Below are 71,509 nucleotides of genomic sequence, written 5' to 3'. Positions count from 1 at the left end.
GTGAAGACTACTCTTTCCAAAGATCCCTGGTGAACACTCCTGTAGACAGTAGTGAAATCTATTAACTATATCTTTTTTTCACAGCAGAAAGAAGATGCTCCACACAATCCTTCCAGCAACTTCCAAGATCCAGATTTCTTCCAGACCATAAGTGGGCCCTTGGGGATTATGTTACGGAGGTGGTGGCTGACTGCCTTACCACCTCATATTGTGTGAAATATTAATAGACTTTGGAGTCACACCAAGGTATTCCAAAAGAAGTCAAGTCTAGATCCAGCATGAAATTTCCTAAGGAAATAGTAGATATAACTAGACTTAGTTTGATTCCACAACTCTAATAAGCTCTCCATGTACTTTACTTCTACAAAGAGCTTCCAAATCCATTTAATCAGCCACAACCTGAAAGGTATTATTATCCCCATTTTTCAGACGGGGAAAGTGAGTTTCAGTAACTACCAGTGATTTGCTCAAGATCACCGATACAGTTAAGAATAGAGCCAACTCCACACCTAGGTTTTCAAAATTTCAGATGCTGGGGCAAGAGAAGTTCAAGGAACAGCTCAAGAGAACAAAATTTCAACATCTGTTTGGACAGTCACAATTTTGTGACTTTGGGTAAGTCATCTCACCAAAATGGGCTAGACCAGACCATCATTACAGCTCTGTATTACCTTAATATTCTAAAAGCTCTAGGGATCTCTAATTCCTGCTTTTACATATGTTCACTCTGGTCCTTGTGCTTGACTCTTGACAGTTCCCAAAGTTAGGCAGGTTCTTTGGGTTTCTGCTCCACTTTCTCCTATGTCCAACAGAATCCCAGTACCTCTATTTGCCCCCACACAGGGCAAAACGTTCACTATAGGCTAAAAAGTCTAGTCACACTTAAGAGTTTCTGAGTCTGGGTGGGAAACGCAAAGGAGGCAGAGCCTTTCCTCTGCTTGGGGATTCTCAGAACCCTGTGATTAAAAGGTTAAACTGAATTCATCCTTCCTTAATTCAAAAATTGTATTTGAGGGGCGCCTGGGTGGCTCAGGTCATGATCCCAGAGTCCCACAACTGAGTCCAGGATCAGACTCCCTCTAATCCTCTCCCCTCTCACATTCTTACTCACTCACTCTCTCAAATAAATAAATAAAATCTTTTTAAAAATTGGATTTGAAATAGATTGAAAGTTGCTTCAATAATCATCCTTATTATTATAGATTTAATAAATTATAGATATTTCAGGAAATACTTGCTGAATGGGAAGCTCTGTCCGCTTTGGGAAAACAAGCTCAGGAACATCACACTCAGGTATCCGATGATACAGGATGGTTACGTGAGTATATCCACTTGTGTTGAAAAGTGAATGCTTGGGTCAAGAGAGGTCTGTCCTTGGTTAATTTGAACATGACAAATCTATTTTTTATAGAGTTAAAAATGTCTTCTTCTTTAGTTGTCTCCACAAAACTCTAACCAAAAATTCATGGAATTTCTTGCCCCCCAAGAGAGATACTATGTCACATTAGATACAAACTCATAAAAAATTTAGCTGATAGATAAAAACCAATTGCAACATTATCCCTTCTCTCTCATCCTCTCTCTCTCTTTCCAAGCTGAAGAGAAATTTTAGTAGCAGATCTTGAATGCAGTATAAAAAACAAATTGCTTTGTAGTACTTAATCTACATCTGTTTGTTTTGTTGTCTTTTATTCTGTAGCACTGGAGGAGCAAACAGAAGGCCCAAATGTGCTCAGGATTCAGAGTTGAGTTTAGACACCATTCTAGACACTAGAATTAGCATGAAAAAATTTTTTCATTGTATCATAAAAAGGAATGTAACCCAGAACTTGAGGGGAAATTTTTTTTGAATAATCATTTGGTATGGTCCTATGCCTCTAAGCAAAACAGAATTCAATCTTCCTAAAAGAGATGAATATGTCTCATGTACCTAGGGATGGAAAATTGATCTTCCTATTGCTTAATAATGCAGTGTCTAGAAAGGCAATATGCTTACAGAAAGCAAAGAGGGCTTGCTTTCCTAAAAGACAGGCTCCAGCTTGGCTACAACTTTTACAAACTAGCTGTATCAACTTAGTACAATTACTTAACCCCTCTGACCCTCATTTCCTTTATCTTCATTACAGAATTTTCATTTCAGATTTTTACTGAATCTTCATAACAATTAAAAGAAGTTGGCGGCGTGGGGGGGCGCTTTTTAAAAGCCTTAATGAGGGACACCTGGGTAGCTCAGTGGGTTAAGCATCTGCCTTCGGCTCAGGTCACCATCCCAGGGTCCCAAAATGGAGTCCCCCCTCAGGCTCTTTGCTCAGTGGGGATCCTGCCTCTCCCTCTCCCTCTACCTGCCACTCCCCTGCTTGTGTATGTGTGTGTGTGTGTGTGTGTGCTCTCTCTCTCTCTCCAACAAATAAATAAGTAAAATCTTAAAAAAAAAAAAAAAATTAAATAGGGACACCTGGGTGGCTCAGTTGGTTAAGTGTTTGCCTTCCACTCAGGTCATGATCCCAGGGTCTTGGATCCCAGGCTTCTTGCTCAGAGGGGAGCCTGCTTCTCCCTCTGCCTGCAGCTCCCCCTACTTGTGCACGCACTCGCGCTCTCTCTCTCTCTCTCTCTGACAAATAGATAAATAAAATCTTTAAAAAATAATAAAATAAAATACTTAATGAATTAATAAAGGTGGGCCTTGAACATCAATAGCTGATAAATCAGACACACACATACAAAATATCCAGATTATGACTATTCAAGCAAAAAGAAACCTGATTCTAAGGAAGCCTCAAGATCTAATGACCAATCTACAGGAAAAACAGTAAACAGAAGACTGTATTAAGTCATACGACAGTGATACAATCAGTAAAACTCAGACTATGGGAAACATTGTAAGACAGCAACCCAGTACCTCTGACAACAGTAACAATAATAGCAACAAATAGCAAGTAAAAACAAAAAGACAGAAAAATAGGAAGAAAATATACACCAAAAGAGACCTAAGGGACATACACAAAGCTGATCTGGATTCTGACTCACACAACTGTGAGAAAAAATTTGTGGAGCCTTCAGTTTCCACTCCAGGATAGAAAGCTACATAGAACATACATTCGCACTTACAACAACAATCCAGAAAAAATAATAGAAATAGCCAGACCACTAGAAATACATGATTTTTTTTTTCAAATCATGGAAACTGAGGTCTCGGGGCAACCAACGGGTCCAAAACACAAGAAGAGGCAGATACCTATAAGGAGAGAAGAGACGTGGCCATTCCTTTACCTGAGGTAAATACCACTGGATGGACACCTGTGAGAGAGTCCCGTGAGAGCAGTTAATATAATAACAGCAAATCAAATCAAACATTATGTAAAAAGAATAGTACCTCACAACCAAGGAGGGTTTATCCCAGGAATACTGATTTGAAAATCAATCAACATGATTCACAATGGTAACAGAAAAAAAGAAAAAGAAACATCATGCTTAATGGCAAAAAACTGAACGCTTTTCCACTGAGATCAAGCGAGGGATGTCCTTTCTCACCACCCCTATTCAACACCAACTGGATGCGTCACACTGGGCACATTCCAGGCAACACAGTAAAACAACAAAAGAAAATCAAAGGCATACAAATTGAAGAAGAAAGAAAATGGTCTCCATTCATATAATGACATGATTGTCTATATAGAAAAATCACAAAATATAACCAAAAATACCTCCTAGAACTAGTATATGAGTTTGGCACCTTTGCAGGATACAAAGTCAATTTTGCATATTGGCAATGACAAATCAGAATTCAATTTTTTTAAAAATAACATTTATAATAGCCCTCCAAAAATGAAATTTAGCTTCATATATGCCATTCATAGTATATATATATAACAGAATATAAGCAAGATCTGTATGGTGAAAACTATGAAACAACGAAGAAAAAAACAAGAAAGATCCAAAATTATCACATAGATGGAAGGCACAGCATTATTAAATTGACAGTTCTTCCCAATATGATCTATAGATTCAACAGAAAATCACTGGTATACATTAACCTTCTATACTGCTTTTGAAATTCTTCTGTTAAGTTTAAAATTATCTCAAAACAAAAGCCTTAAAATTTGTAATTAAGGAATTACTATTAATTTGCTTCTAGATGAGATGAAGTTATTGCGGTTATGTTTTAAAAATCCCTACCTCTTAGAGACATAGGTTTAAATTTTAAATAATAGGAAACTCTCTAAATGCAGCCACCATAGAATTGCTTGTTTCAGACAAGAATCACGGATGCTAAAATTAGTGAGTGAAAGTATTATGAGAAACAAGATATTTGTATTGTCTCAAATATCTCCCCACAAGATACTTATTAAATATAAAGAGAATGATAGTCACTTTACAGTGAAGTAATGTGGCAAACATTATCTTAAGCAGGTACCTCCTGATACGTTACACAGAGAAGGACACGGTACCATTATTGAGGACTCCTGCCAAAAATCCATAACCGGAATCTTAATCACGCAAGAGCATTACATAAACCCATACTGTGGGAAAGTCCACAAAATGACTGGCCTGTACCCTTCAAAAACATGGAAATCATGAAACACAGAGATGGACTGAATCACTGCTCCAGAGGAAAGAAGACAAATTGATATGGGATCCAAATGCAACATGTGACCTTGGGTCAGAGCCTGGATCTGAAAAAAAAATTCTCTTTGCTGTGAAGGACATTAATGGGGCAACTGGCAACATTTAAATAAGCTTTTATACTGGCTAATGGTATTGTGTTATTTTTAATTTCTTGATTTTGTTCACTGTACAATGATTATGTTTTTCAAGAATCACACCATGAAGTATTTGGGGAAAAGGGGGACATCATATCTTCAATTTACTCTCAAACAGTTCAAAAAGAAAATTATATATACATACATAATATATAAACACACACATAGAGAAATATTAGAGAATATTTACTGTATTTATATCATATATGTTTTATTTATATATTTATGTATAAAGAGAAGATGATAAAGCAAAAATGTTACAATGTTATCACTTAGGTAACTTATGTAAGGGGTACACAGGAATTTTTGGCACTATTTTTGTAACTTTTCTAAAAGTCCCAAAATATCCCAAAATAAAAGGTTTTAAAAATCAACAAGAGACAATAATAACACCTTGAGTCCATGGCCTCCCCTATTTCCAATGAGTTTCCATCTATCCCAGAAGCAAACGGATTCCACGTCTTTCATCCATTAGACCATCTCAGCCACTGGACATAAAACAACACAAATTTAGACTCAGCAGCCACTGCACAGACCTCTAGGCTTTGCTAGCTCGTGTGCCTCGCTCCACTTCCTCTGCAACCATTTCTGACAAACCCAATATGGCTAAGATTGAGAGATTCGATAAATCAGAATTGAAGAAGACAGAAACACAGGACAGAAATCCACTGCCTCCAAAAGAAATGATTGAACAGGAGAAGCAAGCAGGTAAATCCTAACACGGAGTGCAGCACCACTGTGCAGTGTACATTCCACAAGCATTGCCTTATTTTACTTTTCTTAAGCTGTTTAACTTTATTAGATGCAAAGAGATTGGATCAAGCTTAAATGACTGTGCTGCCCCTTTTCACATCAAAGAACCACTGACAGCGAAGGCTGTGCCTGCCTCTCCCACCTGCCTGTCTGGCTGGCAGGGGAGGAAAAGAACTTGCGTGCTGGTGAAGGAAGAAACTAGATGGGCCAACAGTGAAATGTTGAGTAAAAACCAAGCTGGTCCAAGGTGCCCTGCAGGCTGTAAAATGCGGTTTAATGAGAGTGCCCCTTTTCGGTTAAAATGATTTTAATTATTGGAATGCACAATTTTTTTTCACATGCAAATAAAAAGTTTTGAAGTCAAAAAAAAAAGAACAAAAACCCCACAAACTTACTGTCTTACAGATCTGCAGGTCAGATGTCCAAAATGACCTTTAGTGGGCTATACTCAAGCTGTCAGCAGAGCTGGAACCTTCTGTTTTGGAGGCTCTAGGGGAGAATCTGCTTCCTTGCCTTTTCCAGGTTCTAGAGGCTGCCTGCTTTCCTTGGTTCACAGCCCCTACCTCCATCTTCAAAACTAGCAGCAGAGCTACTTCACATCTTTCCCTGACTTCTTCTGCCTTCCTCTACTTTAAAGGGCCCTTGTGCTTTAAAATGAGACCCACCAGGAATAATCCATCTCTGTCTCTTAAAGTCAGCCGATTAACAACCTTAATTTCACCTGCAACCTAAATTCTTCCTTGTTGCGTAATGAAATGTATTCACAGGTCGTAGGAATGAGGACATGGACATCTCTGAGAGGCCATTAATGTGCCTATCACGGCTACCCTCTTCCTTGGAATGCTTGGAAAGTGTGCCATAAAGCCATCTGGCTAATCAGATCCCTAAATCATGATCCCTTCAGAAACATGTCCTTAGCTAGCTGGAAATGTGATGGTGATTGCTCCAGATGTAATTTCCTTAACACTCCCATCCCCAATAAACTTAATGATTTTACTTATTTGTTTTGTTTGTTTGCTTGTTTATTGTACAGACTTGCTTTCTTTGGCTGTTATTATCATTGTCTGAGTCTATAAATTGTAAGGCTGATGCAGACAAGTAAAATAAATGTCACTGATAAGAAAACACTTCCAAATTCTAACTTAAATTGCCTTTGCTGAAATGTAATCATTTATTCCTATCCTCACTGTGGAAGTAACAGAAAGCAACTAGTCAATATCTACCGTAAAAACCTTTTAGATTTAGAGTCCTTCTAATGCCATACAAACAAAAAACCAACATGAGGTGTCAACCACCCAGCCAATCTAAGATAAAGGCCAGTCGGGTTGGTTTTTGAAGTGATGGAGTGATACAGTCAAACCCTAGGATAAATAACCATCCACCAACAGGACCTGTATGAGCCCTCCAGCTTTTCCTCCTTAGCCATCATACTTTTACTTGGTCCTTGCTTATTTCCTAAAGTTCTTCCAGTTCAGGTTGTCATCCCTTAGTTCTGATTCCTTCCGGACTCCTTTATGCAAGCTGAACTTGGACCCGAGCTTTTTTTACTCTCCAAATGGCAAAATCTTGTTCATCCTTCAAGACTCTTCTCACGGGGCGCCTGGGTGGCTCAGTGGGTTAAGCCTCTGCCTTCGGCTCAGGTCATGATCCCAGGGTCCTGGGATCGAGCCCCACATCGGGCTCTCTGCTCTGCAGGGAGCCTGCTTCCTCCTCTCTCTCTGCCTGCCTCTCTGCCTACTTGTGATCTCTGTCAGATAAATAAAGAAAAAATCTTTAAAAAAAAAAAAAAAAAAGACTCTTCTCACTCTTCTCACATGATCCCTTTCCCCACTAAGAATAATTAGCCATTCTCTTCTCTGTGTTCCCACCAGATGCACCTGGGATTCATGCCTCAGCTACAACAGTTAACTTGGGGAAATTGAAGTTCTCTCTGCATCAGTTTGGAACTCGAGTTTGGTCACCAGACTGTGAATCCCAAGAAGGCAGCTGTTGTGTGTCACATTCATTGTTTATTCAGTGAGTCCGTCCTCCAAGATTTCTTCCTGCCTCTTTGTTTATTCCTTCTTCTATTTTCAGATCCATTCCCCTTTACTAGAAGAATTCCAACTCAGTGTTGGAGATCTTCAACATTTGCTCCTTGGTCCTCTTCTCCATTCAGCCTATACTCCTCTCCCAGTTAAATGTATCCCTTTCCTCAGTTTCAATGGCTATTTTTATGCAAATTACTCCCAAGGTAGAGTCCACCCAGAACTCTCCTCTGAATTAAGTCTTTGCCATTTGCCATTGCCTTGCCATTTGCCAAGGTCTTAAAGGAACCTCAAACACCTAGAACAAAACTCAGGAACGTTCTCCCTGGGAATGAGAAATTTGTGTCACCTTCTCGGCATCCATTTTCCCCTTCCTATAGCAGCAACTTCAGACTTCCCTCAAGAACTTTACCCCTCCCATTCCTGGCCAACCTAGTCTCCGAGAGAACAACCCCACCTTCACGCACAACCAGGAGCAAGCAGTAATTAACCTAAACCAATCCACACATCCCATCTCCCTAAGCAGTGTGTCTCCTGGCCCGTGGGCACGTGACGAGATCAGATCAAATGAGCCCCTGTGCTGCCTTAGCCAGGCTCCTGCAGAGAAAAGCCCCCTTCCCGTACTCTGTGGTCTGAGAATGTGGTCGTCCTGCTTCCCTAAGCAGCCAAAGGTGCCCAAGAGAAGCAGAGCTTCGTCACACTGCTTGGCCCCTGAACAAGTCATGCCTAAAGCCAGTTGAGACTTTTTTTTTTAATTTTATTTATTTATTTGAAAGAGAGAGATCACTAGTAGGCAGAGAGCCAGGCAGAGAGAGAGAAAGGGAAGCAGGCCCCCTGCTGAGCAGAGAGCCCGATGCAGGACTCCATCCCAGGACCCTAAGATCATGACCTGAGCCAAAGGCAGTGGCTTAACCCACTGAGCCACCCAGGTGCCCCAAGAGACTTTTTTTTTCTCATTTCTGTTAGTCAACCAATCCCACTTTTGTTTAAGCCAGTTTGGGTTAGGTTTGTGAAGAATGTTAACTGATACTCCTTGCCCTACACCTGACCTTCCAGAGTCCCCCCAACTCAGTGAACAGCACCATCATCCATTCATCTAAGAAAGTCAGACACCGAGGAGTCTTTTCAAGTATTTCCTTGCCCCTCACTTGCCATAGCCAATCTATCACCAAGTCCTGTCAATGAGAGCCCCTGAATATATTTCAGATCTATTTCTTTCCATCTTTATTGCTCCAACTATGGTTGCCTAGACCGCTACAACCCATGAACTTCTCTGCTCTCAGGTACCTTTGCCTTGCTCGGATCCATTTTCCACACCGCAGCCAAAATGATCTCTTTGAAGTAGGAAAGTCCCAATTCACCGCCCTGTTTAAGACAATCATCTCCCATTACTTCTAAGACAAGACAAAATTCCAAGCTCCTTAACATGGTAATTCCATCTGGCTTCCCCCCAAACAGCAGAATACAAAAGCTTGCTTGTGCTGTTTCATTTGGGAAGTGACTCCAGGGATCAGGAGTCAGGGATTAGGGAGAGTGAGCGAAACAGGGAAGGAGGAAATGGCTGAGCAAGCTGACCTCGGGGAGCAACTGTGATCAATCCAATGGGAACTTCTGAGGGACTGTGGGGAATGCATTTCAAAAACTGCCAGAGACAAAGAGGAGAAGCATTCACCCATTGACTTTCATCCGCCAATAACTGGGGTTGCCTGGGGATGCGAACTCACTGGCACTTGTGAGCTGCTCACATGTGACTGCCAGTGGTCTCCTATGAGGGCCCCAGACCCGGGGACCAGAAAAGCCCAGGAACACTTGGAATGAGGTCAGCACAGACTTGGTGGATGCTGATGGCACTGTCCACCATAGCCTTGCCTGAAATCAGACCGAGACCATAAGAGAATATAGTACAGGTAGGTGTCTGGTACCAGGCACAGTCTGGCCTCTACCTGCCTTTCCAGCTTCCTCTTGACATCTTATTTCATTCCAACCATACTAGTCTTATGGCTCCTGGACTGCACATGTTTCCACCCACCACAGGGCCTTTGAACATATTGTTGCCTCTGACTGAAACACTCCTTCCTTCTGACTTGTTTAGTTCCCTCTATTATTCATCAGCACTGAACTCAAGCATCCCTTCCCCTGAGTGTTAAAGCTACCATAAGGGGCATTCTCAGGATCATGTGCTTCTCCTTTGAGGCACATATGAAAGTTGCAGTTATCTACTTATGTGATTATTTCAAATTGTCTGACCCCCCCCCACCGCTGGAATATTCATAACCCAAGGAAAACTACAGAATCTGCAGCATTAGGGTGGTCTTTCACATGTGTCAGGCACTCAATAAATCACAATTGAAAGGATAAAAAATTTATCTTTTTATTCCCACCAGTATCTGGGACAAATAGGTGCTCAAATATTTTTAACATAGTTAAATAATTAACGGAGCTAACACTTTAAAAAGAAATGTTACTTTCCGATGTAATTTATTTAACTTTCACTGAACTGCATTCTATTCCTTAAAACTGTTAGAGGGAGGCTCTTCTGTGGGAAACTATTGTTTTTTTTAAGAAAGATTTTTTTTAAAAGTGTGTGATACCTGTAAACAGCAACCGGATTCCCCCAGAAAGAACAGTTGAGAAAAAGAGAAAAGAGAAATCGTTAATGTAGATAAGAAAGCTTCATTGTGGACCAAGACAGGGATGCTATCTTAAACAAATGGGTATAGGTTATTGACCACAAGAAGAATAAAATTCATTGGTATGTGAAAACAAACTCCCCAGAACCACTCTGAGCTCTCCTTTTTAGCCAGCACCATCAATTATGATTATTAAGTGCCTGCTCAGCTTCTGTGCAGTGGAAGAGGCAGGGGGGTCTGGTAGCTAGGCAACGGCCTGGAAACTCAAAGGGTAGGAGTTGTGATGCCGGCTCCTCCATAAAAGTGATAAGTGGCCTTGGGTAAACTCCCCTGCCTTGTTTTCTTCATCTGAAAAACAGCATCCCCAGTCTGTGTTTCTGCATTGAGGGAAGAAAAACAGAGCGAACAGAACACTGCAATTATAGGAAAGTGAGCTTATGGGGTCTGGGGAGTAAAGAACCCATCAGGGGACCAACTTTTCCACTGAAATCACCACTTCATTACAAATGGGTTGAGACTGAGTAATCTGTGCCTCAGTTTATCCGTCTGATATGATTTATAGATAAGGGCCAAGTCCTGACTCAAAATACAAATTAAAATGTGGGTCTTTATTTCTATAAGACCTCTCCCTAAAAAAGTCCTCAGACTTTCTCAGCTACCCCTAAACTAAGCACCTCAAAAGCAAATGTCATATCTACCTGATTCATTACACAAGCCCCAGCACCCAGCCTAGTGTGCGGATGGCTTCTGGAAGACCTTCATTTTAAGCAGCTTTATAGTGAAACATTTCATTTAAAAGTCTGGACCTTCTTTCTTCAGTTTGCTGTAATCTACATTCACGGAGTAGAACTTACACTGATCGTTGGGACCCAGTTTGTTCTAGGGTTCTGGGTTATTCTTCCTATCCCAACTAGCATCTGGATTGAACAATGCCAGGCGCAAGACATATAGTGCTGCTCCTGTACCTCCTGCCCCAATAAATACGAAGAGGGGGGTCAAGTATTCAAGTGTTTACTGAATGGGCTCATTGATTGTTTAAATAATATCAACTCTTTAAATGGGGGTAAGAAAGCTTATAGCCTTAAGTGAAGCATTGCTAGTCTTGAAGAAGAAAAAGTCCACTGAACAATTTTAAAGGAAATGACCTAAAGATAAGTCCATGCCAGGTCATGAATAGCCATGAAAGAGATAACATTTTGACTAATTCTTTTTCATTATTTTTACTATTACTTAGAACAGTCCCAAATAATACAGTTATAGCCCAATGGCATTCCTCTCTCCAAATATAACTGTCATTCCTGTAGAGTAAGTTTTCAAAATGTTTATATATTATCAAAATTAAGTTTCAAAATGAGCTACGGTATCTGGAAAAAGGGGATAATAATATTTCACAGAAACTAATTGGAAACTTGTTTTGAAATAAAGTAGTTATTATTTCCATCATGGAGAGATGAAAGTATAGAGATTTCCTTTTATCTCGCCCAGCCTAGTATCTTCCATTATTTATTCAAGCTAAAATTAAAACCTGGCCAAATCCTACTGAGGCATTGCATATCAGTTCGAGATTATTCTTCTGGAAATGAACTTTTGTTCACAAATTTCATTATGCAGTTACAAATGACTATTATTAAAATGTAACATATAAAACTAAATTGTCTTTTTTTTTTTCCTCCCGGCTATGCACAGGTCCACTTTCCTACGCAGTATTGTTCTTTTCTTCTGGACTTGGCAGCACACTGTCTCTCCGCCCATTGCCTCAGCATTCAGAACATTTCACAATACCCATTCCATTCACCTGGAGCCCCCCTTAATGCCATTTTTTTATGGCTCCATCCCTTATACCCCAAGTGTAAGGGACAGACACCAAGGGACCTTCTCTACCTCGTGACCTTGCTAAGGCCTATTTTCATTTTTTCTTCAGACTCAAACTTCAGACAAAGTGATTACCTACAGAAAAAGTACATGGGGTGTATTATCAACACATTTGTAGGTTTCTGAATGCCTGATTCTTTCTTGCCCATCCCCCATGCCCTGTCCAGTCCTACTCATTTTGCTCAGAATGTTCTTCCTTGATTGCCTAACTCTGACTTGTCCTTCAGGTCTCAACTTAGAAGGAACTTTCTCCATAAAGATTTCCCAAACCTATCTCCCAGCTCCTAGGTCAGGTACAGCCTCTGTGTTCCCATGGTACCCTGTACCACACATAGCACTTGCAACCCTTTTTTTTAATTGGCTCTCCACCCCACCCCACAATGGGTTGTAAGTCCCATGTGAGCAAGAGTAGGTCATATTGGCTCACCATTTATTCACCAGTGCCCCGTACAATGATAGGCATGGAGCAGTCGATCAACAAGGATTTCATGAATTTTGGATTTAGATTCTAGTCTGGTATTTGTCCCCTACGAAAACCAATCTCCCATCTGAATCCCAAAGATGGGATACAGATGCTGAGAACTGAAAAAAGCTGCACCAGGTTTAAAAACTAAAGAGCCTGGGGTGCCTAGGTGTCTCAGTCTGTTAGACGCCTGCCTTAGGCTCAGGTCATGATCCTGGGACCCTGGGATTGAGGTCCACGTTCTCCCTCCCCACCCCACCCCCACCATGCTCTCTCTCACTGTCTCTCTCTCTCTCTCAAACAAATAAAATCTTTTAAAAGACCAAACAACAACAACAAACAAAAACTAATGAGCATGATTGAAACAGACTGACCAGGAGAGAAGACCCTGGATGTGCTAGGCAGAACCTTCCTTCCAGGAGTAGAAGGAAATGAGCAGAGGAGAAATTACAGTTTACTTTTTCTAAAAAATATTTTATTTATTTATTTGACAGAGATCACAAGTAGGCAGAGAGACAAGCAGAGAGAGGTGTGGGGGGAGGCAGGCTCCCCACTGAGCAGAGAGCCCGACACGGGGCTCGATCCCAGGACCCTGGGATCATGACCTGAACCAAAGGCAGAGGCTTAACCCACTGAGTCACCCCAGTGCCCCGAAATTCTAGTTTTCAAGGTGAAGAACCAGGAAGAACTCTAGTGAACTACAAAGTTAATGCCAGGAATGCTTGAAGAATTTTAACTTGTTCACTCTCAAATTCTACAAGGTAAATATTACCACTATTCTACAAGCAACTCCTATGTGGACAGGTAAACTGATCTGCCCATGGTCTTCCTGCTAGAGAAAGTGGAACAGCCAGGATTTGCCCCTGGTTGTATGGTTCCAGAGCCCTCACTCATAACTGCACACTCAAACAAGATAAACTGTGCACAGGAATATTGAACTGAAAGAAAATGATAGGAGGGTTAATCCCTCAATGCGCCATTGCGAAATATGCTTATGTGAAATACGCTTAACCCTTTCATCCACAAACTCAGAAACACACCCATGCCTTACCAGCTACAGTCAAAGTGAAAAAGATGAACCTCAGAAACACACTTCACTGCTTGGGGCAGATGATACAACATTAACAAGCAACAAAGAGAAAGGCGTATATCACAACTTCTATTGTATTTCCATCTTCTGTATCAAGGAGAATGATCTTTAGACTCAGGAGGGCTGAATAAATGTAGTTTAGAAGAAATGGAAGTGTGAGATAGTAAGGTGATAGCCGGGAGACTATCTCGCTGTTTTAAATGAGTTGGAATCTCCAGGCCTAAACAAATTACATCCGCAGTATGGAGAGACTTTGTAGATGTAATCTAAGAGCCCCATGTCAGTAATCTTTAAGGAATCAGAGAGAATAGAAAAGGTACTGGGGCAATGCAGCCAGAAAAACAGTATGCCAGTTTCTCAGCATGGGCTGGGGAGACGTGCATCCCATGGATCTACGGATGTACAAGCTTGGTTTTGAAACACAGTAATACTCTAAAGTGGTGACACAGATGATTTGCGAGTCCTCAGAAAAGGACATGGTGAGCACTAGGAACCAGGACAGATGCACTGGAGGAAACATAAAGATCCTACGTGCCTCTTTTTCACAGGTCTAAGGACAGGTGAGAGTGGGGTGCCATGCCCACAGGCAGACATGTGAGAGCAGACGGCTGGGGTTCCTAGCACCCTGTGCCTCACTGGCGTGGATGCAGAGGACTGGACTGGCTAAGGGGTCCTTTTGCTTAACACTCCATGAAAGCACATTTACTCAGAGAAAAACACCAGAGGGAGAAAGGCCTTCATATGGACAAGAGATACAAATTCTGTGCCTCCCTGTACCCCAATGTTTACAGCAGCCATGTCCACAATAGCCAACTACAGAAAGAGCCCCAATGTCCACAGACAGTTGAATGGATAAAGATATGATATATATACAATGGAATACCTCTCAGCCACCAAAAAAATGAAATCTTGCCTATTTGCAATGATGTGGATGGAACTAGAGAGTATTATTTAAGCAAAATAAGTCAGTTAGAGAAAGACAATTATATGATTTCACTCATATGTGGAATTTAAGAAACAAAATAGAAGAGCATAGTGGAAGGTAGAGAAAAATAAAACAAGACAGAATCAGACAGGGAGACAAAGCATAAGAGACTTAATCATAGGAAACAAACTGAGGGTTACTGGAGGGGGTGGGGGTGATGGGGTAACTGGGTGATGTGATGAGCATTGGGTGTTTGGGTTCTCTTAAAGTTTGTATTTATCTATTTGAGATATAGAAAGTGAGAGCTGTGAAGGCTGAGAAAAATCAAGGCCACCCCACCTCAAGTTTAGCCTTAGCATAAGTACAGCCATCTCAGACCCCTGTGCCCAAGGGCTGAACTTTTCTTACTTTAGTTCCAGGAAGCCCCACCCTACTTTAGTTCTAAAGACCCCCACCCTACTTTAGTTCCAGGAAGCCCCACCTTGCTTTAGTAACAGGAACCCATAAACACCCCTGCCTTAACTAAGCCCTGGGTCCAAGTCCCTACTCCCCTATGTAGGTTATATTTGGGCCCAAGCTTAAGCTTGTCAAATAAACCCCCGTGTGATTGCATTGGTGCTTGGCTCTTTGGTGGTCTCTCAGACAGGAAAACTCGGGCACAACAAGAGCAAGCATGAGCAATGGGGGAGGTGAGGGATCAGAGGAGGAAGAGGGGGGGAGTGGCAAGGGAGAGGGGCAGAGGGAGAGAAAGAGGCAGCTCTTCACTGAGCTGGGAGCCTGGGCTTGATCCCAGACGTGAATCAAAGGGAGATACTTAACCCCTGAGTGACCCAGGTGCCCCTGAGTACTGGGTGTTATATAAGACTGATAAATGACTGAACTCTACCTCTGAAACTAACAATACACCATATGTTAATTAATTGAATATAAGTTTTTTTTAAATAGTAAAGAAAAAACAAAAACCCACTAAAAAACAAAAAGACAAATTCCATGCCTCCCCAAAGCCCCAAACAAGCTCACATCCATCCGTGGTTTATACTAATTGGGGCAAGCATATTTAGAAAGTCTCTTCATTTTCTTGGGACCTGATATAGAAGACAGTATTTTTAAGGAAATAAATGCCTCTTTGAGCATTCATACCAAAAATGCTTGAATTTATGAATCAATGCCCCTCGGACTAGAACCTTTTCCTGCATGCATAGATCATTTCCTCCCTCCATCAGGACTCTCCCCAGTGTCGCTTCCTTAGAGAGGTTTTCTCCAACCTGCCTGATGTAAGGTAGTATTTGCCCCCTCTCATACACTGAGTGTCTTGTTTTATCTTTCTGCATAGTCCTTGACATTAGGATACCATACGATATACTCTAGCTCTTACCACTATCTAATATTATATATACTATGATACGTGTGTGTGTGTGTGTGTGTGTGTGTGTCTGCTGCTGTATGTATGTCTTGCAGAGCCAACAAATTCTATGTGAATGATGTCCCTATATTTGTGTGGTAGCCTTGTCCTTTTGAATGTCAGCTCCATGAGGGTTTGATGAAGCTCGGCCTGAGAGAGCACTGACTTGAGGGAAGGAAGAGGAGGCTGGACAGGGTAGCCCTTGTATAACTGAAGTACCATCACAACAAAATAAGAGGACTTTCTCTGCTGCCCCTGATGAGTAAAGCTATGGGAAACAGGTCTGACAACAGATGCAAAGCTTAGTCATAATTAGATGCCCTCTGAGCTATGAGCTCCCAGTCCACCAGCAGAGATACTCAAGCAGAGGCTACAAGGTAACTTGGCCCAGATACTTTAGGCTCTACCCAAAGGGGTGAGAACCTAGGTTGATCTGAAGATCGTTTCTCAGTCCAACCTCATTCTACATACAGTGATCTTATCTTCTGAACCCCAAACCAAGATCTGTGGTCCTATAAAAAGACTATGTTGCTTCTGGATTTGAAAGACCATCTATCTAGCAGATTTAGTGCTATTAGTTACCAAAGTATTGAGTTTCCAGGAGATGTCAATGATTGAAACAATGAGAAAACATTTGAAATTGGGACTTTCCTGAGAAAGGGAAGACGTAAAATCACTCCAGGACAGGAATTTTCCTCTCTTTGGGTACTCCTGTTTTAACTAAATAGGCAGAAACTCTTGGTTGGAGTTCACTCTTTTTTTTTTTTTTTTTTTCTAGCACAGGTTTTTATTTTTTGAAAGATTCTTAATTTTCTTAAGTAATCTCTACATCCAGCATGGGGCTCAAACTCACAACCCCAAGATCAAGAGTTGCATGCTCTACAGACTAAGCCAGCAAGCTCCCCACCCCCCAGGGTTAAGTTTTCTTGAACCATGGTGTCTTCTTCCAAAAGCTCAGTACCAAAATGTAACTATTTATTTTTGTTCATTCAGATTTAAAAAATCAAGAAGCCCTTGGAAAAGCTTCTGGGAGCACAGTAAAATTCCAGGCCCTCCCAGAGAAGCTATGTAACCCTTCCCTCACAATGTCACTGCTACCTCTATGGGGAAACTGCAGTCTGTGGAGTTTATCAAGGCCCCAGCTACCCTAGTTCCTCCAGCCTACACCAGAGTGCCTTCCCATCAACGCCCCATTTTAGGATTCTTACACCAAGAGGTGGGTGGGGTGAAAGACTCTCTCCCTGCACTCACTGTTGCCACCCTTGGCCAAATCTGGACTCTCCTTTATCCACAGGAATCAATCAGACTGATTGAGATATTGTAATTCCAGATAGCAAGCATCAGGCTGGTATCAGCTGTTCTGTATTAGACACAATGTTCTTTTCAATAGACTACTTTGTTTCACACTGACAGTCATTTTTCACCCTGCATGGCAGAATTTCAAAGCCAAGAATCCTGCATTACACGGTAAACAAACAAAATTAGGCTCAAAATTGCCTTTTTTTGATTTTGATATATTAATCAACTCTTCAGGAAAGCTTCTAAACATTTTCAATTACATAAAAAAACAGGCTGGCAACATTTTCCAACTTCAAAAAAACCAGGCTGAGTTAAAGGTTTGTTTTCTATGCCACTGGTACTGGATATTACATATTTGCAACTGTTTCTGTTTTAGGACAGATTGATTAATAGCATCAGTTCTAAAGAATCCCACATGTTGGGGGGAGGGGCGGGGATAAGGGGTGGGGGTAGTACTTCCATCTGTGATCTTCATTATCCAAGGCAGATCCATCTATTTTGGTGTGTTTCCTTCTTGCTTCAGGGGCAGCCTTGGGTCCCTGTGCATCTCTGGAACTATGGGCCGCATGGTCGCCATGAAGTGCTGACTGCGGGTCAGCTGGTTACAGTGGAGATAGAAGGCAACTAATGGGTCACATGAGTCAAGGGAAATCTTGACACTCCAGAGTCCCCGCCTCCTCCATGTACTTAACATCTTACTTGATTAGACAGGAAAATTAACAGTGAAACTAAGAAAGAAAAGATGCTGAAAAAGGAAACAACAAGGAGGGTACGGTTAAAGGGAATGTATACCCAAAAAAACATATACTGGACAATTACGTGTTAAATATTTGACATGAAAGTAGCCAACGTATTTCATCATATCTACTGTTACTTTATATCTACTGTTATATCTACTGTTACTTTCTACTGTCACTTTCTTTAAGAAGTAGAAATCAGGGGCGCCTGGGTGGCTCAGTGAGTTAAAGTCTTTGCCTTCAGCTCAGGTCATGATCTCAGGGTCCTGGGATCGAGTCCCGCATCGGGCTTTCTGCTCAGTGGGGAGCCTGCTTCCTCCTCTCTCTCTGCCTGCCTCTCTGCCTACTTGTGATCTCTGTATGTCAAATAAATGAAATAAAAATCTTTAAATTAAAAAAAAAGGAAGTAGAAATCATAGAAAGAATGCTACTAAGGGAACTAAAATGTTCACACATCCTTCCCTAAATGTATTCCTCAGGAGCTTAAATGGTGACTATAGTTCATACTGTATTACATATTTGAAACTGCTAAAAGAGTGAATCTTAAAAGTTCCCATAACCAAAAACCAAACCAAACCAAACCAAAAAAAACCATAATTACATATGGTGATAGATGTTAATTAGTCTTACAGTGATGGTCATTTTGCAATATATACAAATATCAAATCATTATGTTAAATGCCTAAAACTAATATAATGTTGTCTGTAATACCCCTATAAAATTTCTTCATTAAAATAGGAAAGAAAAGAGCTTAAGACAACTCCTGCTGTTAATTGCTTAAGTTTTCTGTAACCTTTAAAGCACTATCTTATCTATTAGATAAAACTGGCAAGTTATCAGGATTTACTTAATCCCTGTACTTCGCAGTGGGTGTCACCTATAAGAACAGAAAAGAATTGGAATTCCGAAAATCTGGTCATGCAAAGGGCTTACAATATATGGTAGAAACTGGACAAAAATGCTTGCAAAACATATTTGGAATACCTGACATGTGAAAACAAATGTGATCTTTATATAATTAGATAAGGCTGTGTGTATTTACTACAGGGGAATTTCACCACCCTTATTAAAATAAACAGGACTTAAAAGTTTTTGGCACTTGAAGGAGCTGCTCCTGAGGGACTGGCAGGCTGAGCAAGTGATCGTAGCTCTGCCCTCTGATTTCTCACACTCTCACACACACACACACACACACACACACACACACACACACAATTTTCTTGGTACTCCCTACTGCAAATAAGACATATTAAAATCTTTAAGACTTTATTATTTCACTTTTCATAAGATGCATAAAAGCAATCAGGCTTATAGAGTCTGGCACAATAACTACATGACCCTCTTGGCCCCCACAAATATTCATTCTTATTCACGAAAGGAGCTAGTGATTCAACGCTAATCTGGGGCTGTAGGCCTCTTGCATGCCATTCAAGACAGAATTTGTAGGTCTTGTCCTAGGATTCTCCAAAATTAGGGATGTCTGTCAGCTTCAACACAGACTGTACTTCAATTCTTTATATTATGATGGGTAGGAAATTTCAGGATGCCAGAAGATAAAGACTCATAAAAGAATATTAAGCACTTGTCACCACCTATCAAATGCAATGCCAACCAATATTTCAGTATAACTCACAGACTTCCAGAATTCTGCCTAAAGGAGAAAATTTTTATCAACCAAAGCTAGCACTGCTCAATTAGGGAGTTGTGACTGGAAAGGAGTTTCACCCCCTACTGGTGAGTTTCTGTAAGAATGAGTTAGAGGAAGATTTCCCAGTAAGTAGATAGAATCCTGAGAAAGGTTTTACTTGTTTATGGGCAGAAATCAGAAACATATAGTACCATCAAGTTACTCTTTGTTCTGCCTTATATGGGACAGAAAAGAACAAGTTTCTTCCCAATCTCTCTCTATAGACATACCCATTGAAAAGGCAGGCAGGTATTCTAAATTAATAGGCTTTAAACAGGTATTTTTAAAGTTTTCTGTAGATATTTCTTATTTTCCTCCTCACTATAGATGTACTGTAGCCTGTCTGCCAGAAAAGGGAATAGGACTTTGTTCTTTGATTAAGAACACTGATCACAGTCTTATTAGTTTAGTTATTACCAAGAGAAGAAGAAATCACTGTTGACGATGCCAAAGGCTCAGGCCCCAGTTGGCGACTTTCCTAAGAGTCTCTCTGAACTCTCATTCACAGTTTGCTTTGCCTAGATAGGAATACTTGACTGCACAGTATCACCCTTAACTGAGTCCCCATCCTCTGCTTTCATGGTTTGATCCCCTGATGGATCCATTGACGAAACTCCTGATGAAACCATGACATTCAAAGAAGAGTTACTCACACGGTAAAGGGAGATACTATAGTGTCAGTGACTACATGGTAAAGGCATGTCAAGGGATAGCAGCAAAAATGGAGCAACTTATTAAAGAGTGAAATTAATTGAGGAAGATTTTCTAAAGGTGGTAAGACCTCCCTGTAGGCTTGATCATTATCCAAATGCATTCATTTTATAAGGTGACTATAAACTTTAACCCTGGTGATTTATACGAATTAATTAACATCCATGTCTAGTAATCACCCAGCAGAAAAATTAAATATATCTGAAATACATGTCAAATTAACTTTTTGTTTCATTTATCACAACACTAATCCCAATTCACATATGTTCGGTCTTCTAAAGTTCAGCTGCTATTACATGATTCGGTATAGGCTCATGACTTTAAAAAAAGGAGGAAACTTAATTTTCAAGACATCTAAATTAAGCATTTTTATTAGGAAAACAGTATGTCAGCTCAAAGGAGACGGCTATGCTAAGGTAACGAAAGGTCTACAGCATTCCTTGCGCTAACTGAGGTGGCTCCCCATTCCTGTTGGCCTCCTTCAGTGTACTGGGTCCCAGAATGAGGATAACCAAAGAACTTTAAGGAGGAAAAAGAAACTGCAACAAAAATGGAACCCTGTGAGATTAATAAACTATATCATTTAACATTTATATGATTGTACCTAAAACACTAATTTAAGGTATAAAGAAATTTTCCTGGTTAAGAGAAGTTTAAGTACTTACATGTATCAAGAGAGTGGTCATTGGCAAGTGAAACCAAGTGAGCAGGCCCGTGTCTGGTCCTACTGAGCAATTGTCAGACTTCAGCTTATTTTGGCAACTACAATCAAAGAATACAAAGAGACCAGCATTATAATTGCATGATTTTACATTGCATCAGCTAGAGCATTTCTATTGAAAATATGAAAGCTAAATAAAATTGGTTTAAATAACGTCTTTTCTTATATTACAGAATAAGAGGCCCAGAGGTAGAGTAGCTTCAGGGTGAGTCACCTGGTAATTCACAGACATCATGAAGGACCCAGGTGTTTTCCATCTGTCTACTCTGCAAATATAAGCATGCTGGCCTCTCCCCTGAGGCTAGCACCTCCTCAAGGTGCTAAGACTGGCTTCTGCAATTCCAGGCAACATATAAGGATGACAACAGGCAGAGACAGAAGTGTTTCCTTACACACATAAATTTTATGCGAAAGCACCTTCCTCCTCAAACACTATCTCTCAGTTCTCATTGGCCAAAAATATGGCACTTACCCATGCCTAAAGCAATCACTGGAAGGGGAATAATCAGCATTAGAATGTTTGGACTACTTGAGATTCACTTCACCTCAAGGCTAAGTGAAACTCCAACTTCCCTTAAAGCACACCGGCCATGAATATGTGAGAAAAATTAGGGTTCTGCTAGCAAGAAACAAGACTAGGGACAATGGCAGGGGAGCAGGAAGCCCAGAGTGTCTGCCACATTTGCGTAATAAGAATAGAAATAGAGCTCAACTCACTGCACACAACTCAATGCACAGAACTAGCACTAATGGCTGAACCGGTAGTATTACGCATATAAGACTAGCCATTGTTTCTATAACAGCATGTCTTCACAGAGAGCTACAAAGACGTGAATCTTTCTCTTTAAAAGGCACTAAGTGATTATAATCAAAGAGCAAATCATTGCTAAATCCATATCATCTACATGAACCCAGAATAGATATTTCCTCTTTTATTGAAAAATCAAGGGTTCCCTTTACTGGAAATTTCAGTTCCAATGAGTTTCCAGTAACAGTTTCACATTCCAGATACACATTTGTAATACATTTGTATTGGTTAATCGGGCTCAATTTATCTAAAGAGCCACTAAAAGGGCCAATTGTTTATGCAAATTAGGAATCATGGCTGTATTAAAAAGTAATTTATTATATAATGTGCTACCTGAATATACTCAGACATACATCATTTAATTTTTCATTTCATTCCAAATTCTTCATTTATTACATATTCATGTCTCACATGGAAAAAAATGGTTAAGATGATATTTGTTAAGTATGTGTTCATTTCTGAAAAGAAAAGAATATTTAATCAACTGAAATACTTTTTTATTAACACATAATGTATTATTTGCCCCAGGGGTACAGGTCTGTGAATCATCAGGCTTACACACTTCACAGCACTCACCATAGCACATACCCTCCCCAGTGTCCATAACCCAACCACCCTCTTCCTACCCCTCTCCCCCAGGCAACCCTCAGTTTGTTTTGTGAGATTAAGAGTCTCTTACGGTTTGTCTCCCTCCCAGTCCCATCTTGTTTCATTTTTCCCTTCTCTACCTCCCAAACCCCCCACGTTGCCTCTCAAATTCCTCATATCATGGAGACCATATGATAGTTGTCTTCCTCTGATTGACTTATTTCACTCAGCGTAATACCTTCTAGTTCCATCCATGTCATTGCAAATGATAAGATTTCATTTCTTCTGATGGCTGCATAGTATTCCATTGTATATAGATACCACCTCTTCTTTATCCATTCATCTGTTGATGGACATCTAGGTTCTTTCCATAGTTTGGCTATTGTGGACACTGCTGCTATAAACATTCGGGTGCACGTCCCCCTTCGGATCACTACATCTGTATCTTTAGGGTAAATACCCAGTAGAGCGATTGCTGGGTTGTAGGGTAGCTCTATTTTCAACTTCTTGAGGAACTTCCATGCTGTTTTCCAGAGTGGCTGCACCAGACTGCATTCCCACCAACAGTGTAGGAGGGTTCCTCTTTCTCCTCATCCTCACCAACACCTGTCGTTTCCTGACTTTTTAATTTTAGCCATTCTCACTGGTGTGAGGTGGTATCTCATTGTGGTTTTGATTTGTATTTCTCTGATGCTGAGTAAGGTTGAACTCTTTTTCATGTGTCTGTTGGCCATCTGGATGTCTTCTTTGCAGAAATGTCTGTTCATGTGCTCTGTCCATTTCTCGATTGGATTATTTGTTCTTTGGGTTCAACTGAAATACTTAATGAGAAATAACACTATTAAATATTTTACTATCTTGGGGCACCTGGGTGGCTTAGTGGTTAAGCCTCTGCCTTCAGCTCAGGTCATGATCTCAGGGTCCTGGGATCGAGTCCCGCATCAGTCTCTCTACCTGGCAGGGAGCCTGCTTCCTTCCTCCTCTCTTGCTCTGCCTGCCTCTCTGTCTACTGTGATCTCTCTCTGTCAAATAAATAAATAAAATCTTTTTAAAAATTTACTATCTTTAAGGGATATCAGGAGAAGCAATGTGGTACAACTATAAAGCCATCAACTGAGAGGCAGGAGACGTGAGTTCTAAATCTAATAGCATTTATTCAGTACTCACTATATACCAGGCACTATGCTATGTGTTGAATTCGTGTTCATTTATTTAATCCTCATAGTAGCCCTATAAACTATGTATTATGATCATCCCATTTTCAGATGTGGAAACTGAGGCACAGAGAGGTGATATAAATTGCACAAGGTCACAGAGCTCACAAGTGGCAGGAGGAGGATTCAAACCCAGACCCTGTGACATCAGAGCCAAAACACTCAACCGTAGTGCACCACAACCTCTCTAGTCCTGGAATTGTCATGATTGTTTCACCTTGTCAGAGCCAATTTCCTAATGAATTAAACAGAAAGTTGGGTAGAAAATTTCCAGATCTAGCACTTAAAATGTCAAGAAAGTCTTGACCTTACAGACATCCTCCTCTGCCAAATTATCTATATTAAAGTTATATGTATCATACATGGCCAAACACGTGTGTCTGGACCCTCTACTAACTGCAAGATGATCCATAGGAAGAAATAACTAAAAAGCCAACAATGGTATGTAAGTCACAGGAAAAATAAAACTCCTTGGAGGAATAAGATTGCAGTTTATTAGGCTAAGTTCATCAATTGCCCCAAACACTGGCATGAGATCAATTTAGGGGGCCATCTATGCAGTAGGGTTTCCTACAACATGACCTCTAAATTGACTAAAGGTCTCCCAAAGTATGCTACAATATTTCTGGACATTAGGCAGTAGAAAATTCTGCCCGCTTCAGAGCAAAAAGTCTCTCTTCTGTCTAAGCCTTCTAAAAGAGTTAGAATTGAATTACTTTAAACCATCTCACCAAACATAATTATGAGTATTTTTGAGATTCCACAAATACCCTCTTTGGGGACTCTAGACACAGAGACACAGAGTAGAGCTATATATTTACAATATGCAATAATATGCAATATTAAATTTATTTCTCTAAACAGTGTGAACTATCCATCAAAGTGACCTACCATTCAGCTTGTCTGAAGGGCAAAATTTTAAATCTAAGTGATTAAAAGCTGAAATCTTATTTTAATAATACAAGCAGCATTGGACAGTATCTTCCCATGGTCAGTGAAGTTCCTACATGCTACACTGTTTCACTGTGAGTAAAGAGGGACATCAAGTGGTCTAAGTTCTGGAAGACTCCTGTCTTGTCAGTGGCATTTTCTCAACCCAAACTGTGGAGCAACTATGATCCTTGATGGAATGGCAGAGCAAAGCAGTGCAAAGGAGAGAAAACTTCAAACTACTCATCTTCTTAAATAATCACTTGGATAATTTCAGCAGAATTTTGTAAGGATCAAATTTCATTGGGTTAGAGACTTCTTTTGGGCACACAGTAATATCTCAATCATCTGCAACAGATAAGGGATATAATAACGTGAATACAAAAATAATTCATGTATCATGGTGTTTGTATGTATGGAGGTACTTGTTTTGTAGACAAATTTGCTTTCCTATTGCATTCTTTTTATGTTAAATAATAAATTTGTTATTCCTAACCAATTTTTTTAAAAAAAGACCAAAAAACAATCCTAAAGCATTGTTGGTCAAACCGTGAAAAATAAATTTGCTACTATAGTATGCAAGAACTTATCCATAACTTTTTAAAAAGGATAGTTACAGCTTGTTTACATCTATCATTTGGAATATATTGCATTATATATTGTATATATATTATATATCTCAAAAATACCCAAAAGTGTTGGGCACTTCTATTCATACACAATTCTAATCTCTTTGTCCTGTTTATGGAATAGATAAGGTAAGAAGACTTTTATGACATTTTCCCACTGAAAGCTAAGGTAGGCAGCTGGAGAACTGCATAGAAAGCCACTAGTGACAAGAACCATTTGCCTGTTATTTAAATGTTTCTTTGCTCAGGAAAGCATGATGTTCCTTTCAGATCCTTTCCTCCCTTAGTCCTTCAGGCCAGTCAGAGTCTACGGATGAGAGAAGAAATGAGAGAATTACCCTTCTGTCTTGTCTGAGCCATTGAAGTCATAGTAAAATAGAGTAGTTGAGGCTGATACGGAAATTTCAAAATGAAAGAGTCAAACCAGTACAAACTGAAATAACAAAATTCATTATAGAAGAGTGAGAACTTCAGAACCAAGGGAAGTTTAATCACTGAAGTGATTCAAGTGTGGGCGAGGAGCCCCAAGACCTCAGTTCCAAACCTGCTCAGCCTCTTCCAAACTTCTGGGTTATTTAACCGCTCTACATTGTGTTTCCTTATCTGTGAAATGGAAAGACTCACCTCCAAGGGTTATGGTGAGAAATAAGTAATCAGACCAGAGGTGCCGGTCGACCGTGCCTGGCACAGAACCAGGCACATTATACATGCATTATAACTACTCCTCTTATTAATCCAGGAGTAAGATTATTCCACTGAGAGTATCTGGACAGGACATCCTGACCTAAGAATGCCTCTCATTTTACATATTGGCATAATTTATTTTTAAAATCTTCCTTTCATAAATTCTTTTTTGAAAATTTAGTTCCAGAAGTAATATAAGTTTTTTTAAAAAGTGAAAACTACTGAACAGGTTAGAAGTGAGAGTCCTTTTCCCATCCCCAATGCTAACTCTGATTATTCTTACTTTAAAAAGTAGCAACAGTTCTTGGCTTGAGGTATGTTTCTAATCCATTTACATGTTTAAACAAAAAGATAGGTTATCTATAATTTTTAAAGTACAAATTGAGCCATGTCACAGAAATTATTCTATGACTTGCTTTTTCACTTGGCAACATATCCTGGATATCTTTCATGATATGTTAATACATTTAGATATATACTGTTGACATAAATTTAATATTAAATGTTATGAAAACAAATAAGATAAATGATGAAAATAAGAATAAAGTGTTCTTTCATTGCTGTTTAACTTGTAAGTGTGATGATGGCACTGTGATTATGCTGTGGGGTTTGTTTTTGCTTTTGTTTTTTGAAGTTTTTACCATTTAGGGATACCTTCTGAAATTTTTACAGATAAATTATATATGATGCCTACGATTTGCTTCAAAATAATTGGAAGAGGGATGGAGAGAAGGAAATCATATTTAAAAGAAGATTGGGCAAGAGTTGATAATAAAGCTGGTTGGTGAGTTTATGAATATTAGACTCCTTTTTGTACCTTTGAGTATTTATGAAGTTTTCCACAACAAAAAAATTTTAATTATTTTGTGTCCTTAAAATATATCTACTAAATTCCAAACAGCTATATATTCAATTCACAGCAATTAATTTTGTTAAAGATTTATTTTGTTTTTTTAAAGACTTATTTATTTACCTGACAAGTAGGCAGAGAGGCAGGCAGAGAGAGACGGGGAAGCAGGCTCCCCACCAAGTAGAGAGCCCTATGCAGGCCTCGATTCCAGGACTCTGAGATCATGACCTGAGCTGAATGTGGAGGTATAACCCACTGAGCCACCAAGCGCCCATTTTTAACAATTTTATTCATTTACTCCAGAGAGAGAAAGAGAGACAGAAATGGGGGAGGAGCAAAGGGAGGGACAGGCAGACTCCACGCTCAGCTTAGAGCCCAAGGTGGGGCCCAATCTCAGGAGCCTGAGATCATGACCCAATCAAAACCAAGAGTCAGTTGCTTAATTGACTGAGCCAACCAGATGCCCCGGTTCCTTCCTTCCTTTCTTTTTTTCTCTTTCTTCCTTTCCTTTCTCTTTCCTTCCCCCTTTCCTTTCCTTTCCTTCCTTCCTTTCTTTCTTCCTTTCCTTTCCTTCCTTCCTTCCTTTCATTCTTTCTTTCTAAGATTTATTCATTTATCTTAGAGAAAGAAAAGACTGAGAGAGAGAGAGCTTTGTGGGGAGGGATGGAGGGAAGGAGAGAATCTCAAGCAGACTCCCTGCTGAGTTCAGAGCCCCATGTGAGGCTTGATCTCATACCCTGAAATCATGACCCCTCAGAGGCTTAACTGACTGAGCCACCAGGGGGGTCCCTATAGCAATTGATTTCTGATTAGATTAATCAATAAACTTAATCATTCCTAATGCCTATCCCATAAGCAGCACAAAAGAAAGCAACTTAGCTTCTTTGTAGGTTGAATGTTACTATAAAAAAATCCAAATATGGGCGCCTGGGTGGCTCAGTGGGTTAAGCCGCTGCCTTCGGCTCAGGTCATGATCTCAGGGTCCTGGGATCAAGTCCCGCATCGGGCTCTCTGCTCGGCAGGGAGCCTGCTTCCTCCTCTCTCTCTCTGCCTGCCTCTCTGCCTACTTGTGATCTCTGTCTGTCAAGTAAATAAATAAAATCTTTAAATAAAAAAAAAATCCAAATATGATAACCAACCTAGAGAAGCGATGCTCACTAATGATATGGGAGGTTATTTATCAACAAGTGTAAATTATAAACTTTTAAAATTATTGCTTTTTAGAGTTAATGAGGAAGTGTTTTCCTTTTTCTGTTATACTGGAATTATTGCAGCTGGATGAAAAAAGGAAAACATTTCTCTAATCTATGTAGAATCAAGAAGTCAAGAAGATAATGTGTGCTCTGTTCACCCAGACAGGACACATTCCATCAGGAATGCACTCACGAAAATTCTGCCCTGCTGAAGCCAAGAGAAAGCCTTTGTTTTGCCAAAGGAGCTGAACAATTTTTTGAGTTTTTGGTTTCTGTTTTGCTCTACACACACCTCAGTAGTTTCAAGAAGGCAACCAAGCCCTTACTATCTCATATGGCACAGAGCAGAAGTTGTGTGTTTTCTACAGCTCTTCCTGACTTTTGTCAAAGCCTACATTGACTGAAAAGGTAGACCTATGTGCCTTATAGGCAGACGGGATAGCCAGAGTACCTTCTAGGACAGCAATGGGAAGAGTTAAAGCTTTCTCAGTATTGGAAAGAGGTCAGGATTCAGAAGGCCCAGTGAGATGCAGTATCTGGAAAGGCAAGGAAGGACCTGTGAGGTACACCCAAAGAGGTTAACACTTGACCCCCAGTCCTTTCAAAGATTCTTGAACACCAAGGATGCACTATAAACAGTGGAGGAGCAGAATCTAAAATGACCAAGCTGGCTGAACAATGGCCATCTCCAAATTATCCAGAGAGATCTAATGATCAGTGACAAGAGGAAGTTTCACTTATGCTTCAACAGATTCAAGACCCTGAACCTTTGCACGAAAGTTTGAGCCAGGAGGACAGTAATAAATATTTAGTTAATTCCTGCCAGCCCAGAAGTATGAGGCAATCTTAGATTCAGGTTTAAGTGAACTTTAAAGATGTCCAATATTTTTTATCAATGTGGGTTTGTGTTTGCTAATTCACAGAGTCTACTCCATTTAAAAAGCAACCATGCCAATAAAAGTGCTAGAACCATCCTTCACAACTACACAGCTTTTTCCATTTGGCAAGGTGTTTTGACATGTTACCTCATTTGATCCTCTCAGAGTTAAGAGGGCTCGGTGGCTTTTGAGCTGTTGAGAGTAGATGTGCAGGAGCAAAAATGGCTTAATGGAAGTGAGGGTTTTCTTCCAGACATCTGGTCACTAGATATTTTCTTAGCTTTGTTGTATTCTCTTGCTCTCTGTCTCACACACATCCTTGTCAGAAAGAAGAAGAAAATTTCACTCAACACTTCATTTAAAAATATCTGGACATTGGGGAGGGTATGTGCTTTGGTGAGTGCTGTGAAGTGTGTAAACTTGACGATTCACAGACCTGTACCCCTGGAGATAAAAATATATGTTTATAAAAAATTAAAAATTAAAAAAAATTAAGCCATGTGATAGTAATAATAGGTACATTATGCACAATAAAGTTTGTATATAGAGATAGAAAAAAATATCTGTGCAAAGTTGTCATTTGTAAGGTGAAATTCACAGAACCCAACGCCAAGGATGACTTCACTTCCTAAGGGGTTGCAATTTAGGCTGCCACCCAATGTTGGTAGTAGGTAATGGTCAAACCTTCTTGAGAATTGGAGAAAAACAAAACAAAGAAACAGGCAGGCATTCCCACAAAGGAAAGAGATTATAACACTTTGTAATGCCTTCTTACTATCAAAAACTCATATCTTTCCTAAAAACAATTCAAAAAACATTAAGTTTATTTAAGGAGGATTGTTTTTTGTTTGTTTGTTTGTTTGTTTTTCCTAGCGCAAATGGTTTGGTTCAAATTCTCAACAGCCTTCTTTTCAACTACTGGCTTTGAATTCTATAACCTGATCTCTCCTTTTTTATGAATAAAAAGAACTTACCAGGGGTAAAAAAGAAGACTATTTAGTCTCTACAGCTCTCTGCTTTAAGACTTTTCTTTTGTTCCTCCTCATTATTAGCACACAATTTCCCCTTGGGGAAAATAAGCATCCATCCATCTTAACTGTAGCTTGACTTCCACAATCATACATGTTCCCTTAATACTCGATTTCCGCATTCTTTTTCTTTCTAAGGACTTCCTCCATCCTTCAAAAGGTTCTTTCAGGTTTGGACATAGTGGCTTCACTTGTATAAACTGGTCATATTTTTAATTTTTTTCCTTTTCATAATCCCCATGGCAACTGGCTTCTTTGGAAACTTCCATGGAAAGTCCAAAGATATATCTTTTGACTAAATAGAGTATTTTGAATAGAGTTAGTACAGGAAAATAAGCTGGTTTCATTACCACATCTCTGGCCTTTCATTATTGTTTTGTTTTGTAAAATGAAAAAAAAATTTAAATATCAATTCAGCTAGATAGAACTGATTAGGTGTTCTGGAGCTTACATGTTATTAAAGAATGTGAATAATTTTAAAGATGTTGTGTCACCCATTTTAAACAGCAGTTTTCACATATCCACTCAATAAGAATTAAGTATTTAACTGCCTGAAGCTATGAAAGATTCAGATAACTATAAAACTTAGAACTGTCCTCCTGCACCTGCAGTCATGTTAGGTAACAATAAAAGATAGTATAAAACTAAACCTGAAACTATACAACAGCCCTATCAGCATTTGGAATGAAAACGGAAATGATCATTTTCAGTTGATGTAAGAGGAAGGCGAAATCTGAATTGGGTTCTGAGTGATGCTGAAAGACAACATTATTCTAGGCATCGTTCCAGAAATAGAAGACAGTAGGAATGTTTACATGGGGGCACAGGTACATGTGGAATGTTTGGAGGCACACTGTCTAGATCAGTTTAGCTAAAGGACAGTAAATTGAGGTATACAAGACAGGGTTGGGGAATAAGGCTAGAGGTATTGGAAGCCATAACTATTAGCCTGGATTTTATCTCGTAATAGGATTAACTAGTTTTAAAAAAAAAAATTTTAATCTAAAAGAAGTTAGTATCTAAAAGAATTTTTGAGATGACTTTTGTTTTTCCTTTCTCCATTTCCCTACTCCACTTTCAACCAGAGTGACCTCAAAAATGACATAATTCTATCATACAATTTTAAAGTGTCTTTCTCCTCCTTAAAACAATTCAGTAGCTTCGGTGTCTTTGGAAATCCTACTGACTTAACATGCGGCATTTAGAGATCTGGCCCTACCTTGTCTCTCCAGACTTGTCACTTATACCATAGGTATCATTCAAACTGCTTTCTACCTCACTGAAACCCTCCCTTGTCCTCTCAGTCCTTTCCCTTTCTGGTCTCAGCTTAAATGTCACTCCCTCAAGGAAGGCTCTCCAGGCTCCTCAAATCCAGATTAGGTTTCCTGCCATAACTCTTATCTCAGTCTTTAGGACCTGTATCTTGTCTGTGGCATATCTTCAGGGGGGGAGCAGTTCCCCTACCACCTATTAAAGGGCCAAGAACAAAACAGATGCTCAAAAATATTTGTTAAAGAATGAAAAAGACAGGGGGTATAAAAAACAGGAGTCTATGGCTATCCACAATCACTAGGAAGACTCAATCATTAAGTTCAAGGATAGGCTTGTGATATGGAAAAGAAAGGATGAATAGGAGCACAATAAAAAAGCGAAATGGAAAGTTCACAGACCTGGAATTCTGAGTTGATGCAATTTGGTATACACAATTAGGAGATTCACCTAATTCAGCAGTGTCCAAATCCTGACTGATCCTCAGAATCATCCAGTAATAAGGATGAATTGGGGGTTTTGATGTGTTTTTTCCTGATAATTCTGTCATAACCACATCTAACCAATGTTTAGGAACTATTTACCTATATGTCCGGCAAGGCAACTTTCAGCACTAAGTTCTAATTTAACCAAGATAACCACAAACACGTAAGTGTTAAGAGGACTTGGTAAGTAACTAAATGTAAGAGCAGAAAGGATGTATTACACTAACCGGATTTTTTAGGGGACTGACCTAGTCACAATTTGCATAGAAAAGGCAGCCAGCCAGTACACACTAGCTTATCAAATGAGCCAGGTGAGCAGTAAAAGGAAGGGTAGAGTTGATGCTGGATGTGAGTTTCCCAACTGAGGCTCTACCAATTATATGTCCTTCAGGGCTATGTCAACGAACTCCCTTCCTTCTTGCCACAAATTGGTATTTGTACTTGACACTGCTATTTTGGCTATTACAGACATTATCTCTTCTTTGGTTTACAGCACCCAGTTTCCCTTTAAAGAATTACCCTCCCCCCATTTTGCATAGTCCTACAAGAACCATAATTAGGTCTTGACTCGCTCTTAAGACTTTGAAAACCTCAGTGTTCTTAGAGCAGAGAAATCAGTTGGTGTTTATCATTATTGCAGGGACACTAAGTTAACTCCTGCTTCTGAGATCCTTGGGTTGCCCTGGTTTCTGACCTTTCAACTTGGCCTTGTTCTTAGACCCTTACTTCTAGAAACTACCCAGTATCCTTCTAATAAATCCCCATTTAATAAACCATTACCAATTTTTGATAATTGCAAAAGAAAAACTAATAGGAAGAAATATGAGCCATGTATGTAATTTTAAGTTTTACCTCAGCCTCATTTTAAAAAGATAAAATTTTCATGCTAGATTTAAATACATCTGAGCCATTATTTCACCATGTCTTCGATATGAAAAAACATTGAGATATTTTACTTTTTGTTGTTCCAAGTCTTTGAGATGTACCATGTATCATGTATTTTTTTTAACTTTTTTTTTTTTAAGATTTTATTTATTTATTTGACAGAGATCACAAGGAGGTAGAGAGGCAGGCAGAGAAAGAGGAAGGGAAGCAGGCTCACTGCCAAGCAGAGAGCCCAATGCGGGGCTCGATCCCGGGACCCAGGGATCATGACCTGAGCCAAAGGTAGAGGCTTTAACCCACTGAGCCACCCAGGTGCCTCCGTATCATGTATTTTACACGTAGAGCTCACCTCACCTTGGACTCTAAATTTTCAAAATGTTAAAGTGAAATGCAATCCTTCCAAACCTAAAATGTGTATAATGAGAAAATATTTTACACTGCTCGTTCTTAAATTTAACTAAAATTAAATATTCAGTCGCAATAGCCACATTTCGAGTGCTCAGCAGCTATATGTAACTAGGATTACTGTATTGGGCTGCACAGCCTTAGGTAAGATCTACTTCAAGAGTGAAGGGACTCAGGGGACCTTTTCTTGATATAACTGGAAGAACTGGAAAGTTTTTCACACTTCCAACAAATTCCATTATGAACAGATCCAGAATTGTGTGGAGACCTATAGAAGTATCTCTTCCCCCAAAATGCCATTACCTTGACTTTGTAAATAAAACAGGTCAACACACTGAGTGTGAAATTTATTCTCTGTATCCTATAATCTAGTAGCATAGAGCATTCAAGGAGTTTTCTTTCTAGTCAGGTGATTTAATCCAAAGTTAAAATTACATTAATACTCTTAAGTCACTTCTCATTTATTACATTTTGATGGGTGGGAAGAGTCTTTGGTGACTAGTTTTAATTATAAGTAATTTCATTGTCAAATAAAAATGTAGAAGTTTGAGGGTCAGGTTGAAGAAATTTGACTTTTATCTCTTGGACAGTAAGTTAATATAAATTTTGGAGTTGGAGAGTGACATGAGGAAGGCAATGTCTCAAAAAAGGAATCTGAATCCAGTCTGTGAGTAGACTGGTAACGAGGGGACCATGTGCCACATCCTTAGCTGATGTACAGATGCTCTTATTTCTGCCAGGAACTGTTTTCCTCTTAATTTGACAAGACATGTGCTCATCCTTCAAGATCTAGTTCACAGTCAGGCACTGTTTCCTGGACGCAGAGAGCAGGTTGGATCACGTCTTCACATCTGCTCCCACAGAACATCTTTCAAAATTCTAAACAGAAGTCAAATTCAGAGATAAAAAAATAGAATGGTAGTTACAGAGAAGGAAGAAATGGGGAATTACTGTTTAGTAGGTACAAAATTTCAATTTTGTAGGTTGAAATGTTAGAAAGTAAAGCACAGACAATGAAGTATCCCCCACATTGAGAAGGCACTTTAAGACTGGAAAATGAAGCAGGTCACTCCACACAGTTTACAAAGAGTTTTATTCAGGGTAACTTACTGACAACAGGGATTGGGCAGAGAACAAGTCACAGCAGCTGCACAGTTATTCTCTGAAAAATCCAGACCTTAATGTACAGATTTCATAAAGGTAAGAAACATGCAAAAGGGCACTGTACTGAGATCAAAGGGTTCAAACACACCTCAAAGGGCTCGCACACACCTGACAGCTAAACTTTAGTTACCTTATGGCAGCACCTGTGTCAAGAAGGGGAAACTACATTATCTCTAACAAAGTCATGGGAGGACAAAACAAGCCTCTCCTCATCCCAGCTTTTGTTGGCATTTCCAAGGCATGTACATTCATCTCCAGGGGTCCTGGAACCTAGAACCCCAAGAGAGGCCACTAAGGAAACATGGACAAGACGGAGAATGGTCAGAACTCCTACAAATGCGTCCCATGTATGTATGAGAGTGATGGTAGCACAAAACGAAGATTGATTGGAAGGCTATTCCCCAGGCTAAATCGTCCCCTTTCAGATCTCAACTACAATGTCAACACTTTTAAGAGTCCCTCCATTTTCCAGGCCAGAAAGGTTTAGGTGCCTTTGCTATATCCTCTCATGAACCCCATACTTTCCTTACAGGCCTCTTATTACCGTAATTGCTATCTGTCACTAATGACGTGGTATGCTAGCTCGCTCAGGCTACCATAACGAGACAGTACAGACTGGGCGGCTTAAACAAAACTTTATTTTCACAGCTCTGGAGGCGGGAAGTTCAAGCTCAGGGTGTCAGCAGAACTGATTTCTTCTGAGGCCACTCTCGTTGTGTGCAGATGGCCACCTTCTATGTCCTCGCAGTGCTCCCTCTGGATGCATGCAACCATGGGGTCTGTATGTGTCCAACTTCTTCTTACACAGACACCAGCGGACTGGAAGAGGACCTACACTAAGGGCCTTGTTTTAACTTATTGCCTTCTTTAAGGGCCCTACCTGCAAATACGGTCACATTCCACAACAAAACTCTGATGAATTTTGGAGGGACACGATTCAACCCAAACATGAGGACCTCTACTGTCCCCACTTGGGAAAATGATGACAACTCTTGTCTTGCTCTCATCCCAGGGCCTTCCGGTCGCTCTCCCTTCTTCTCAGAACACCCGGTCTCCAGCTCTTCGTGGAAGAGGCTTTTCTCAACTTTTAAGCGCTAGCGAGCACTATCGTGGGGACAGGAGCCAGCCTGGACCTTACCCAAAGTAACCCTAGGAGTCACTCTATCACATCATCCCTTTTCTTCTTCCCTGGCACTGGCCAGTGAGGTCAGCTGCAGGAAAGGCAGGTCGCGCGTCTTTGGGCTTGGCCGCAGCCCACTGCCTCACACGCAGCTGTGAATGAGCTCCTCCAACCACTTACCGTATCACAATGACTTCACGGACTCCACGGGGAAAACCTGCCAGGCCAGGGCCACCGTCTGGTGTGTGTGTGTGTGTGTGTGTGTGTGTGTGACTTCACAGACTCCACGGGGAAAACGTGTGTGTGTGTGTGTGACTTCACGGACTCCACGGGGAAAACCTGCCAGGCCAGGGCCACCGTCTGGTTTGGTCGTGTGTGTCTGTGTGTGTGTGTGTGTGTGTGTGTGTGAGACTTCACGGACTCCACGGGGAAAATCTGCCAGGCCAGGGCCACCGTCTGGTTTGGTTGTGTGTGTGTGTGTGTTTCTCCACCAAGTGTGTGTGTGTGTGTGTGTTTCTCCACCAAGTTTCCGGACTCCGGGCTCTCACACTTACCAGCTGTGCAAACGCAGGTGAAGTGCCTTAACCTCCCTCCCAAGGCCTCAGGGTCCCTAAGGGCACGATGACAACACCACGGCGTCCGCAGCTGTAAGGGGGTGTAGGTAAAACCACGCAGGCGAGGCAGCCGGCGCCGAGACCACGCGTGGGGCGTCCGGCCCGGGGCTGTCCTGCGAACCGTGGGGACCGCGTCCTCGGGTGGGCCGCGCAGCACGCAGGCTCCTGTCCTCCCGGTCCTCCGGGACGCGCGGCCGCCCGTTCTCCGCCCGCGAGCCCGTCCCGCGCCGTTCCTCCGAGCGCTCCCGCACCGAGGCGAGGGCGACTGCAGCAGGGGCTTCCGCCGCACTTCCCGAGCCCGGACTGCCTGGGGCCGCCCGCCCCCCGCCTCCGACTCCCCGGCCCCCGCCGCAGCCTTCCCCAGCGTCAGTGTCCTCAGCCTGAGAGGAACGGTGACGCGGGCCGCGGTGCGGGGCCCGGGAAGGCCGCCGTGCGCGTTGCAAACGCGTGGCAGACGCGGTCCAGCCGGGACAGTGGGGCGAGCATCTCAGGTCTCAGCGGCTCGACCCGGCCGGCGACGCGCGACGACACTCGCCACCGGCCGCTCCCAGGGGCCAGAACTCGGGCCTCCTCCCACGGAGGCGTCTTTAGCCGTTTCCCTCCCCACGTCAAGTCGCTCTCAGCCCTGCGTGGGCGGCCGTGTCCTTACCCCGAGCTCCTCCGTGAGGCGAGCGCTCCCGCGACGCGCGGACTTCAGGGGACGCGCGAAAGCGCGAGCGACCCGGGGCGGGGGGGTTAGGAGGGCACGGGGCGGGGCGACGTGAGTTGCGTGACACGACGCCATGACGCACGCAGCAGTGCGCGTGCGCAGCGGGGGCCGGTGGCGGTGCGCGGCTCGGAGCGGGAGCCAATATGGCGGCCGAGCGCAAGACGAAATTGTCCAAGAACCTGCTGCGCATGAAGGTGCGGGGACACCAGGGAGGCGGGCCGGGCAGCAAGGGTACCTGGGCTTCAGGACCTGGCCGGGGCCTTGGCGGCAGACGCGCGGGGGCACCAGGGAAGCCACGGAGGGCCTCCAGCTCGGACGTTCATTCATTCACTTAGCGCTTGCTCTGCCTCGGGCACTGGGAACTGGGTTATAAATCCGGCAGATTCCCTCATAAACCCTGCGGTGGGATAGGAAAGAGAGACACGAAAGCAAGCGGGATGCCGTGGCACCGCGTGCGGTGGCGCTCGGAGCGCCGTGCTCCCGGGGCCTGACGTGGCTCCTGCGGGAAGTAGAGATTGAAGGGTAGCCGGGAGAGTGGGCGCCGCCGCGTCTGAGTCAAAGCTCAAGAAACCCTTGGGATTCCCGAGAACTAAAGGTAATTCAGTATGTCTGGAAGGCAGGGAGCAAAAAGTGGAAAAGTAGCCAGTGGCCACAACATGTGAGGGATTTTAAGCTAGATGAAGGATTTTTTTTTTTTTTTTCTCTTGTGAACACGGGGAAGCGATGGAGCACGGGTCACCGCGTCTCAGCTCTCCTTCGTTTTCAAAGTTACTTTAACTCCCCTGGAGAATACATTGGTGAAAGAAAGACCTGACAGAGGACGAGATTGCAGTCAGAAAGCCCAAACTAGAAGTTCTGATGATCGGATCGCAAGGTCGGGGGGAATCGAATTAGATCGAACAGTTATGGTGAATGTCATCGACTTCAAGCAAAATTGGTTTTTAGATTCGAAATTGAATCAATTTAACAAATAATTTTAAAGTGGGGGACACAAGCAACAACAACAAAAAAGACAAGGGTAGATTTAAAAGAGAACACAGGATCTTAAAACAGGGGAAACAACCAGGCCTTACAAACTTGAATAGTAATAATAATAGCAAACGTTTACAGTTTCTGCTCTGTGCCAGACAGCTGTTCTAAGTGCTTTGCCTATATCAGCCCTGGTACCCGCCAGATAACTGGGAGGCAGATAAGTTCTTACACCAGCCTTCCAGCCGAAGCACTGAAACAGGCAAGAAGGTAACTTGCCCAAAGTTGCACAATCTAACCTGTAGCGTAGACAGAACCAAACTCAGGCAGTCTGGCTCCAGAGCCCCAGTCCTTAACTGCTGTTCTGTACTGCTTGTCACTAAACACTACAGCACGGTGTTAGATATCATGTTTAGAGGGGAATTTCCAGAAAAAAAGGAAGCAAGGCATAACGTTTGGAAAGATTGGAGAGCACATGTTGCACGTGCCAGATTTGGAGTTGAGCCAGGGTGTAACTAGGGGGAAACAGGGTGAGGGAGGGAGGGTAAGTCATATAACTTGAGGTTTCTTAAAGTACTTCTTTCATACATAGGAGCAAATTTGAATTTTTACCGAACAGAGTCTTCTTTGGACTCAACGGTTTGTAATCAGAGAAGTAGAGTGGGTTGGCGAAGCCGGCACATCAGATGAAGATGTGCTGAGTGGTTAGCTAGGACTCGGACCAAAGATCTGACTCAAGAGTTAAGAAAGAAGAAGTTACCTTCAAAAAAAGTCTCAGCCCCTACCCCAGTGGGGGGAAGACTCAGCAGGACTTTGAAAGCAAAGGAGAGGGGGGGAAAATTACACAGTTTTTCTCGTTGGGTTCGTAGCTTCAGTCATGGATGAGAAAGAACTTATTGGTGGGATAGCAGGAGTTAGTATATGTACAGACAGAGGAGTCTCGCAGTGTCCTGTGAGAACGAATGGAGCGGCTGCAGGAGGTTGCTGTATCCCTTGTAGCTGTTCAGCCAGAGCTCAGTATAGAGCAAGAGTGAAAGAGCTGAGGATTTGATACTGATACATTTGTTTTCAAGTGTACCCGAAGTCCTCTGACTTGGTCACCTGTTGGGGTCTGGACGGTGACCCTGCTGGGAAGCGGCACCTGAAGGATGTAGGAAGCATTTCTGCCAGTGTGATGCAATGACTGCAGAGAGGGCATATTTGTGCGTATAGCTCTTTGAGCGTCTCAAGACACGAGTTAGTAAACTTTCTCTGTAAGGGGGACAGATAACAAATACTTCAGGCTGGCGGGCCGGACAACCACTGTTGTACCTACTCACCTCTGCCATTGTACCTCAGAACCAAATGAGCATATCTTTGCTCCAATAAGACTTTATTGACAATAATTGATGTCCAGCCTAAGGACTGTAATTTGTGAAACCTGCTGTAGGCCCTCACTTGTGAGGAAAGCCAAATCACTGAGCTTTAAGAGAGAGTTCTTAAATGCTGTAGAGTCAGGAGAATGGGATTGCTACCTAAGTTTGGAGTCGCTTGATTCATATTCACAGGGTGCTCTAGCCTTTCTGTGTGTAAAGAATACACACACGCATGTGCGCACACATACACACATATATAGCTATTTTGTATGCCTTAGATAATATCTACTTGACTAAAAATAGGAGATAAAAAGGCAGGTGGGTAGGATTGGTGAGTTGTGTCTCCAAGAATATGAGTTACGAAATGAGGCATCTGGGTTTAAAGAGAACCATCCAAGAATGAGAGTCTGGGAGAATAAGACCTCAGGTCTGGATTTACATTCAGAGAACCTTTATTTTATTTTATTTTAAGATTATTTATTTATTTATTATTTGACAGAGAAAGAGCGAGAATGCATAAGCAGGGGGAGCAGTGGAGAGAGAGGGAGAAGCAGGCTCTCCCTTAAGCAGGGAGCCTGACGCTGGCTGACCTGAGCTGAAGGCAGATGCTTAACTCTCTGAGCCCCCCGGGTGTCCCTCAGAGAACCTTTATTGAACTCCCGTATGCCACCTGCAGCCTGACTGCTAGTAATAAAAGATGGACAAGAGACATGACCTGCTATTTCAGGATCTCTGTCTTTTGGGAGACACAGAAGCAGCATACTGAATAATAAGCCAGTGCTTATAAGACTCTTAGATGCAGGGAAAGATGTTCTTTTATGGGAACAGGTCTGTGAAGAGCTTGACCAGACAACAGTCCGGGAAGGCCCAAAGGACATGTGCTCTGAGCCTTTACAAGTGGATATTTGCCAGGCAGAAAACGGACACATGATGTTGAGTAGTAGAGGCAGAAGGATTGGGAACTACAGGATATGCATTCCAGAAACTGCCAGTTCTTTCCTGGGTGAGGATAGAGACACAGGGAAAAGGGTGAAGACTACAGAAGACTTGAGGTAGAGTGCAAACATTTCCTTTACATTTATTTAAAATAATGATGGATTTATAGGAAGTTGCAAAAAATGTACAGGGCGTCCTATGCGCTCTATATTCCCTCTCTCTTATCACTAGAGTGCGGCGCAAAGCCAGGAAATCCACATAGCCGCCATTTTATGTCACTATTTTACTCGTGCGTGTGTGTATGTATGTGTGTGTGATCTTTCTATACAGCTTATCATGTACAGATTTTTGTAACTACCACCTCTTTCAAGATCTAAAACTGTTCCATCACCATGGGGTTTCCTCAGCCTCTGCATTTGTAGCCACACCAAGTCTTTTCTGCTGTCCTTAACCTCTGGGAAATCTGTTCTCCATTCCTGTAATTTTGTTATTTTAAAGATTTTCTGTAAATGGAATTGTACAATATGTAACCTTTTGAGACTGGCCTTTTTTTCACTCAGCATAATTCACTTGAGCTCCATCTAAGTTGCTGAGTATCAATAGCTCTTTCCTTTTTTTTTTTTTTTTGCTGACTAGTATTCCATGCTCTGGAACTATCGTAGGACTGAACCATCCCCCTGCTGAAGAGTATTTTGGTTGTTTTCCGTGCTTGGCTATTAACAAATAGAGCTGCTGTGACTATACCTGTATGAGTTTTTGAGTGAACATAAGTTTTCATTTCTCGGAGATAGATGGTCCAAGAGGATGATTACTGGGTTGTATGGTAAGGGCATATTTAGTTGGATAAGAAAATGTCAAGCTGCTTTCTACAGAGGTCGTACTGTTTTATATTCCCACCAGCAATATATGAGTGATCCAATCTCATCAGTTCCTCATCAGAACTGGATATTATCACTGTATTTTGTTTGCAAATTTCTTCAAGTTTTGTCATTCTGTTTCATCCTTGTTGGTGAAGCCCTTGTGCCGAAAAACGCTTGTGTTTTTGGAAGGGTTGGAATGGAGGGAAAAGTAGTATAGAGCTTGGACAAGGGAAAGAAAGAGGGATAATTGGAAACTAGTGGAATTCTGGACTTAACTTCCAAAGTTAAGTTACATAGGATGCCTCCTAGATGTTTTCTGAATTTATTTTTTTCTCTTATTAATACTTTATCATTTTGCTGTGTTCACTGGTCCCCTGAAGAAATACTCTTTCTGGAGGGAAGAGGCTAGCAGCTGGACTGCCCATTTTCTACTGGCCTATTTCGAATTGAGCTTCTGTACACTTTAGAATAAAGAGCAGCCGTAGAGGTGGTCAGCCTTTCAGGGGACAAATATTCACGAAGAGCAGGCTTATGGATACAGCTTTGCTTCCGTCTGTCTTTACAGACCCCTTACTACATATCATTCATCATGCTGAAACTGAGGAAGCAGATCATCTAGACAGAGTCCCTGCCCTCAAGGTCTTCAGAAGAGACAGATGCTCAAAACATTAAGGTGCGGTGAGACTGTTTGAAGATGTCATAGGAAGGATCTAGGAGAGAAATGCCAATTTGGCTTGCAGGTGTCAGAGATGGAGTAGTTTTTCCCATGTATCAGAAGAGCTAGGAGTTGTCCAGGTAGAGGAGCATGAGAAAAGGCATTCCAGACCAAGATCAGCAGGTGCAGAGACCAGCGGGCTCCGGCGGGTCATCGAGGGATTCGGAAAGTATGGAGTCTCTGCCCCTGCTTTCTGCTCCTCTCACTTTCCAGGTCCACCTGCCTGGCCTGATCTGTGTCTTTTGTCTTAGCCCTTTCCCGCAGATTACTGTGTAAAACTGAAATATTGATGAGCTACTAACTGAATGCAGTATTTTTACTGTTTGTTTTTATTAAAATAGACGAGCTAAAGTACAGGAAAGATCTTTCCAAAGTCTTCTGAAGGCAGTCCACATTACTTCTTTGTGTGCTCCAGAAGGCTTCCCTGCTAGTCTGGTGTGACATTGTCAAGGCAGAGCTAAGCTGCCTTGGTTCCGGGGGCTGCACCCTCCCCACTGAGATGGTATTCCTGGAGAAATGACGGAAAGCATGTGGAGGAATAAAGTTATTTGAGTTTTTCTCAAAACTACGTCGAGAAAACTAGCTGCTGACACTGGTTTGGTTTTGTTTTGACAGTTCATGCAAAGGGGCCTGGACTTGGAGACCAAGAAACAACTAGAAGAGGAAGAAAAGAAAATCATTAGCGAAGAGCATTGGTATTTGGATTTGCCAGAGCTTAAAGAAAAAGAGTAAGTTAATTGGAAATTATATTAATGATGCTTTGGGTCTTCAGAGGGAAATCCCTGTAAATGGGATTCATTCCAGCGGCACAAATCTTATAAAATGGTATCTGTTCGGTTTCTTGAATTAACTTTGCAAATAGTTTTCTAAAATTATTAATCTGTATAAGTTCTACTTGGATTGATACATTTTTACTGGCCATCATCACTGTTCTTTTTTTATATTGTAAAGGTATCTAGCCGCTCGTCTCTGGTAATAACTGGGGAGCATTTTATGAGAATCTGGGTGTGCTCCCTGTCACATTAAGTTTGAGGATTAAGTTGGAAGGTGTGTACTTTAGGCCTCTCCAGTTTTGTTTGAATAATAGAGTTCTTCGTTAGGCTGAGCTTCTTAAAAGCAAGTTAAGAGTTAGGGGTGTGTTTCTTTTCTTTTTCTTTCTTTCTTTCTTTCTTTTTTTTTTTTTTTAATTTTTACTGCTTTTAATACCAATCATCTTAGCTGACATTTATTGAGTCTATAGCATGTGCCAAGAACTGAGCTCAGCAGTTTAAATCTCTTAATTATTTAATCCTCAGAGCAGACTTAGGAACTGGCTACTGTCATTGCAGCCATTTTATACCTGAGGAATCTGAAGCTTGAGAGAGTAACTTGCCCAGAGTCAGCCACCTGGTCGTGCCTAATGCTGGGATACCATACTAGACCATTCCTCTTCCACCCTTAAGCGTGGTCGGTGCTCCAAAATAATTTTGCATAAAGAAGTGGTAGATTCTTATCACCGATTGATTTTTTATCTAAATTTTTCTTAAAGCTCTCCTCCTTTCTCTTTGGTGCTTTTCTTGCCTTAGTGAGCTCTGTGGTATTTAAACTTTGTGGTATTATTTAAACTTTCTCACATGTTGGAAGATACTGTTTATTCAGGCACATTTATGTTTTTTCTTTTTGTACCTAATTTTTTTTTTTTTTTTTTAACATGTTGTATTCCCTTGTTCATTTGGCTGACCTTCTCTGGGTCTTTTCTGGAAGGAAAGTACTTTGTTTTCTCTGTTTGCTTTTCTCTGCTGCTTCTCAGAGGAAGCAAGATGGCCATGAGGAAGGGGAAGACAATGCCAGAGACGGTGTGGATTTGGGGGCAGGTGGTTAGGAAGGGGCCATTACTAGTAAAGACCTATAAGTTTATTTTATCCCTTGACTGAACTTGCACAAAGTACTCCAGACTTTTTTTTTTCTTTTTTTACTTATCGAGAGGCAGGATAGTTTCTATCTTGTTTTTAGTATTTTTCCCCAAACATAACATATTCCCAGAAAAATGACCTTTAGATTCCTTTCCTAGGGGACAAATGTCTCCATCCTTTTGGGCTGCTAAAACAAAATACCACAGACTTGGTAGCTTGTAAAGAACAGAGGGACATCTGGGTGGCTCAGTTGGTTAAACCTCTACCTTTGGTTCAGGGTCTGATCCTGGGGTCCTGGATTCGAATCCCGCATCAGACTTGCTCCACGGGTAGACTGCTTCTCTCTCTGCCTGCCACTCCCCCTCCTTGTGCGTGCGCTCTCTTCCTCTCTCTCTGACAAATAAAAATAAATAATAGCTATTAAAAAAAAAGAAGAAGAACAGAAATTTATTTCTCATAGTTCTGGAGGTTGGAAATCCAAAATCAAGGGACTACTGAAGTGCTTTGGTGATGGCTGTCTCCCCGGTTCATAGCTGGCACCTTCTCACTGTGTCCTCACCCAGTGAAAGGAGCTAAGGGTTTCTTTTCTTTTTCTTTTTTATTCAAATAAATAAGTTTATTTATTTATTATTTGAGAGAGAGAGAGAGCAGGGTTGGGGGGGGTGTTAGGGGCAGAGGGGGAGAGAGTCTGAGCAGAGTCCATGCTAAGCATGGAGCTGACTCAGGGCTCGATCTCCGTGATGCCAAGATCACAGCCTCAGGCAAAACCAAGAGTCAGAGGCTTAACCGGCCGTGCCACCCAGATGCCGGAGGTCTAGGGGATTCTGTGGCGTCTCCTTTGCAAGGTGCTATGCCCATTTAGGAGGGCCCAACCCTCATGACTTCAGCCACTTCCCAAAGGCCTCATCTCCTGATCCGATCATTTCTGGAGGTTAATACTTCAACATACGTATCTTGTGTGGAGGATACAAGCAATCAGCCCCTAGCAGTGAATAAGAAATCTTTGCCACCATTCAGTGCCTGTTCGTGTATAGATGTGTATATTAGGTAAGTTGTTGGCAGGAGAAGAAGAAGTGATTTGAGAGCATGACAGAGTAGGGCGCAGAGAAACCACCCGGGATGGTGCGTACCCCGTAGCTTGTGTGGTGGGAGTAGTTTCCTCTCCAGGCCCAGACGATCGAGGGGAGGAGGGGGTGACTGAATCGGAAGACGTCTTACAAGAGCTGCTACCTTCATAAGAGGGCACAGCCAGCCTGAGGTAATCCCAAAGGAAGGAAACCTGGTTCCAGACTGCAAAGGACCCCTTCCATGTATATCATTCAAATCAGCCCCACATTGTGCCCCCTGCTCAGTGGGGAGCCTTTCTCCCTCTCTGCTGCTCCCCCTGCTTGTGCTTGCTCTCTCCCTCCCTCTCTCTCTTGTTCTGTTTCTTTTTCTTTTTTTTTTTTTTTAATTTATTTTTATTTTTTTTTTTAAGATTTTATTTGTTTATTTGACAGAGAGAAATCACAAGTACACTGAGAGGCAGGCAGAGAGAGAGAGAGAAGGAAGCAGGCTCCCTGCTGAGCAGAGAGCCCGATGCGGGACTCGATCCCAGGACCCTGAGATCATGACCTGAGCCGAAGGCAGCGGCTTAACCCACTGAGCCACCCAGGCACCCTCTTGTTCTGTTTCAAATAAATAAATAAAATCTTTAAAAAAAAAAAAAAGGAAAGATAACTGTTTCTCAAGACCAAAACATGTTAATGAGAAGAATGGCTTTATCTTACATTTCTGTGCATCTTTTAGTGTCTGGCATTAACAGAAGTCGGGTTCATTCCTGACTAGGTTCTCTCAAGTTCTGCTCTCGGCCTGCTGTATGTGTTGTTGAGGCACGTACAGAATATCCAACCTGGGGCGCCTGGGTGGCTCAGCCGGTTAAAACCTCTGCCTTCGGCTCGGGTCTTGATCTCAGGGTCCTGGGATCGAGTTCCGCATCGGGCTCTCTGCTCAGCGGGGAGCCTGCTTCCTCCTCTCTCTCTGCCTGCCTCTCTGCCTGCTTGTGATCTCTGTCTGTCAAATAAATAAATAAAATATTTTTTACAAATCCACCCTTACACAGGAGATGTAATTGAAAGGGGACGAGTATCATAATAACCTTTTCAGATAATTGTTTTTACACAACTCCAAATCCAGTAACTTGTAGTTTCTTTAACAGCAGTGTGGAATCTCACGGTGTCAGTACATTTTTCATAATCGTCAGTCTACCTTGCATTTGGAATAAATCTTTTATCCATGCATCATTTCATAACATCATGCATTTCTCATTTGGAAAATATTAGTTCAGTGAGTTGTATAGATTTTCTAAATGTTAACTCATTTCCTTATAGGATATCAAAAACCATATTCATTAATAATACCGTAGGTTTCATCAGAAAAATCTCCTCTAAGTATTGAGAAGCTCTCGAGTCCAAGATGACATACACAAGCTATTCAGAATTCTCATTTTTGCTCGAAAGCTTGAATTTTGTAACTGGCAACAAGTACTGTCAGTTGTTCCTTTGAAGTGACAAGTTCATTTGATTCATTTTCAGAAAAATGTCTGCCAAGTACCCAAGTCTGAATAACCATAGTTATAGTGTTCCATGAAGAAGGTGGCTAGTTCAACTCAGAACTCAGTCACACAAGTGCATTTCCTCAAGATGGCCATCATGCCTCGCTGTGCAGAAGCACTTACCATTTTGCATGTGGAATATTTTTGAGAAGTGTAATCACGGACCAAGATTAATGAAAATTAGTAGCTTTTTTCCTGATTCATCAAAAGCATTCTTACTGGCTTCTTTCCCTTTTTTTAGACTTTGAAAACCAGCAGTGACTACGAGCATAGTGCGGTGTTCCTACTTGCATTCATGCCGAGATGAGCTCTTACTGGCAATTGCTTTTGCACCCTCCCTGTAACTGTCAGCACAGTGAAGAAGACATCACCTTAGTGGCACCATGAAAATACCTTTGACTTCCTACCAGTGTTCCCTTTTGCCACTCCTTCCCAGTCATGGAGGCCTCCTCACTCTTTCTCAGATGGGCCCCTTCCACTCCCTTCTGAGGGTCTTTAACTGGTCCCACAGTTTAACTGGTCTTCTTCCCCGGGCTTCATGTTGTGTTCCTCGTTGCTTTCTTTTTTTTTTTTTTTTTTTTTTTTTAAAGATTTATTTATTTATTTATTTGACAGAGAGAAATCACAAGTAGATGGAGAGGCAGGCAGAGAGAGAGAGAGAGGGAAGCGGGCTCCCTGCTGAGCAGAGAGCCCGATGCGGGACTCGATCCCAGGACCCTGAGATCATGACCCGAGCCGAAGGCAGCGGCTTAACCCACTGAGCCACCCAGGCGCCCCTTCCTCGTTGCTTTCTGATCTGGGCTGATCAGATGTCATCTACCCAAGAAGCCCGTCTAGACCACTTTTCATACAGCAACCAAAGACCAATTCTTTAGATAAAAAGAATTTGAATGAATTGGATAGATCCTGTTTTCACTTTGTAGCGGAATTAACTTGAGCTCACTCCTTGCCGAGTTACAGGTAAGGACTACAGACCCGTAGAGTGGTCACACAAAGGAAACTTTTTGCAGCAGATAAAGAGATCATGGAAAATAAGTTTCAAAGCCATGATTCCCTCAAGTGAGGGTGAGTGGGTTTCTTTTATTTAGGGTTAGAATGAGTATTCAGAAAGGGGGGGCTTTGTCATCACGTGTAAAGGCAGACATGAGGTCCTGTGGGCATACTTAAAAAATATGCCTGTGAAGGAAAAAAAAAAAAATGCCTGTGTAAATGTATCCTGTGACGTTAATGAAGCTTGTGGTCCTCTGAGGGTGGAGACGTCCACCCTCAGAAGGATGTCTCCAAGCCACCTTAAAGGTCCCTCCAGGGGAAGGGGCTAATGGGAGTGCTCTGAAAGCTAATATCACGTGTATGGGGCGGGGTCTTGGGCTCCTGATGCAAGGTGTTGGCTTGTTTTTGTTTTTGTTTTTTTGTTTTAAGATTTTGCTTATTTATTTGACAGAGAGAGGGAACACAAACAGGGGGAGAAGGAGTGGGAGAAGCAGGCTCCTGCTAAACAGGGAGCCCCATGTGGGACGGATCCCAGCACCCCAGGACCATGACCCGAGCTGAAGGTAGATGCCCATCGACTGAGCCACCCAGGTGCCCCTTGCTTACTTTTGAAATCGCACAGGGAATCTTAGCAGGGATTAATGGTCTCTGATTTGGTCAGGCTATTTTACTGGCCTGATAGTGTTAGTTTTTGCTTTCTCTTTGTTCCTTTAAAATCTTTAACCTCTGAAGTTTTTGCATTTCTCTGTGATTCTGACCTCCTAGGAAGTTGTGCTGGTTTGTGCGTGAGCAAGTAAAGGCAGAGAGAGTTCCCAGAAAATAGCTGGGCCTAAAAATGACTTCTCTGGTGTCATGCTGTGCTTTGTCCTTCTTTTTCAGGGGGACCCCTAACTCTTTCCACTTACAGTTTCTCTTCGGTAGAAGTGGAATTGCTGGGTCATAAGGTTGGCATAGAGTTAACTTTATGAGAAACTTTCAGATTGGTTTCCACAGTGATTGCACAGTCTTATTACAGATTCACTAAGGAAATAGAATAATTCTCATTTTTCCATGTCATTCCAGCGTTTGGTGTTACCTTTTTAATTTTATCTATTCTGTCATTCTAGGGGTATCTCATTATGATTTTTTTTAAAAGAATTTATTTACTTATTTGACAGAGAGAGAGAGAGAGAAAGCACCAGAGAGGGAACACAAGGAGGGGCAGTGGGAGAGGGAGAAGCAGGCTTCCTGTAGAGCAGGGAGCCTGATGTGGGACTTGATCCCAGGACCCTGGGATCATGACCTGAGCCAAAGGCAGACGCTTAAGGACTGAGCCACCCAGGTGCCCCTCATTATGATTTTTAATTTGCTTTTTCCTGGTGACTAATGATGTTAAAGAACTCCTACGTGCTTATTGTTGGCATTTCTATATCTCCCTTTGTGAAGTCCCTATTCAAATCTGTTGACTTTTTAATATTGCATAATTATCCATTCTTCTATACATCTGTCAATCCATTTTATTTTTAGTGTATTTCAGAGTAAGTTGCAGATATGCATATCATTAACTAGAATTCAGTGTTTGTAGGGTTTTGTTTTGTTTCTTGCGATAAAACTTACATACTTCTATACAGGTAAGAGTTCTTTATATTTTGAACACAGGTCCTTTAACAGATATACGTATTATGAATATGTTCTCCTAGTTTGTGGCCTATTTCTTTCTTTCTTTCTTTCTTTTTTTTTTTTTTAATATTTTATTTGTCAGAGAGGGAAAGAGAGACAGAGTGCACTAGCAGGGGGAGAAGCAGGCTCCCCCCTGAGCAAGGAGCCCAATGCTGTGATCCCAGGATGCTGGCATCATGACCTGAGCCAAAGGCAGATGCTTCTTTTATTTTACTTATTTATTTTTAAGATTTTATTTATTAGAGGGCACCTGGCTGGCTTAGTCATTTAAGATCTGCCTTCAGCTCAGGTGATGATCCCAGCGTGCAGTGATCTAGCCTTGTGTGGAGCCCTGCTCAGCGGGGAGCCAGCTTCTCTCTCTTCCCCACTCAGGCTCTCTCTTGCTATCTCTTTTGCTATCTCTGTTTCTCTCTCTCAAGTGAAATAAATAATTCTTTTTTTTTTTTTTTTTTTTTAATTCACCAGTGGGGAGCCTGGATGGCTCAGTCGTTAAGTGGCTGCTTTCGGCTGGGGTCATGATCCTGGGATGGAGCCCTGCATCTGGCTCCCTGCTCGGTGGGAAGCCTGCTACTCCCTCTCCCGCTGCCCCTGCTTGTGTTCTCTCTCTTGGGGTGTCTCTCTCTCTGTGTCAAATAAATAAAGTCCTTAAACAAATAAATAGATAGAGATAGATATTTTAAAAACTTCACCAGTGAAGCTATCTGGGTCTAGAGTTTTCTCTAGAAAAATTCTTAATAATGAATTCAGTTTCTTTAATAGATAAAAGGACTGTTCTGATTTTTCTCTTCAGATGTTGTTTTTTTCTGTTGTTAACGTTTCTACTTGGTGAGTTTTCATAGTTTCCGTATTTTAATTCAGGTTCTCTGTTTGTATCTTCATTACATTCCTGTGTTTCTTTAAGTCCTTGAACGTATTTATAATAACTGTTTTTGTCTTTAGAGACTCCTGGCACCCAACTCTTGATTTCAACTCAGGTCATGATCTTAGGCTTGGGAAATCAAGCCCCCTGGGCTTGGAGCCTGCTTAAGTTTCTCTCTCTTTCCCTCTCCCCCTCTCTGCCTCTGTCCCCCCCCCACCCCATCTAAAAAAAAAAAATAGTAAGTGTTTTAAGGTCCTTTTCTATTAATGCCATCATCTTTTTTTTCTATTGATTTGTTTTTCCTCTGTGTATGGATCACATTTTCCTGCTATCTTACATGACCAGCAACTTTTTACTGTGTGTTTCACATTACGTGTTACATTGTTCAGTGCCCGGATTTTGTTGTCTTCCTAAATGGAGTGTTGAATTTTCCCTCAGGCAGGTCATTAACATGCCAGTCAGCTTGGTCACTATTTTGTGTAGGTTTGACAGCCTGGACTTCTGTGAGACCTCCCCCCGCCCCACCCCGGTCCTCCTGAGGTGTGAGCTTTCTGCTCTGTGTCACGGGGTTCAGCATGGTTGCTCCATTCTGGAGAGACACAACTCGGACATTCCCCTCCCTTGTGCAAGGTCTTGTATTTGTTCAACATACAGTTTTAGAATACATTTTCTTTCTCAGGTATGGGATGCTGGAAAATGGTCCCCCAATAATATGCAGGTCCTTGTCGCTGGAACCTGTGTTAGTCTATATGGCAAAATCGACTTTGCTGGCATAATTAAGTTAAAGATCTTTAGATGGGGAGATTATTCTGGATTGTCTGGGTGGACCCTAAATACCATCACATAGATCTTTCTAAAAGGGAGATATAAGAGAAGGCAGTGTGACCATGGAAGCAGAGGTTGGAGTGATGCAGTCCCAAGCCCAGGACTCCCAAGTTGTCTGCAGAAGCAAGGAGTGAATTCTCTCCTTCAGCCTCTGGAGGGAGCGCGGCCCTGCCAACATCTTGATTTTGGTCCAGTGAAACTGACTGTAGACTTCCAGAATTGAGAACATAATTTTTTTTTTTACTTTACCCACCAATGTTGTGGTAATTTCTTCCAATAGCCCTGGGAAACTAATGCACCAGGTAATTGTCCTCTGGAAATTGTTTTCCCCTAACACTGTTGGACTTGCCCTGCACGCAGACAACCTAGTACTCAGCCAGACATTCAAGGGGACCATGCGTGCAGGGCCCAGAATGTCTTTAAGTATCTCCCTCTCTGTGGTATCTTGACCCATGTACTTCTGCCTCCCGGGCAGCCCCGAACTTCAGTGTGTTTGTCTCTTCAGCTCAGTGAGACTGGGCTCGGTTTGGGCCCCCACTCCCCGCTCCATGGTCTAAAAGTCGCTTCCAGGCAGAAGGCAGGCATTCAGTGCCTTCAGTCAGAAAGCTTACTTTGGTTCTTTTTTTTCAGGCACCACATCTCTGTGCTTTGACATGTTCATTGTTTCCTACTGAGTCCTACTTTATCGTTGGCGTAGGTAGGAGGCCAGTTGGGCTCCAGCTGCTTTTTTACGGCCACGAGTGAAATAAATGCTTCCTTCTTTTTCACTGTAAATACAAATCTTTCATGGATCATTCAGCACCGCTCTAGAATGGGACCTCTGTGAGAGCAGAGACTCTAACTCGTGGCTGTCCCTCCAGCTTCTAGAACACTGCCTGGCACACAGTTTGGTTGAAAAAGTGCTGGCTGAGTGAGTGAGTGAGTGAATCTTGACGCAAGAAGTAGTGCCTGCTTTCTGCCACGAAGCCCTAAAGACCAGCTATTTCCTTCGCTCCTGTGCTCTGTGGCCGCTAGTTCTGCGCTCTCAGGCTATAGTCACATACACTCCCCCACGGCTGGGATAATAGACTGGTGACTCAGAGGAGACTTCCTTTTAGAGACCAAAATGTCACAACTGCATTCCCTTTCGGGGGCACCACTGCCCTCCCAGTGCCGTCTGCTGTCCAGAGCTTAGCCCCCTCGGTGCAATGTCATTTTTACTAGGGTAGATTTTTTTTCACAGTTTTGGTTTTGGGGCAGTGACCTAGCTACCCTTATTTCTGCCTGTTTTCCGTTCCTGCTCATCCAGCCTGCCCGGTGACTCTGTGCCATCCTGGTGTCCTTTCAGTAAACTCCCACTCGTCCACAGCCAAGAGCTCCAGCTAATACGCTCTCTTAAAGCTGCCTGGGACTCCTGTTTCAGAGTATTTAATAAGGTGGCGGGCGGGGCTGGGACATGGAATCATCAAGAAAATTGCTTCAGATTAGAAAAACCCAGATTTATTATAAATAGCCTAGGTCTCTGCCTTGTGTAGGCATTTATGCAGATTAAATGTGTAATTTGGAGGAGACTGTGCCTGCAGACTCCTGCTCTCCTCATCCAATGCCTTTGCTGGCCAAGATAATCAATTCTTATTTTGACCCCTCTGTTCTGAGTCTTACCTTACTTTTACTCAGTTCCACTAAAGACCATAAGTAAGATCGATTTTTCATTTGAAATGTTGACTTTTATTCGTGGTGCCTTGCTATGTGTAGACATGCTATTAATACAGGTTTATTTTCCCACTTAGGTGTTTCATAATAGAAGAGCAGAGTTTCTCGTTATGTGAAGATCTTCTCTATGGAAGAATGTCATTCAGAGGATTTAATCCTGAGGTTGAGGTATTAAATATAATTGCTTCAAGTTTTAAAATTTTCCAATTGAATTCTTTCTGCTAATAATTGGGTTTCGGTTTTTTCCCACCAGGTACCGTTTCTTCTCATTATATACAAAATAACAAGTCTTGAAATACCGGTGGAGCTATTTAAAGAAATTGCAGCCCTTTGCAGCCTCGTTTTGTGGGAGAGTTAGGAGGTGATTTCATGGAGCAGCACACGCTCCCAGACAGCGCCCTGCGAGTGCTAGAGTTTCAGCTCCGCTCTTTAGTGCTAGAGTTTCAGCTCCGCTCTTTCACAGAGACGTCCGGCTATTGTGCATGTGATGCTATTATGAAAAATTATTTTGTGGCCCCTGTAAATGTATCTTTCCTAATGGAAGGATATTACTTAAAAATGGAGCAATTTGACTTTTTAATGGGCAGGTTTCAATCCAGGCTTGTAAATAGATTTTTAAATGAACCTCTTAGAAAAGTTTGTTTGAAAAGTAAATATTCACCTTCTAAGCTATTGATTTGAATTCTCCCAGTTCAGGTTTGTAGAAAAGCACAGACCTTCGTTTAATATTTATTAGAATTTTGGTGTGTGTACTAGAAGCTGTCCCATCAGGTACTCCACCAGTGAAATGGAGCCATATGATATAAAGCTTAGTTTGATAACTGACACTTGAAGCCAGGGTTTCTGAGGCCTGGCACCACTGACTTCTGGAGCCAGATAATTCTTTGAGGCTGCCCTGTGCATTTTTAGATGTTCAGCAGCATCCCTGGCCTCTGCCCACTGCATACCAGTAGCGTGCACACGCACACACACACACACCCCAGTTGTGACAACCAGAAATATATCCAGACATTGCCAAAGGTCCCTTGGTGCGCAAAACTACCCCTGGTTGAAAACCACTTCTCTGAGGATGCCTGTAGAGAATCACAGTTTGTTTTGGGTTTTTTTTTTTTTTTAAATAATTCTTTAATTTTTTTATAGACATATAATGTATTATTAGCCCCATGGGTACAGGTCTGTGCATCGCCAGGTTTACACACTTCACAGCACTCACCATAGCACATAGCCTCCCCAATGTCCATAACCCCACCACCATCTCCCTACCCCCTCCCCCGGCAACCCTCAGTTTGTTTTGTGAGATTAAGATTCTCTTATGGTTTGTCTCCCTCTGGATCCCGTCTTGTTTCCTTTATTCTTTTCCTATTCCCCCAAACCCCCCACGTTGCATCTCCACTTCCTCATATCAGGGAGGTCATATGATAGTTGTCTTTCTCCAATTGACTTGTTTTGCTCAGCGTGATACCCTCTAGTTCCATCCACGTCATCACAAATGGCAAGATTTCATTTCTTTTGATGGCTGCATAGTATTCCGTTGTGTGTGTGTGTGTGTGTGTGTGTGTATACCACCTCTTCTTTATCCATTTATCTGTTGATGGACATCTAGGTTCTTTCCATAGTTTGGCTATTGTGGACATTGCTGCTATAAACATTTGGGTGCACGTGCCCCTTTGGATCACCACGTTTGTATCTTTATGGCAAATAACCAGTAGTGCAATTGCTGGGTCATAGGGTAGCTCTATTTTCAACTCTTTTTTTTTTTTAAGACTTTATTTATTTCAGAGAGAGAGAGAGCATGAGAAGGGGAGGGTCAGAGGTAGAAGCAGACTCCCGCTGAGCAGGGAGCCTGACTCAGGCCTCGATCTGGGTACTCCAAGATCATGACCTGAGCTGATGGCAGTCTCCTAACCAACTGAGCCACCCAGGTGTCCCTATTTTCAGCTTTTTGAGGAACCTCCATGCTGTTTTCTAGAGTGGCTGCACCAGCTTGCATTCCCACCAACAGTGTAGGAGGGTTCCCCTTTCTCCGCATCCTCGCCAGCATCTGTCGTTTCCTGACTCGTTAATTTTAGCCATTCTGACTAGTGTGAGGTGATACCTCATTATGGTTTTGATTTGTATTTCCCCGATGCCGAGTGGTGTGGAGCACTTTTTCTTGTGTCTGTTGGCCATCTGGATGTCTTCTTTGCAGAAATGTCTGTTTGTGTCATCTGCCCATCTCTTGATTGGATTATTTGTTCTTTGGGTGTTGAGTTTGCTAAGCTCTTTATAGATTTTGGTTACTAGCCCTTTATCTGATATGTTGTTTGCAACTATCTTCTCCCATAGAATCACAATTTTTACCAAGTTAATTGCCAGAGTTTATTTAAAGATTATAGGTTTTCTCTCCCCCCACCCCTCTTGGAGGGTATATGATAATTAAGGTGTCCTGTTCACACAAGTCAACACTAAAAGTGTTTGTTTATAATAGGTATTTTCCGTGGCTTAGCCTGCTTACAGCTTTGGATTAGGAAGAGAAAGAAGGCAGTGGGCTGAAGGGAGAGTCAGGGGGAAGCAGAGATGATGAGTGTGTGATGCCCGGAGACTAGGGTTGGGGTAGGCAGGCACTCCGGGGTATGTCTCCTCTGGGGGGAAGGATTCTGATGTGGGAGCCTGTTCGAAGATGGCTTCCCTGACTGCTCCTCTGTAACACTGAATACGTTTTCTCTGGGGAAAGGTTTTGAACTGTTTGATTTGCAGATCTGAGCTGTCACAAAACAGGAGAAGGGTTAGGTATATATACACCTGGTTTGAAAGATACCAACTTGAGGGGCGCCTGGGTGTCTCAGTGGGTTAAGCCTCTGCCTTCGGCTCAGGTCATGATCTCAGGGTCCTGGGATTGAGTCCCACATCAGGCTCTCTGCTCAGTGGGGAGCCTGCTTTTCCTCTTTCTCTCTCTCTCTCTGCCTGCCTCTCTGCCTACTTGTGATCTCTCTCTGTCAAATAAATAAATAAGGTCTTTAAAAAAAATTTTTTTAAAAGAGAACCCCTCATAAATTTCGGTTACTCCTATACATTGTAACTTCTGTTTCTCTACCTTCACATACATCCGATACCAGTTTCTTTCATAAGCCTGTTCCAGCCCTGAAAGCGTTGTCATATTTTTCAGAAATTAATGCTCCAGATGAACGCTAAGAACAAGGTGGAAGAAGTTGAAGATGAAGCAGTGGAGCTCGATGTGTCAGATGAAGAAATGGCCAGAAGGTAACAGTCACCTCAGAACCGCATTATAATCTGGACCCAGCGTTCACTGGCTCTCCCATGGGCACTTCCACAGTCTTCCGTGGAGTGGCCCACTGGGAAGGTGGCTTTCTGCTTTCTGTACATTTGGCTGGGTGGAGGGGTTCATACCTTTCAGAGGCCGGCAGTTGAGGGCTCTTGTCCGGTGCTGCTTCTAAATATTTTAAGATATCTCACTTTATTTAGGATAGTACAAAAACAAAACGGTGAAGAATTTAATCATTCTGGGGCGCCTGGGTGGCTCAGTGGGTTGGGCCGCTGCCTTCGGCTCAGGTCATGATCTCAGGGTCCTGGGATCGAGTCCCACATCGGGCTCTCTGCTCAGCGGGGGGCCTGCTTCCCTTCCTCTCTCTCTGTGATCTCTTCCCTTCCTCTCTCCTACTGTGATCTCTCTCTGTCAAATAAATAAATAAAATCTTAAAAAAAAAAAAAAAGAATTTAATCATTCATAGAAAAGTTCTTAAGTTTTCAATCAGTTACTTTTAATCATCATTTTGATTTTTCTTTTTCGATGTTGTTTGGTTTGATATTCTCGACAAGACTTGACTCCTCCCTTGTTTTTTGTTTAATTAAACTTGTGCCGTTTACTGTCTTAACAGATATGAGACCTTGGTGGGGACAATTGGAAAAAAGTTTGCCAAAAAAAGAGACCGTGCCAGTTATGAAGAAGATGAAAATGGACACATAAAACCAACAGTTAAAGTAAAGAAGATGTTTCTAAAGCCCCAGGATTAAAGTAGATGCTTTGAGACAGAGCTCAGGGAAGCTTCGTGAGAGTTAGCATGTTTTGGAACTCATTCTGATGGCTTCTCTACAATTATTAATACTATAATGTTTATTTGTAAAGAAGTAGACAATTTTGGAAAGATGCCATTTTTGAAACACAGGTGGTGGATGTTATACATCCTTTGCTTAATGGTGTTCCTCAGGATGGGATTTTTAGCCCTCGATCTTCAAATATACAGAGGTAGGTGGTTGCTTCCTAATTAAAGATCTTTTTGACCACAGGTTTTTTTTAATAGAGCTTTCTAGTCACTGACCTTGAATTGACATACATAAATTAAACCAGTGTTTAAGTTGCCTTTATGTTTATATTTTACATTAAATTATTAATCATGCCAAGCCAACTTATCCATATATTTTGGAATCAAATGTCATGAGGACTTATCATATGTAAATTCATCAAGAGCAAACGTGCCACTCCAGCCCAAAGTACTGGCATGCTGCCAGGTCATTGTTAGTTTGTGGAATTGTGGGGTTTTGTTTAAGGCTTTTATTAATAAAAAATTGTTCTGTAATAAATAAGCTTTCGTGTACTTTTTCTGTTCTCTTATGCTTTCAAATAATAGTTTAAGTCTAAATCGGTATTGAAACTTTTATCCAAATGCTAACTTTAAAAAGCCAGTCATTAATTGAGAATATGATAATGTGTTAAATTGAACCATAAGATATTCATTTTTATGGGTTAAAAACAATCATCAGTTTCTTACTTTAATCACCGTGAAAGTCAGTAACCCATATAAATGTACCCTGTTTAATTCTGTTTGGACAAAGAAATCATTTGCCCAGAGAAGTCACCACTTTCCAAACCAGCAGCTTGCTTGTATAACCTAGAGTTTCTTTCCATATTTTGCTGCTTTTCCTTGGAGCCCTGTGTTTTTACCAGCCCCAGGAAAGAAAATGCACTGGGTTTTAGGATACTCATTCTGAAGTAGGAGTGCCCAGATGTGCTGGTACAAAGTCACACTGTTTTCCCTAAGGCGTATTTAATCTGAGTATTTCCTGCTAGTGTCTCTTCCAACAGCCTTGTATGGATGAGGAAAAACCTCTGCCTGCCCATGAGTAGCAGGGGTAGCCCTGTATTGTTGCAAAAGTGCGGCAGGATCGAAGACGGTTTAGGTAATAGAAAGGGTAATCTGCAAATACTGGCAGACTGCGACTTACCATGACTTCTCTCCCACTCACAGCGGGCTTTCACACCCACATCCCCCTCTGACCTCTACCCTAATCATTATTCCCGATGATTGGTCACTTCTTTGCGTGTAACATCTGTGTCAAGTGGATTCTGTCCTCAAACCTGACACCTCTCTGCTCCTGCCTCTCATTCTTTTAACCTCATGGCGATGGCCACAAGTAAAAATGGAGAACAACATGGGAATGAATCTGCAGTTCAGCCCACAGACCTGGATTCCACGGTATCCGGATTCTAGATTCAGTAGTATCAGAAGACCTGACCTCCATCAAGAGCAGAAAACATAAACCCATACCTGGCCATGGGAGACCCTATCTGGCACTTAATGTAGAAGAGAGCAGACAATGGTTGGACCAAGATGTTACCTGGAGGAAAATAAAGCAACGCAGAAGCAGATCTGGTAAATATTCTCCAAATGAATCACCACTGTGACAGCCCTGCAGAGGGGATCTGCCCTTCAATGTTAGCCAAGGGCCAGCGGCAGTTCTGACATTTGTTTGTTTAGCGAACACGGAGTTCTTACACTTGGCCAGGCACTGTGTTACGGGCAGGAGCTGTAGAGTATCAGCTCTGCTTTACACATGAGGAAACTGAGCTACCGAGACCTTCAGTAGGTCACCCGATGCCACACAGCTTTTACGTGCTAGACCCAGGGTTCAAATCCAGATCTACTGACAAAGCCCATGCTCTCTCTCTGATGTCGCCCTGTAGAGGAAAGCAGAAGAATAGAATTGGGAAACAGGCAGAACATAGCCTGGCTCCCAAATAAGACTATCCTTTTTTTTAACAATCTTTCGGAATCTTACAGTACTACCTATACACAGTATTGTTGTAGTACATTTTAAATTATTTCCTTTTTTATAATCTTTTTATAAATGGTATGAGTTAAATTCACATTAACCATCAGTGTTCAACACAAAAGATTAATTTTTTTAAATACGGTATTCTCAATATTAGCCATCCAGTATTAAGAAAGAATGTACATACGAATCTATGGCAGCAAGAAAAAAATTGAAAAAGCAATTATTGAATGCTCACTTGAGATACAACTATATATAATCATATACTCATTTAGATCCTTCTATAAAATATTACGTAATTTGAAAGCAGGAACCATGCCTCACTCTGTCTGGTTCCAACCCCACATTCCTCATGCAGAGATTTGTTAAAAATAGGTGTTTTCATAGGTAGTAGTGAATTGAATACAAATGTTCTCCTATTTACCCAATCCCACATAAACATTTTTAGTGACTCTCCTGAGAATCTGCCTAACATAATAGACTCCTCAAAGATTTTGCAGGATGATTCTTTCTGCAGGCATATATTCACAAACTCAAAAATCTTCAAGCCTCGGGACGCCTGGGTGGCTCAGTTGGTTGGACGACTGCCTTCGGCTCAGGTCATGATCCTGGAGTCCCGGGATCGAGTCCCGCATCCGACTCCCAGCTCCATGGGGAGTCTGCTTCTCTCTCTGACCTTCTCCTCGTTCATGCTCTCTCTCACTGTCTCTCTCTCAAGTAAATAAATAAAATCTTTAAAAAAAATAAAAAAATAAAAAAATAAAAAAAAAATAAAAAAAAAAAATCTTCAAGCCTCAAGAGCAATGAAGTAGAATACACTATTTTCCGCAGGAGATCTTAAATATAAAACCCTTAGTCTATGATGAACTACTCGCTCCCTTCTTTAATCCAGGTACCAAATCCTACTCACTTCTGTCAAACATTGAGATACAAAGCATCCAAGGCCAGTTCTTCCCAGAAATGAATTCTAGGAGTCGTCCCGTCTGGTAAGATCTGGCTGGGGAACTTGGCAGCAGCACCTTAAAAGGGACAAAGGCTGCTTCTGGCTGCCTCTGGTAAAATACAAAACAGAGATAAATGACAGAAGGAACCGTTTCGTTATGTACCACAGTTTAGAGAAATGTTGAGAGCCAGGCTGGTCTTCCCTAGCAACCAAAGGATTCTCAAAATTAGAGATCAAATCTGGAGTATTCCCAATAAAATTGAGCCTTGGGGGGTGCCTGGGTGGCTCAGTGGGTTAAGCCGCTGCCTTCCGCTCAGGTCATGATCTCAGGGTCCTGGGATCGAGTCCCGTATCGGGCTCTCTGCTCAGCAGGGAGTCGGCTTCCTCCTCTCTCTCTGCCTGCCTCTCTGCCTACTTGTGATCTCTCTCTCTGTCAAATAAATAAATAAAATCTTTAAAAAAAAAAAATTGAGCCTTGGGTTAAATTTTGAAGTAAGCCGTCAAAGTCAAGATACAGCTGTAAAACCATTTTCTGGTTTTGAGATGTCCAGAGATATCAGGACGGTGTGTCTCCTAGACCTTCTTTGTTACAGGAGAGATTCCAAGAATCTTAAGTTCAATTAAGAAGTCACTAAGTTTTGGGGGTAGTTTGTCTTGTAGCAATGTATAACAAATACCAGCTTTAAAACGTTCGCCCCTCTCAGGTGCACCAGTGCAGCATCTCAGCGGTTATGTGCGCTTCTCTGGCTGCTAGACAGTTCGAGAAGCTTTTCTTGAATACCTGTGATTCACCTCACTGTCCCACCCCACCCCTCCCCTTGTAAATTGGATGACCAAATTTGAAAGGAGGAAAAAAGTTTCTCCGAATTAGCCAGGAGAAATCCATCAAATGGGATAACTTAACCATGTAGATGTTGCTGGAGAGAAATGTCAAGGAAGAAAATCATGCCAGAATGTTAGGTGGCTGGCTGGCCCATCTCTACTGAGGACTGTGGTGACATTAGAGCTGCCTTCAGAAGAATTTCCTAACAGGTTATGGCCTGGATCTCCTTGATTCTGGAAAGTCGACATGTGGGTTTTTAGAAATGACAGTGCAATGGGTCAAGCGTACAGTTCTGAGGTTGCTCCTATTTTTTCTACCAAAAGTGGCAGAAGCGCCTGAAGGCCTCCAGCAGGAACCTAGCAGGTCCCACCAGGTGAGGCCCCTCAGTCAAAAAAGAAAGGTTGGAACACGTATCCCCATGTTGACGCAGAAACAGGTGGGTGAGAGCAGAGGGCTTCAAAACACCCTCCAGCACTCATGAATTGTTGGCGATTTTCAAATGAGAGCTTAAGGATTTCTAAACTTGATACCTGAGAGCAGGAGAGCCAAACTAAGAAATGCCTGAAGTGTCCCTGAGCTTGCTTCTCACAAATGAAGAGATCACAGAAAACGAGGTCATTAAATAGACATCGGTGATTTCAGAGGCGGGAAGAAGTACTAATTAGGCAGCTACGAAGAGCTTTCTCATGACTATGAATCATGCAAACCGGAAGCTTATTGGCTTTAGATACTTACGAGTGTTAGAATTAGGCGTGCCTGCTGACTCCCGCCAGCACAGCATGCAATGCCCGATTTGGGGGTTGTGAGTTCGAGTGCCGTGTCAAGTTTGGTGACTACCTAAAAATAGATAAGTAGATAAATAAATAGGAATTAGTATTGTCTTATTCCAGAAACTCCAATTCATATTAAACCAACTCTGAGCATAAAAATTCTAATATAAACTCACTCTTCATTTCCTCAATGAAGGATAAATGTTCTTTCGTTCCTAAGAAAGGAAGGGAAGAGAGGCACCTGGGTGGCTCCGTGAGTTAAGCCTCTGCATTCGGCTCAGGGCATGATCCCAACTCGGATCAAGCTCCGAGTTGGGCTCTCTGCTCAGTGGGGAGCCTGCTTCCTCCTCTCTCTCTGCCTGCCTCTCTGCCTACTTGTGATCTCTGTCAAATAAATAAATAGTCTTTAAAAAAAAAAAAAAAAAAGGAAGGAAGGGAGGAGGAAAACGGGAAAGCCCTTTCTTTGCTGAACTTCCACGAGAAGAGACCTAGGAAGAGCTGAGCTTGAACCTGAGGAATCTGAAAGTAACTCTTTTCCAAGTTGCGAGCACTGCATCTAACCTGATCTTTTGTTTCGACACTCCGTCAACTGCTAAAACAAATCCTTTTAAGTGAGCCTAGAGGCCCAGAAGCAACCCCGTCTTCAGACACCTGTAGTCAGCCGCAGTGCAAAAGCAGATGACCCACCTTGTGGGGAGCCCAACGCTACGCCACAGGTGCCTCTCGTCACCCCATCTCACCGTGTAGGCGTGTCATCTAGCACCATCACAAGGAGGGTAAAGTATAGCCCAAGGCCAGAAGGCAAAGGAAAGAGCCTAAGTATAGCCCAAGGCCAGAAGGCAAAGGAAAGAGTCACTACCAGCAGGAGTGACTCTCATGGACTAGCCCACAAGATTGTAAGGTTGCTGCTGAAGACTGGGGAAGGAGAGGAGTATGAATGGTACTCCAGGAACTCACGGGACTCCCCCCCACTCCCCGGTGCCTCCACATCCAGGGAGAACGATAAACGGACTGGACACACCATTACCTCTCAAGGCCATGGCAACCAAAGGTTGGCAGTCTTCAGAGCTAAAGCTCTGAGTTACCTCACTGGAGAAGCAAGCTAGACCACCCGAAGCGGACGAGCGAGAGGGACCTCTAGAACCAGGGGTAGAACATGGAAATAATGCAGCAGGGACTGTAATTTGTCTCACCAATCCTCCGACTGTGAGTTTTTCTTTTTCACGCTGGGCACTCCCGTGGAGCACAAGCAGGTCCGGATGGCTTACGGCCCGGCGCGCACTGGAGAGGATCCGCTTGGCGCCTGGCCCGTCTCCCTTACATACCCCCTTCCCCGTGCTCCAGCCAACGGGATCCACTTCTCTGTAGAGCTTCTCCAGAGTTGGGGGAAAATGCCCTTCGGGCTTCTGCCTGGACACAGCACGCCGCAAGTGCCAGCGACTGCGGCTTCTGGGACAGGCCTCACCCAGTCACTGGTCAGACTTGGTATCGAAACACCCCGCCACCACTCCGGAGCGAGCACCTGGGGGTATGTGTTCAGCGCCAGTTTGCAGATTTCTCCCAGTGGTTGAGCCCCAGTTGCCCTCAGTGCTGACCTGTTTGGTCAGACAGCTCAATGGCCGTTCTCCTTTCTCTTCGCTCCTCGCAAGGGTTTCCTGTACCTCCGAAATAAACTGCTTATCCTTGACTCGTCATCCAAGGGTCTCCTTCTGGGGGGAACTCAAATTAAAACAGTGGCTCTGAGCCAGGCGCGTAAACAAAGCAGGCAGGCAGACGGGTGATCGATAGATGGCTGTAGATATGTCTATAGATTGTGACTCGCTGATATTTCTTTAAGTTTCCTTTTTTTTATTTATTTAATTATTTATTTGTTACGATTTTACTTACTTATTTGGGAGAGAGTGAGAGAGAGCACGAGAGCAGGGTGAGGGGCAGTGGGAGAAGCAGACTCCCCACTGAGCAAGGGAGCCCGATGCAGGCTTGATCCCAAGACCCTGGGATCACGACCTGAGCCAAAGGCAGATGCTCAATAGACTGAGGCATCCAGGCGCCCTTCCAAAAGCTTCTTTTAATTTGTATTCTCCCTACTCCACCTCCCCCTCTTTTTCTTGCAATACATTTGTGGAATACTTACTTGACAAATTTTAATTTAACAAAACTTGGTCAAATCTAATGCAAATTACCCTTTTTTGCTTCCTGTGAGTCATGCAATTTATAACCCAGGGAAAAGCCAGTGCTTTGACATGATTCCTTTTTTTTTTTTTTTTTTGCAGACTAATGCTAGGAACTTTTATTTATATTGTGAAAGGCATTCTCAAAATGTAAATGCTCGGAGGCTGTGGAGGCAGACATATGTATATGAAATTAAAATCGAGGGCTCGGAGAAGCTGAATAAGTAAAATGAAGGAGAAAGCCAGCAGTAAAGGCCAAATTAATATTTAATTCTGGGAATTGATCATGTTTGAATTGAGAATGTTTCTATGGCTTCCCATTACACTGAAAATAAACACCCGTCCTGCATAATTTGGACCTGCCTTGGGATTTCACCTTCCTTCTTACACCACTGGTAGGTTTATGCACATGCTGTTTTCTCTGCCTGGGTGGTGCCTGTTCCCAAATGTAAACCAGCTATTCCCCAAGTTTAAAAACACAAATCAAACCTAGAAACAAGAGGTGAAATACTCCAGAGCCCAGCAGGGGAACTTAGCAGAAATCAAAACCATAGGGGCGCCCGGGTGGCTCAGTGGGTTAAAGCCTCTGCCTTCCACTCAGATCATGATCCCAGGGTCCTGGGATCGAGCCCCACATCAGGCTCTCTGCTCAGCGGGCAGCCTGCTTCCCTTCCTCTCTCTCTGCCTGCCTCTCTGCCTACTTGTGATCTCTGTCAAATAAATAAATAAAATCTTTTAAAAAAGAAAAAGAAAAAGAAAGAAATCAAAACTGTGTGGTCCAAGTGCAAAATGGTATAGCCACCTTGGAAAACAGTTTGGCACCTTCTTACAAAATTAAACTTACTCTGTATTGTATTAGCATCATATGGTGACAGATGGTAGGTACGCTTGTGGTGGGCACAGCATAACATAGATGTTGAATCAATACGTTATACACCTGAAATTGATGTAAACTGTGTCAGTATACTACAAAAAAAATTTTAATATTTTATTTATTTATTTGAGAGAGAGACCGAGATAGTGACAGAGATAGCCAGAGAGAGCGCGAGCAGCAAGGAGCGTGAGACGTAGGCTCCCAGCTGAGCAAGGAGCGAGATGTGGAATTCAGTCCCAGGAGCCTGGGATCATGATCCGAGCCAAAGGCAGAAGCTCAACCGACTGAACCCCCTCAGGCACCCTGAAAAAATTTTTTTAAAGAAAAAAAAATTTTAAGTTTTTAAATTTTTAAAAAATTTTTAATTTTTTTTTTTAAAGGTTAAACATACCCTTGCCATATGATCCAGGAATCACACTCCTTGGTATTTTCAGGGAGGTTAAATTCTCTTAAGATCCTCATCTCATTCAAGAAAAGACTAGAAATACAAATTTATGTGAACATTATTTTTCAAATAGAACATTAAGTATACATGATAAAATTTTGAGTAACCATTAAAGGAATTGAAATAGAATATCACCAAGTTATAAAAAAGAGGTAAAAAAAGAAAAAAAACTTATCCAATAAAAGTCTTAGAAAAATAAGAAATTATAACTACATGTCAATGGTACAGGATAGATCAATCTATCAGTGGAATAGAAGAGAATCCAGGAATAGAGCCCGATCTATGTGGTCAGTAACTTTTTTACAAAGGTGTCAGAGCAAGTCGCCAGGGAAGGGAAAGTCTTTTCAACAAATGGCGTAGGACCAACAGGGTATCCATAGGGACAAAAGTGAATCTTGATTCCTATCCTCACCAGTGTGGGCTTACACAGGTGCATTCATTTCTCAAAAATCATTGAACCATCTCCTTGAGGTGTGTGTGTATGTGGGTACGTGTGTGTTTATCACACAAAACAATATTCAGTTTTAAAAATCTGTTAGAAATGAGTATGTCTAATTCCTCCTCAACATTTGTTCTCACCCCAAATGTTCTGTCCTCAGAGGGGTTTTCCATAACTGCTCTAGACCTCCAGCACCTTCAGCATTCTGGATTGTTCTAGATTGTTCTAACTCCAGCTTGGAAGAGGTAAAGTGTTATGCAGCCAAGATTCTCCTCCCCCTGCTCTATCGCCTCCCCCACTCCTCATGCTCACTCACTCTTCTGCCTGCTTTGAGGCCCTTCCCCAGTATGTTTGCACCATTCCCTCCAAGGCCCTTCAGCATCTTGGCACCCCTTTTCTCCTTGTCTGTCTTCCCATCCCACTCCCTCGTCCTCTTTCACCAGAAAAGCCTGCTAGGCTATATTTTGCAAGATGTTGAGGATGGCAAGGCAAGAGATAAGAGCAACCACTCCTGGTCGTTAGTTTGGGCTTTAGAACCCCAAATTTGCTTGCTCTGCCTTCTGGGTGTCGTATCGGAGTTGTGCCGTTATTCCTTACCTGATGAATGGCTGCTCAGCATCCAGAATCATCTTTGCTGCCGCTAGAGCAGAAGGCCTTGCAGGGAGGTAGAGTCAGAGCTGATGGCTCCATTTTCTTCTCCAGTAGCAACTGCTCATCCTCTTGAGTCCGGCGCTAACTGGAGCATCCCAGGATGCATTCTAAGGAAGAGATGATGGGAACTATCCTTGGAGACCATAAAACTGGGCAAGGCTGACACACAGACTTCTGCAGCTTGTGCATTCCCCAGTATACCCTGCTTATGCAGTAACAGGGGCCTGCTCTCCAGGCTTAAGCCCCCTTACTAAGCTATGGTTCTTTGGGACTGTGTCTTTCTGCTAGACAATGTTAAATTGCTTGCTAATTTGTAAAAGGCTCCACAGAGGCTAGTATCCACCCTGAAACATAGCCTGGGGAAGACAGGAAGGGACCTTGGCTTTGGCTGGATGCAGGGTCCTGAGGTCCCAGAAGGCGATGGCAAAGTTTTACAGGCTTCTCTGGGTACATCTGAAGGAAGGCAGCCTAAAGGCATGAGTCAGTTTTCAGTGAGCCCTAGTATCTCATGTTTAGCCACAGTGTAAAATCAGTCACAGACCCGTGCCCAAGTTCCATCATCCACTCACCTTTGGCCAAAGATGCCCTCACCCCTCCCTCACCCCTCCTTGGTCCCCTGTCTCCAGGATTGTGTCTTGGTGTTTCACAACCAATTCCTGGATGAAACTGATTCTGTAGCTTATCACCTCAGGCTAGAACACAGGTTCCTCCCTGTGACCCAGGGCTTGTGGACCTGGGAGCTGTGCCCCTACTTTGGGGTTGGCTTTAAGATCCAGCTCTGCAGCATCATGTGTCCCCAACAGGTCCCAGATGGGTACTGAAGTTATTTCTCAAGAGTCTAGGAGCAGGAGACTTCTGAGTTAGAATGACTTGAGTAGCCTAAGATGTCAGGCAGAGCGGTTGCCTTCTTACACCTCCTGGGGCCCCCGTCGACAGATTTATTTATGGGCTTCTTTTCAGAAAAGCCAGTGGTGGTTGGCTTGGTGGTTGGAGCCCTGGTAGCCAACAGTTAAAATCTAGAACCCTTTGTAATATATGTCTAGAACTCCCTGGGCACTCATACTTTAATATTACCAATCACACGTTCACATCAAACAACTATTTATTGAGTTGCTGCTTGTCTTCCCCATCATACTGTCATTTCCCAGGACAGCAGGGTTCCATCTGACTTATTCCCAGATATGCCCTCATGGCCAAGGACCATGCCTGACACAGGTAGGAGCTCAGGAAAGCTTGCGTGGGAGAAGGAGTTGCTAATGCAGTGGGTGAGAGATGAAAGAGAAAAACTAGGGTTTGATGTTGAATCAGGACACCCTCCTGCTAACAGTATGGGTTGAATGGACAAAGCAGACTTGGCAGATCAGAGGAGGCAGAGGAGCCTAGAGTCACAGAGCCAAACTGCTGGGCTCTAGTTGGGGTGTGTGGGATAGATAATGTTTGAAATGCTTTTCCCTTAGAGTTTACTTTGGTATTAGTATAGTTACACTGAGTTACTTCTGATTAGTATGTGCAAGTATTTTTTTTTTTTAATCTTCTTGCCTTCAGTCTTAGGATGTTTCTCATATTGATGCTGTCTCATTTTCAATGCCTTTGTGGACACTGACCCTCAGAAGTCCGAGGAAAGTCTTGATACAATCCTGTCTATCACACAGTGAGTTTGGGGAAGACAGGGGCTGTCTCCTTTATTTTGGATCCACTCCTGCCTCCCAGAGCGGCTCACTCAGTGTTTTTGCTTCAGAATCTACCAGAGTGGAGCTGCCTCCCATCTCTCAACAAGGCAGGAATTTTATTGTTGGCTAACAGTGAAGTAAAAGTCCCAGGACACCAAGACAGAGAGATGAGCCAAGTCTTCCCCTTTTCCTTGACTGCATACAAATCAGGATGTGAAGTATCACCTCCTCCGCTTCCGGTCTCTGCCTCCTTGTGCTTTTCTTCAATTGTCCATTCATAGCTGTCCTTAGAGGGAAATGTTCTGTCCCCTTTTATTATTTCACTCAGGACAGAAATCAAATACCCGAATGAACTGAATTACTGTTCTTTTTTTGCCTTATTTGAAACAAAAGCTGGGTGAACCAACTTTTTCCCAATTCTGCCTAGAAATAAAAGTGCCAAGTGTAATTTTCAAGCAGGAAATTTTGACAGTTTAAAGTACATAATTATTATAAGAAAGCATAATTATAAGAAAGAACATTTCAACAAAGGACACGGACACACTGCTTAAGTCTTATGTCTTACTACAGATGGACCAGCCTTTACCGGAAGAGCTGCATGGACCCTGCTATAGCTCCCTTAGGAAACGCATTACAGAATAGTAGCAGAAGGTCTCATGATCGTGCTGGGGGAGACACTCTGACAGCTTTCCGTGGGCTTCAGTGAAACTTGACAAACCATAGGTGACAATGGATGATTGTTTCTCCTCCTGGGCCCTACTCTTCCCATTTCTCTTGGTTACAGCAGGTCCATTTACTAGACGGATGGACCATACGCCTCTGTAAGGTCACTAGCAGCACCCACCATAACTAAAAACAAATTCCCCATCCACTGCCACGTTCCTCATGCATTAACATACAACTCTACACTCGATGCAGCCAAAACAACCCATCAACATATAACAAGGAGCTCTGAAGCCATGGCGCTTATTTATGAAATCCTGACTTAGGACCTGTCTAGGATGGGAAAAAAAAAAAAAAAATGGCACCCTTTGACGTCAAATTTTCTTTGCCCTTTCACCTTCCTTTAATGAGGGATTTTTTTAAAAAGATTTTATTTTTATTTATTTGACCAAGAGAGAGAGATCACAAGTAGGCAGAGAGGCAGACAGAGAGAGCAGGATACCCACTGAGCAAAGAGCCCGATGCAGGCCTTGATCCCAGGACCCTGAGATCATGACCTGAGCCAAAGGCAGAGGCTTAACCCACTGAGCCACCCAGGCGCCCTGAAGGATGGTTTTTATTTAGGTCTTTCTTCATGGCTAAGCCAGAGAGGTTTTGCTGATTCTCTGGTTCTCCACTGGCCCTCTCATTAATGAATTAAGTAAAACTTTGGTGAGTGTTCACTGGGTTACTTGTATGAAATTTTCAATATCTTCTGAAAATATTCTTTGCCACCTGTGGAAGGAGGAGTGCGGGTGTCACGGAAGTCCCGAGTCCTGCCTTCCTGGCCTGGAGTCCGAGGAGAGGAATTTGAGGTAGGTACCTATACAGGCTTGCATTCTCCAGCTTATCCTGGGCTCTCCATCTGCAGGGAAGCCCACTCTGCAGGTAGAGAGGAACATACGTATTGTCAGTATCCTGCTCAGGCTACCTGGTTACCTAGTGATAGGAGATACCTTGTTGGTATCTGGCAACATCAGATTTTAGTGACCCAATGAAACCCCATCAGTGTTATGTCAGGAAGCAATATATCACCCTAAGCCCAAGCCCACTCCGCAAATCATTATCCTTTCATTCCTCCACACAGTGCTCATGTTCTAGCTCCCCACCCATCATTACTATAGCACCTATATTTAGCAATATGGAGTAGTAGTAACTAATACTCATGGTGGGCCTACTCTTTCCCAGGTAGATTCTAAATACTTAATAGGGTTTGAATTATTTAATACTATAGCCACTCTGTGAGAGAGGTACCACTGATGATCACCCTCTCCATGTACACATCAAGGTATGGAAGCACTAGAAAAATCAAGTAACTTCTCCAAGATCTCGTAACTCATCAAGGCAGAACTGAGATTGGAACCCCAGAGGACTCTGTGCTCTTAACCACTGCACAGTTCCTTTCACCAATTAGAAGTTGAACAAACTTGGCTTTAAAAGCTCAATCCTTGGGATGATGAAAAATTCTGGAAATGGATAGAGGTATTGGTTGTACAACATTACGAATGTATTGAATACCACTGAATTATACATTTAAAAATTGTTAAAATGACACATTTTATATTGTGTACATATATTTATAAACATTTTATTTATTTATATTAGAGAGAGAATGCACTCGAGCAGTGGGGAGGTGGAGAGGGAAGATGAGGGAGAAGGAAAGAACCTCAAGCAGATTCCCTGCTGAGCACGGAGCCTGACGCAGAGCTTGATTTTAGGACCCCGAGGTCATGACCTGAGCTAAAACCAAGAGTCAGACACACAACAGACTGAGCCACCCAGGTGCCCCTATATTGTGTATATTTTACCACAATTAAAGAAAAATAATTCTGCTACATAATAGCTTTGGAGCATGACTTTTTTTTTTTTTTAAGATTTTACTTATTTATTTGACTGAGAGAGAGATCACAAGTAGGCAGAGGCAGGCAGAGAGAGAGAAGGAAGCAGGCTCCCTACTGAGCAGAGAGCCCGATGCAGGACTCGATCCCAGGACCCTGAGATCGCGACCTGAGCTGAAGGCAAAGGCTTAACCCACTGAGCCACCCAGGCACCCCTGAAGTGTGACTTTAGGCAAGGTCCCCCTTAAGCCTAGTTTCTTATCTAAAAACTGGAGATGATAACAGGACAGATGTCATAGGGTTATTGTAAGGATTAAATGGTTCCTGGCACATAGAAAGTCATGAATGACTGTTAGCTTTAAAAAAAAGAGAAGACAGTAGGGATTCTTATCAGAAAGAGTAAAGGGTGTGACTTCATTGTCCATGAAAGATGCCCTTGTGCTTTTGTGGGAAGAGCATTAGCCAATTGGCACTGAAAATCCCCATTTGGATCAGAATGGTCCTAAAGTCCTGGCTGTAAACGCACAGCATGATACTGGCCTTCCCAGCATCTGGCCTCTACCTAGAAAGAACCCACCAGTGTGACCTGAGTCTCCGGTAAAAGCATTCCCAGGGAAAGGGGAACTAAACAACTACCATTACTCCATTTATGGGGCCCGCGTTAGATGCCAGGCACTGGCTAAATCCTTTGCATAATTATTCTATTTAATCATCACAGCAACTGCCTGAGATTAACATTACCACTGCCTCTACGTTTGGAGTAAAAAGAGAAAAATAACCTAAGAATCAGAGAAGTTCAACAGCTTGCTGAAGGCCATCCGGTTATGGAAGAGTGAACTCAAGCCTTGAACCCAAGCCCACGTGTTCTAATCAGCTCAGACTGCTCTAACAAATGCCATAGACTGAGTGACTTCGATGACACACATTTATTTCTCATAGTTCTGGAGCCTGAGATGGACACGACCAAGGTGCTGGCAGATCCGGTGACTGGAGAAAGTCTGCTTGCTGGCTTGGAGACGGCTATCATCTTATTGCATCCTCACACGGTGAGAGAGAAAGGCAAGCTCTCTCCTTTCTCTTCTTCTCAAGGGCACAGATCCCATCACAAGTGCTCCACACTGATGATATAATTACCTGCCAAAGCTCTACCTAATACTGTCACACTGGGAGTTAGGGTTTCAACACCGGAATTTTGAGGGGACACATACCACCCATAACCCTGTGCAACTCCAAAATGCCTACAGCATTCCACCTGGCCACTCAGACACCAAGAATGTGACCTATTTGAAGCAATATTAACTAGTATTCCAAACATGGAACAAAAACAAATCATGGTACAGGAGGAGGAGAGAGTGGTCTTTTGACCTCAAAGCAAAGAGAGACTAGTAGAGCTATCAGCCCTTTGTGTAAGCCTCCGTAGAAAAGGGCTTCCTCCAAAATCCTCTCTCCCAACCTGCCCCTTACAACACAGCCCAAAGACTTCTGTCTGGGGGTTATAAAGACATTTCTCAGTAGAAACCAAAAAGAAGAGATGGGAATCCAGGACCTGCCTGGAGCCCCTTCCCAGTGCAATTGTGCCAGTGGGAGAGAGCCCTAGACAGAGCAGGAGAGGAGGAGGGGGCTACTGGCATGGTATACAGGGAAAATACACATGTCGTCCCTGTTTGTAAAGGGTGCATTCTTCTTGGTGCCATTCACCCTGAGGACCCATGAAAATGTGGAGCTGTGTATTGGGAGTGAGTCTTCAAAACACTGTGTTAGTGAGGAGGAGGCAGAGGAGGACATAAATTAGAATGTTTGTGGTTACAAGCAACAGAATTCCAGTTCCGTCTTTTAACAAAATTTATTTATTGATTTATTGATTTATTGATTTTGCATCATCAAGGGAAGGTTGAAGGATCAAACTTGAAAAATTGATTAACAGGACCAAATGTCTCCAAAGGGCTAAGCAAAAGGAAACACAGCTATCATTGTGGGAGACTACCACCATCACTCTTCATATGCCTCAATTGACATTCCGTGTCCTAGGAAGGTCATAACATTCGTTCATTATACCCAAATCTTCGAGGCTGAGATATGAGTAGAGGCAGCATTTAGATCTTCAGGCTGCTGTAGTTTGAGGAAAAGCATTGCTTTCCACCAAGATCTTACACATGGGGAATGGCTTCCAAATAGGAAGGCAAGTAGATGCTGGACAGCGTCTTTCTCCCACAGTCCACGCAGAAAAAAGTCCAGCATTACAATGGCAATGACATGTAT

General features: G+C 42.4%; 3 protein-coding genes across 3 annotated transcripts; 2 read left to right on the top strand and 1 right to left on the bottom strand.

The window, feature by feature from the left end:
* The first annotated feature begins 5,350 nt into the window (after nucleotides 1-5,350).
* On the top strand, nucleotides 5,351-5,479 carry LOC123390999 (thymosin beta-4-like). The gene has a single exon (XM_045076355.1). The coding sequence runs from the start codon at nucleotides 5,363-5,365 to the stop codon at nucleotides 5,477-5,479; it is 117 nt and encodes a 38-aa protein (XP_044932290.1). The 5' UTR covers nucleotides 5,351-5,362.
* Nucleotides 5,480-33,998: 28,519 nt separating this feature from the next.
* LOC123391040 lies at nucleotides 33,999-36,606 on the bottom strand. Its single transcript, XM_045076580.1, has 3 exons — nucleotides 36,447-36,606; nucleotides 35,763-36,308; nucleotides 33,999-34,907 (listed from the first exon to the last, which is right to left on the bottom strand). Exons 1-3 carry the CDS (start codon nucleotides 36,604-36,606, stop codon nucleotides 34,768-34,770), a joined length of 846 nt encoding a protein of 281 aa, XP_044932515.1. The 3' UTR covers nucleotides 33,999-34,767.
* Nucleotides 36,604-56,454, top strand: MPHOSPH6 (M-phase phosphoprotein 6). The gene is made up of 5 exons (XM_004753915.3): nucleotides 36,604-36,725; nucleotides 41,982-42,094; nucleotides 51,954-52,044; nucleotides 55,022-55,116; nucleotides 55,752-56,454. Exons 1-5 carry the CDS (start codon nucleotides 36,675-36,677, stop codon nucleotides 55,885-55,887), a joined length of 486 nt encoding a protein of 161 aa, XP_004753972.1. The 5' UTR covers nucleotides 36,604-36,674; the 3' UTR covers nucleotides 55,888-56,454.
* The last annotated feature ends 15,055 nt before the right edge of the window (nucleotides 56,455-71,509 follow it).

The sequence above is a fragment of the Mustela putorius genome, unplaced genomic scaffold (assembly GCF_011764305.1).
Source record: "Mustela putorius furo isolate JIRA1106 unplaced genomic scaffold, ASM1176430v1.1 tig00000174_pilon_pilon_pilon, whole genome shotgun sequence".
Taxonomy (NCBI): Eukaryota; Metazoa; Chordata; class Mammalia; order Carnivora; family Mustelidae; genus Mustela; species Mustela putorius.
The sequence above is the reverse complement of the archived record's forward strand: the minus strand, read 5'-3'. Positions and strand labels throughout refer to the sequence as shown.

What these genes read in the sequence shown, in the direction of transcription:
- LOC123390999 (XM_045076355.1), top strand. Translation starts at nt 5,363, where the DNA reads ATGGCTAAGATTGAGAGATTCGATAAATCAGAATTGAAGAAGACAGAA.
- LOC123391040 (XM_045076580.1), bottom strand. Translation starts at nt 36,606, where the DNA reads ATGGCGTCGTGTCACGCAACTCACGTCGCCCCGCCCCGTGCCCTCCTA. An exon ending in GACACGGCCGCCCACGCAGG is followed by an intron (nt 36,309 to 36,446) that starts GCTGAGAGCGAC and finishes CTGAGACCTGAG; the next exon opens with ATGCTCGCCCCACTGTCCCG. An exon ending in CACCTGCGTTTGCACAGCTG is followed by an intron (nt 34,908 to 35,762) that starts GTAAGTGTGAGA and finishes GTCCTCTTCCAG; the next exon opens with TCCGCTGGTGTCTGTGTAAG.
- MPHOSPH6 (XM_004753915.3), top strand. Translation starts at nt 36,675, where the DNA reads ATGGCGGCCGAGCGCAAGACGAAATTGTCCAAGAACCTGCTGCGCATG. An exon ending in AGAACCTGCTGCGCATGAAG is followed by an intron (nt 36,726 to 41,981) that starts GTGCGGGGACAC and finishes TTGTTTTGACAG; the next exon opens with TTCATGCAAAGGGGCCTGGA. An exon ending in CCAGAGCTTAAAGAAAAAGA is followed by an intron (nt 42,095 to 51,953) that starts GTAAGTTAATTG and finishes TTTCCCACTTAG; the next exon opens with GTGTTTCATAATAGAAGAGC.